We start from the raw sequence: 66,666 nt of genomic DNA on the forward strand, positions 1-66,666 counted from the left end.
AGCAGTACGCCCGTAGGCAGACACGGCTTATCTCTGATCCTGTCACGACTGATGTGTCTCGATGCAGATACGAATAAACGCTTCCTTGGCCTCAGCTCGGCTCGAGAAGGGGACACAGCTTGGTGGAGGTTGGTGGTGTATTACTTACCACTAACGTACGGTATGTGTGTAGTACTGACCGTGCGTGACCACGGTCACACCTAGCTTGTCTTCTCCATGCTATATATTCCCATGACTTTTATAGGTTTGTACCGATGCACGCTTGCATGCACAGAGCACCATAATATGCGGCCTTTGCAACACGACAACGCAAGCGACAGACGGTGTAAAACGAGTGACAGGGCGCAGACGGTTCATGCATGCCTGCCTGGCTGCCTGCAATGAGACGGATAACAACTGCAAATGTTTTCTTTACCGCTTTGAATTTTCTTTCTCACTGCTCATATGCCTCTCGGTTGACAGCTCGATCGCCAGGTTGCATGTCACAGGAGGCTGGAGTTAGTCCATATCCACCTGTGTCTTCGTAGCATTTTGTGGCTCGAGCTATCTTTCCGATCCTCCTCTTACATTTGGCTTAGCTTCTCCTCTTCTTAATGGCACTGCTCGTTTTGGTGACGTGTCAGCGCTGCTTCAGTGGAGCAAAGCAGCGTCGAACGTGAAATCTGTTGCATGTGAGGTACGCCGTACAGGTTACTGCGCAAACCGCGCACTGATCACATAAAGTTTTAGAGGAGAAACATGATGACATACAGTAGAAGACACTCATTTTTACACAAGAAAAACAACAGGCACCAGCTCGCCAAAACACCCTTCCTAACCAAGATGAACCCCCAACACGCCGGTAGTAAAAATGGGGAAGAGCCTGGTTCCGAAGAAGGTAACACACACACACACCAACATCAACCCTGAGCAAGCTAGAGCTAGCTAAGATTTCTAGAAGGGACAGACATACGACACAGGCATGCATATGCGGTGTCGCGGAGCCTCGTCCGTTCACGGGCACTTGGTCCTGTTGCCGTGCGTGGTCCAGTCCGTGTAGCACTTGCCGCAGGTCTCCTGGTTGCCGGCCGTGCCCGCCGGCACGCAGTGGCACACGCTGCAGCACTTGAGGCACGCCCGGGAGCACATGTTCTTGCGCTTGTTCTCGCTGCACCGCACGTCGCACGCCCCCCCGCAGTCTGCACACACACAAAGAAAAGAAGAAGACAAAAACACGTTATTTTGCGAAGGATCGAGCCACACGTCATCTCTGAAATCAACTTTGCACGCAGAACTAATGTAATGCATACCTTTGGAGGGGTCTACGATCTTGTGGGGAGGAGGCCCAAGGGGAGCAGGTGCAGGAGCGTATCCGGCAGCCTATCGATCATCAGGAAGTGTCGAGAACAAAAAATCAGTCATGTTACCAGCTTCAGTATGTGTACGCATGATCTTAAACTGAATACTACTTCTCCCTTGCCTTGATGGTGCTGAGCATGAGGAGAGACGACGCCACTAAGGCGACCACCGCAAGCTTGCCGACCGCCATGGGTATGCCTCCGGAGTGATCTGTAGCAACAAGTGCTTTCTTGGAGAGTGAGGACCGAGGGTACTTGGGTCTCGGTGGCAATGGTAGCTGGCCTGCGTGAGAGATGGCTAAATAGGAGAGCCAAGGGAAGAAGAGTTTACACTTTACAGGCTTGCGTAGCGTATGGCGTGGCAGGGTGGTGCCCACGGCCGGCCGGGGTCAATGCGCCAGGTTGGCTCCCGATCAGGGCGCACCTAGTAGAGTAGTGAATGGTCTGCAGCCACGGGCCGTGACACCGTGCGACTGCACTTGCCCAATCGCCTCGAGACGTGCCAGGAGTGCTTGGCTGAGTGGAGTAAATGAGATTCCAGGGTGCCAATGCTACGACTCACAGGCATATCCGTTCTTCTACCTCCATGCTCTGCTTACGAGCACATTTGGATCTAAAACTTGTTTTGGTTTTGAGATATGACCATACGAGTTTCTCTAGATTTCTACGGGAATTGGATTGTTTTTCAAACAATAAAACTCTGCACACTGCACTCCAACCAAGCCCCATGGAGGCACGGAACATGTAAATTTTTCTCCCTTTTCCTTGGAAGCTTCCGTGAAATTGGTCAAGCATTTTTGTTCTTCCCGTCTCGAAATTCTTGCAAAGAGGCCTGTCATCGTTTGGCAACAAACCAAATTCGTAAAGGGCGTGGGCATGCGCGCGCAGCCGCGCACGCAATTGGCAAGAAGACCATTGCATGCCCTTTGCGTTTGACAGCTGAGTCCAGCGAGCACTTGTACAGATCTACTGCTGTAAACTCACGAGCTGCTCACCAAATTTTGGATGCTTCTCGCGTAGTACTGCTCTCTTTCTGTAACCTGTCCCTACCTTTCCTTGCGTAGTACTGCTTTTCTGTAACCTGTCCCCACCTTTCCTTTTCCTGATCACTACTCGTTCAGTCATCAGTTCAGTAGCCTATGCCACCATCAAGAACTTCAACAACCTATACAAACAACGCATTTTTGGGCGTAGGCTAGTACGGATGCTACTGTACTACTCTATGAAAGTTTTTCTTTCAGTTGTACGCTGTAATACAGTATTGCGGGAAGGTCGCGCTGCCCAACTTTGCAAGACTGCAAGTGCAATGCGCACGGGTTGACGAACCATATGGGCGGCACGATGAGGCCACCGGCGAACGGTGAGTAGCCCTGTACCCTGGTTCCCCTTGGGACTTGGGTACAAAGGTAGGATGGCGGGCCGCGGGCGTACGACGGTACGAGTGCTGAGCTGCACTCCACCGAGAGCTCGCGGAGAGTCCTAGAGCTGGGCTGGGGCGGAGCACGTACTCACTGGTCACTGCCACGCTGTGGTGGGCTACAACGCGTGTTCACGCTGCTCTAGGATTTGTCGGATCAGCTCTCGAAAGGGGTAGCTCACGACAAAGAAGCAGAGGGGTATCATTGCGGCCTGCGAGGATGTGAAAAACCCGTGAGCCTCTGCCTGCGTGCGAAGGGAAATCTTCGGGGTTCGGTATGGGCCCGAGGTCAGGCTCGAGCTTCGGTCGTTTCTGCAGCGCCTGCTTCTGGTTACGACCGAGCAGCCGAATATTGCGAGTCACGAACGTACCGGAGTAGGAAAATTGTAACAGCCCAATTGATCGAGAGAGTGGGAGCATGTCTGATGCAGCTATAGAATGAGTGGAGGCCAGCCTCTTCGTTTTCGAAACTCTCGCCAGACGGCGTGTCATGGAGTCAGGTACCTGCCCGGTGTGCAAATCGAGCTCGGAGACGCTGTTTCATGAGTTGGTAGAATGCTCGCATGCGCAGCGAGAGAGCTTTTAAATCTGAAGCTTCCGAGACTGCACCAGCGTTCGTGGGCGCTGGATATTCTTTGTGATGCAGCTTTTGACAAAGTGGATAGAGCAAAGATCATCTCGATTATGGCGGCCATATGGTAATCAAGAAACAAATGGAGCCATGGTGATCAAGGTTATAACCCAGCTACTTCTATCGAATTTGTTTCTGAAACTTTGTTATTGCTGAATAGCTTCAAAAGTAAGAAGGTGAAGGCAGCGAGGTCCCTCTGTATGTGGCATGGCCCTGGCCCCGGAAAGATTAAACTTAATTCCCGATGGTGCAGTTCGGATTGATGAAGGCCGGGCTTCTACAGGTGGAGTAGCTCGAGATTCGTCGGGTTTCATTGGAGCAAGCGACAGTCGCTTGTATCAGGGCATCACGGATCCGCTCATCATTGGAGCCTTGACGATGCGGGATGCGGTGCTGTTTGCCCATGGAAAGGGTTTCAGCGATATCATTATTGAGTCCGATAGTTCGGAATTGGTCCGTTTGTGGCGGGAGAGAAGGAATCACCGTGCGGTGATCGCTCCGATCATTAGTGAAGTTAGCGAGCTTAGTGTGTCTTTTTCTAGCTTTTTGTGTCGTGCGGTGATCGCTCCGATCATTAGTGAAGTTAGCGAGCTTAGTGTGTCTTTTTCTAGCTTTTTGTGTCGTGCGGTGATCGCTCCGATCATTAGTGAAGTTAGCGAGCTTAGTGTGTCTTTTTCTAGCTTTTTGTGTCGTGCGGTGATCGCTCCGATCATTAGTGAAGTTAGCGAGCTTAGTGTGTCTTTTTCTAGCTTTTTGTGTCGTGCGGTGATCGCTCCGATCATTAGTGAAGTTAACGAGCTTAGTGTGTCTTTTTCTAGCTTTTGTGTTAGTTTTGTCCGTCGCTCAGCCAACTCAGTAGCTCACGAGTGTGCACGATTTGCGTGGATTAACGAGTCTTCTATTGAGTGGCTGGGTACGAGTCTGGTGTTTTTGCGTCACGTACCCCTATTTTGATGATCAATAAAGCTCGTGTGTTCCTAAAAAAAAAAGCCTCTTCGTTTCCGTCTACTGCATCCGAGAAGTACTGTTGATCAGACACCGTGGAGTATGTGTGCCTGACGAGTATGAAATTGCTGAATGGAATAAAAATTGCTGAATGGAATACGGACTCGGGAGCCTAAAATCCTGATCATGCTACGGGCCAATGGCACAGCGTGCGCAACACAACCCTCACCAGAGTTCTGTGTGAAGTTAAAAGCATGAGGTTCCTTGAGGCACCGATCAATCAGATAATGGTGCACAAAAGCCCCCGAGGCTAAGGCTTTCTAACCTGTGATTTCAAATACTTCCTCCGATTTTAAATTGTTGTCGAAATATTATATGTATCTAAACGTTTTTTAAGAATAGTTATATCCATATTTGGACAAATTTGAGTCAAAAATTTAGGATCAGAGAGAGTACATTATTATGGTATAACAGATTTAGCTAGTTTTTTTTCCATTTTTTGACATGAATTTGCATTCATATATGATTATTTTCCTAAAAGTCTATGTGGTTAGCTGACCACAGCCAAAGACATGGCCACGCCAGTGCGATTGCAATGACAATACTACGATAAATGAATAAAGCTCTTTCCTTGGAAAATAAAACAATTAAATCTCTTTTTATATGCAAAGATAAAAACAAATACTACCTCAATTCCTAAATAGTATAAGATGATTTAAGTTTGTCCTAAGTCAAATTTAACCAAGTTTCTAGAAAAACATACTAATATCTACCATATGAAATAATAAGTATATATTATGAAGATATATAACGCCGATTTAATATAACTAATTTAGAATGGCATATAGACGGGGGTTGCTAATTGGCAGAGCTTCGCAGGATTTAGGCTGCGTTTTTTTCGGCTTCTAGGACCGGCTTCTCCTAAAAGCTGTCCTCACCTGGCTTCCTGGAGAAGTCGCATCATAAATTTTGCTATACTTTCAAAATAGTTCAGTTCAAACTAGTTTAGTAGCCTAATCAAATTTTGGTCACGGCTTCTCTAGGAAGCTGAAGGAGGGCAGCTTCTCGGAGAAGTCGGTTCAAGAAGCCGAAAAGAACTGGCCCTTAATCTAGCGGACAAATTCTGACAACCCATTTTGGGAGTTTGGGACTGTTAGAAGAGCATTTTTACTTTCCCCACGTTTTGTTTTCACCTTTAACTTTCCCTAACTTTTGCTTTAATTTCTCAAATTTTGGAAGTAAGCAAAAACTAATCCCGGTGGGGGCATAGAAGCACTTTGGTTTTCAAGTAATAATTACCATGACGCTCTATAACGGGGACAGATGGTTTACCCTTGATGAAGGGGAAATAAAGGAAACCCCTCACTAACAACAGTGGAGTGCGAGGAGCTGCAATGGTCTGCATTCCAGCAATATGTGAATCTTTCTTACCCAATATAACCATCTCTGACTCCTGACGTGATATATGTAGACCCCTTTCTTCAGTATTATTCTGAAGTATAGCTATTTTTTATTGCACACTAGCATATATCTCCTGAGCCTCCGACGATGAGGCACGGGAGGACGGTCTGCCCGGCGCACGGGAATGAGCTGCGGGGGCGCATGGGAGAAGTGGCGGTCTTTGAGGGCCCACGATGATGATGTACCGAGAGGAGCAGCATTTGCGGCAGGAAAGAACGACAACCAGCGGGAAGGATTGACGTCCGAGATCTGGAGGAGGGGAGTAAGTAGGGAAGGGAAAAGGAGAGGACGAGTTAACAGATAAGGAGGGGGCGCCCAAAATCGGCAGCCCCGGACGGTTAGGCGCTAAAAAGGTTCTCCCTCTGATTCTAAATTCTTGACTCAAATTTGTTCAAATATGAATATATTTATTCTTAAAAACGTCTAGATACATGTAATATTTCGATAACAATTTAGGATCGGAGGGAGTAAGATGTTATAGATGCTTGTAATTTTTTTATAACATCAATCAAATTTTAAAATATTTGGTTCCAAAATTAGAACATCTTATATTTAACTGAGGAAATATTTGCCTTATCGCAAGTGCTACCGCCGAGGATCAAGCCAGCCTAAAATACTCTTCACTGGTGGCCATCGGAGATGACGAAGTTTCGTGCAGTGTAACCCGCTTAAGTTATTCCCAAATCCATGGTTCATCAAATCATCTGCACCAAAATTTCGCGACATTGCTGACAAATCTAGCTAAAACTAACATTGCTACGACTTGGAACAGTGTCACTGTCAGTAAAGTCGACTTTACCTTGAGATCGTCCAAACATGAAACTTTGAACGGCAGCTGTACTGTACAGAAGATACTACCAGGCTGTAGCTCACCTGCGACCCCCCGTCGTCAGTCGGAGGAGCACTCCGTGAAAGATATTTTTACCAAAATGTCCATCTTTCCTCAAAAAGGAGAAACAAAGCAAGCAAGAAAGAAGAAAACAGCAATGCCCTTGCCTACTAAACAATCCTCCTCCTAACCAACTACGCTGGGTGAGTACCCAGAAAACAACCCAACCTCATTCAGAAATTGGAAGGAAAAGATCTCTTAAAAATAATCGAAGCGTGACAAGAAGTCTGAATTCCTGTTAAAGAAAAAACATTTCATATGAGAAAAAAGAACAATGCAACATAACAGAACAGAGAGAAGTTACAATCAGAGAAATACTTCTAATATGCATTTATCCTGAATTTTTATACTAACAAATTTCTGGAGATTTTCAGTGGCCTCAGCTAGTCAGCTGTGCCGAGAAGAATCTCCTAGATTGATAACACCTAGGACAATGACTATAAAATGTACTCGAGATTGCTTCCTAGGGATTAACTTCCAACAGTTCGTTAAGAGCTCCTTTTGATTCCAGGGAGGAAGGGGTACCAGAACGAGTAAAGAAACTATGCACAGTTGTCTATGCGAGCACTGCACCCCACCTCTTCACGTTTCTTCATCTATAAGAAGGTTCTCACTTGTTAGTTCTTACAGTGATACAACCATAACCTTGTCATGGCTAAGGATAGCATTCCTCCTCCAAATCTCCATGGCATATACCGCATCCGAAAATCTAGTCAAGTATTTCCCGGTGGAAGAGCACTTTCACTGATACCAAGCACTGTGGTATTCGTCCTTGTTTTGTCAACATATTATCCTGTCCAGACTTTCTATGACTCACCAAAGCCAACTCATACACTTCTCATCAGGCGGCCATCACCAGTATGCCTCTTGTTCTCTATTAGTACTGTACATATTTATGCACTCGTTCTTTTTCAAGCAATACTGCCAGTACAGTTCAGTAAGGTGCCAGATTTCTATAGCATTTGTTGAGAGACAAGAACCTTTTTATTTTGAAAATCAATTTCCATTTTTAGTTTCACAAAGTGCATCATAAGATGGTGCTCAATGTTCACTATATGAATATATATTTTAGATTATGGAAATCTCAAATAGTTAGGTTTCGAAGCTTGTGAATGAAATTCTCCTAAGCCTGGTTAGCTCTGTAGATTCAAACATCACTTGTCGGATAATCTGAGTACTTTTTTTTATAGAAAATGTCGGATAACCTACGTGCATAGGCATATCTTGTTTGATTCTTGCAATCTGCTGAGATTAGTTTACGGAGAAAAAAAGGCCACAAAGCAAACATAAGAACAAGTACCACAACAAATAAACATAAAGGAAAACTTTTGCATATGAAAATTAAAACCCTCAAATTATGAGGGTCACAGAAGATAAGTACCAGCGGTCTGATGGGTATCAAGCAAAGCAAACTTCTCTGGCCAAGAAAATGATGGTGCTTTTGCTGTTTTTAGGTCAAGATGACAGTGGCACAGACTGCAATCTGTTCAATGGCACATGGGTCAAGGATTTTGGAGGTCCAACCTACAATAACATAACATGGCCAGGGGCGTAGCTAGGTGGAGGCTGCCTAATGCACAGGCACCAGGGTCCAAAAGGAAAATTAGTGCTAATTACACCTGATTTTTGATGGTGCACCATGGATTAGCAGCATCAGGACACCAGGCTAAGAGATTTTTGGTTGAAATTGTATATAAATTTGTGTTCTTGTTAAAGTTGTGCACCTCGGTATTTTTTCCCTAGCTCCGCCCCTGAACATGCCTGACAATGCCAGAGTCAAAAAACTGTGGAAAGTATGGAAAGCAAATGGATTATGTAAACTGGAGGTGGATGCCACAGGGTTGTGATATGGCAAGGTTTGAACCCGAACTATTGGCTTTCACTGGGGATTCGATTGGACGGAATCAGATGGAGTCACTCCTCTGTTTATTATATCAGGTGAATAGTCGGTGATTTAGTTCTGATACATGTGATATGCAATAGCAATACTTCAGCAGTGATTTAGTTCTGATGCTAGGGTCACCCTGACATTAACTTGCTTCTAGACTCTTTACTTTCTCTTTTTGAGTTTTGTCTATATACAGGGACAGGCAGTCAAGCATTATTGAGAGAGAGAGAGGTTAGTTCAGTTGGTGCGAAAGAACCAAAAAATGCTATTGGTTTTTTTAGATAAAACGCATCGCTGCCCTGTTCCATTTCATCGGAAACGAAACAAACATGTTCAGTTAAAGCTCCCGGTTACAACCAAATTGAAACTGACTTAAAAAACGTGCTCTACAGAGCCATCAAACGAAAACTAGGGGAAAACAAAATACTGCAACACTTTGACAGTCTAAGTTTCTGACGCCAGTAGGGCAGAGCACCGGATGTACAGCTGCCTGAGTTGAAGTTCAACATGCCGTCAGCTGCAGCTGTGGCTTGTGCTCCCCCACCTTCGGAGTCCCCGGTCCAAGTATAGAGGTGCGGCGTTTCTTGCTCACTGCAGCCGGGGAACCTCCGCCGCCTTGATCTCCATGAGCAGGAGACATCTGTCCCAAATCTAGATATCCCTCTTGGGGCACAATGGCTGCCAACGATTCAATAATCGCAGCAGTTTCCTCCACAATACCTGTATGTTCATCCAGATGTGACGAGAGAAGAGTAGGTCATTATGAAACTTCCAAATGGTCCACATAAGTGCAGATGAAATCATGTTAACCACTCCATGCCTTTTATTACACAGCCAATATGTGGCCACATTTTCAAAAGAATCAATCAGTGGTCTTTGTATGATAGTAGACAATTCAGTCCAGAGAAGTTTAGCTACCACACAATCAAAGAGAAGGTGAGTAACTGATTCAGGCTCATTGCAAAACAAACAAGTTTTATCATTAAGTTCTTGTCGCTTACTCAAATTATTCCTGGTTAGTATTCGGTTATTACTTACCAACCAAAGGAACATATGAATTCTGAGAGGAACATATATGTTCCATAAAGAAGGCACAAACACCGGTTGGATTCCTTTGAAGTTAACTATAGCATACAAGGATTGAGAGGAATAAATTCCAGAGTTATTCAGTTTCCAGATCATCTGGTCTGGCTCAGAAGTGAAATCAACAGCAGAAACTATTTGAACTAAATCGTCCCATTGTTCAAAAAGTCTGGGGCCAAAAGCACGTCGGAAGGATAACTTTATTTCCCCATCGTCCCAGATCTTCGCAAGAGTAGCCATTTGTTCATTACAAATCACATAAAGCTCCCAGAATTGGATGGATAGGCTAGAGCCCCCGAACCATTGGTCTTCCCAAAAACGAATAGATTTTTCATCACCAACTAGCCAATGGTATCCAAGTTTAGCAGCCTTACAGGCCCACATGACACCTTTTCAAAATTTGGAACAATTATGATTATCACAAGCAAAGATGTTGGGATTATCCACTTCATACTTAAAGTTGATGATTTTTTCCATAGTCTATTCGAGTCCAGATTAAATCTACGAATCTAGGAGGCCAGTAGACTGACATTAAGGTCTCTCAAATTAGGTATACCTAAGCCCCCAAACTCTTTCTTCATGGCCATGATGTCCCAATTAGCTAAATGATATTTATGGTGTCCTTCACAGTTATTCCAAAGGCAATCTGCCATCTGAGAATTAATAGCCTGAATGGCCCAAGCAGGAAATTTAATGAAGGAAAGTAGATAAATAGGAATGCTTGCAAGGCAAGCTCTAATCAGAATAATTCTACCTCCATAAGAGAGGAGACGCCCTCTCCACCCAGCTACTCTTTTGATGACTTTGTCAATCATAGGTTGAAGATCCTCTTTTCTCAACTTGCTATGGTGTAGTGGAACTCCCAGGTAGGTAATGGGGAGATTACTTTGTTTGCATCCAAAGATCTGTGATAAGGAGTTAATTTCCTCCTCCTCTAGATTCATAGGTATCATATCAGATTTGTGGTGGTTGATTTTCATGCCAAAAATATGCTCATACAAGGTAAGAATCCATTTTAAATTTTGTGCCATGGTGATGTCATTTTTCAAGAAAATTAAGGTGTCATCTGCATATTGCAGACTAATAACACCTCCAGGGCAGAACTCAGGGAGAAGGCCTAAGGTTTGAGAACTATTTGCTGTTTTATAAAGCATTTTAGTGAAGACATCAGCCACCAAGTTAAATAAGATTGGGGATAAAGGGTTCCCTTGTCTCGGACCTTTTCCAGTAAGGAAGTAATCACTTTCAATATCATTTAGCCTAACACCCACAGAGCCCCCTTGAACAAGGGCTTTTATTTTATTCTGGGAGAGCATCATTTCCAGGGACTCCCAATTAACTTTATCATAAGCTTTCTCATAATCCAATTTTAGTAAGATCCCCTGCTCTTTCTGTTGAAAAATTGTATGTATTAATTCATGGGCTGTCACCACACTATCTAGAATGTATCTTCCTTTTATGAAAGTAGTTTGGTTTAAGGAAATAAGTCTATTAGCACATGCTCCCATTTTGATAGTGCAGGCTTTTGCAAAAAATTTGAAGCTACAGTTTGTTAGAGCAATTGGTCTGAATTTCTTAAGAGAAGTAGCATCAGGCTCTTTAGGGATCAGAGTTAGCATGGCAAAGTTCAATCTAAAGATATCTGCTTTGCCCTCATCAAAATCCTTAACCAGGTTCAGTAGGTCTCCTTTAATTGTGTCCCAAAACTTTTGGTAAAACAAAAAGGAGAATCCATCTGGTCTTGAAGCACCCTCAGCATAGGAAGAGAAAACATCTTCCTTAATCAATTCTTCAGTAAAAGGTTGATCAAGAAAATCATTTTCCTTCTTAGTGACTATGTCTTCAGGTGCCCAAAAGTCACTATCTAGATTAATATCAAGTCTATCTTCCTTACCAAATAGAGTTTTATAAAACTCTACTGCAAGTTGTAACATCTCTCCATTATCATGAACCAGACCTTGTGGTCCATCTAAAGATAGAATTCTTTTCTTCCTCCATCTCTGATTTGCAATTGCATGAAAATATGCAGTGTTTTTATCTCCTTCTAGGATATCTCTCTCTCTTGCCCTTTGCCTAGCCTTAGTCTCTTCCATTGTCCAAATTTTCTGAAGTTCAGCTCTAATGGCCATTATTCTACTGTTTTCCTCTGGAAGTAGAGGTTGAGATTCAGACATTATATCCAGACAGTCAAATTCAGCAATAAGGCTTATCTTGTATCTTTTCTGGTCAGCTTCAAGATTCATCCCTCAACCTTTAAGAAATTTTTTGAGTCTTCTAATTTTGAATTGCCAAATATCTATGGCATATGAACAGTGGCAGGAAAGCCCCCAATTATGACTCACTAAATCCATAAAGCCATCAACAAATAGCCACCATTTTTCGAATCTAAAGATTGTATTTTTTTGGTGTGGAGAAGCCCCCACAGTCTAACCACAAAGGGGTGTGGTCACTGCCAATTCTAGCAAAGGTGGACAACAAAGCACCAGTTGTGGAAACAAAAGTTTTGTCTAGAGCAGCCATGATAGGATTTTCATGATTGTTGGACCAAGTATATTTTCTATTTGTAGGTTTAATTTCCATCAGAGCTGAAGCATTAGACCAGTTGTTGAATTTATCAGCCCAATTCTTGTGTATATTGCCTGAATTTTTTTTCTTTAGCTTGACGAATCAAGTTGAAATCACCACCTACTAAAATGGGAAGGGTACAGGCATTACATACAGATGTGATTTCATCTAGAAATTGTTGTTTGAGGTTTTCATACGCCGGTCCATAAACTGCAACAAATTTCCAACTAAAGCCATCTACCTTGTTTTTAATATCACAGGACACATAGAACAAACCAACATTCCATCTAATGGGATCAAACAAATTTAAATCAATACCAAGGAGGATGCCTCTAGTAGTACCATTTGATGGTAAGTACTGCCATGTAAAATCTCCAAAGGAAACTAGAGTTTCCAGGAAAATTGGACTAAAGTCCATTTTTTTGGTTTCAGACAGGGCAATAACGGCAGGACTATGAACTCTTAAGGAGTTCAGAGACTCTTTTAACTTTCTTGGGATCATTCAGACCCCACATTCCAAATGATGAATTGCATTATCAAATTTTCTTCCATTATGTTTAGACATATAACTCCTATCTTTCCTTAATTTGTACGACACATGCATAATATCATCCTGCTCAATATCATGATCATGGTCACTAAGGGGGAGTCATATGTGAAATCATCACATGCTAAATTTGTATTTAATTCAAGTTCATCTTCAAAAGTAACATCAATATCAACCGGTAGGAAGATTTCAGGTAGTTCATCAGCTAAAGCTGTCAGTCTATTAAATTCTTGTTGTTTCAGATGGTTAATCTGTTTATGAACAGAAGCAGGTGTAGGTTCTAGGCAGATATTAATATCTTTAGCATTTTGCTCTAATTTAGAATTATAGATATTAGCAAAGGAGTTTTTGAACTGCATACCTTTTTTTGGTGGTTTCTCCAAGTTCTTCTGAGAGATGATCTCCTGAGCTCTGCTCAATACAGTTTTACCATCTTGGTTAATTCTACTACTCTGTCTTGTGGCCACCACAGGACCCCATTTGCTTTTCTTCTTAGTTTTTCCTTTTGCTTCAGCAGGAGTTGGAAATTCTTCCTCTGCAGGGAGATCAGTTCCAAAAGGTGAATCTCTAGGATCATCATTCTCTCCAAGAGTCAGGGCAGTTGTTGCAGAGTTGAGGCTATTCAGATATTTTGAGGTTTTCTCCAGTTGCATCCCATCCAGGTTCTCTTCAATAACCACATACTTGTCAGAATTGTCATGTTCATCAGCAAGAATCAACTTCATGCTGCATTTAGCCTTCTGATCGAAGGGTGATTGGCTGGTAATTGTCACCCCTTGGGTTTCTGAGTTGTCAGGTAGCACTTCTTCCTCATCAGAATCTAGTAAATTGGCACATACTAAGGTCTGTAATCCTAGTAGTTGAGTGGTTTTTGGTGGAGCAAATTGTGACCCACCTACAAGGGGTCTTGGGGGCACTTCCTTTCCTGATTTTTCCTGGCCAGGTCCCGTATTCTTCTCCAAATCCTAGAGCTCATCATCCATAATGTTATCATCATCATATTTTTCATCACCATCATAATCTTTGTCATCTAGACCCATAATCTTGTCAATATCAATGTTATCCCACTCAATAGTAAACTGTAACAGGTAGAACGTTTTCTTCAGTACTATCAATCTTTCAGCTGGGATTTTAGAAGGATTTCTGACAGCAAGTTTAACTCTGACAGTTTCATAGAAAGACTTAAATATCTCACTCCAATCAACATCGATTAGCAACCCAAAGTGTTTTGATATCTGTGCTATCACTCTCCAGGTACACCATTTAGGTGGTATCCCTTTAATTTGTAACCAAATTTCAGTTAGTTCTCCCACATCAGGTGTATCACCATCCCATGCTAGAATCTTCACAGTCATTCTCTGGTTATCCTGTCCTTCTCTCAAGTTGATAGAGGGGAGACCTACTAAGTCTTCAACTCTTTTTGTAGGTGGAAATCTTACTAAGAAGCTTTTCTCCTCAAGTTGTCTCACTTGCCATGGCCAAGAGCTATCCCAAGTATAGCTGCCATACACTCCCGCAGTTTCTTAACAGAGATAGATCCATGAGTAACAGCAATAATACCACAATTTGACATGTTTAACCATTTTGTAGAAGCTTTATCATCCACATTGACATGAACAAAACCAAGGCCACTGTTAACACTCCCAATAAACTGAGCCATAGGGATCTCTCTACCCCAAGCTGGGCAATTGTCCATATGGTGTCCAGCATTACCACATATGAAACATAATTTTGGTTTGGCACAATTGTTGACATAGTGACCTGGACCACCACAATTAAAACAGATCAGATCTTTATATCTAGGATCCATAACTTGTACAGGTTCTACTTCACTAGTTTTTTGCTTGCTAGGTCTAGTATTCTGCTATTGGGCACCATTTCCTTGAGGGATCTGTTTTTGCTGCTGCTGTTGGTTACCAACCCTCTTATGTCCAGTGTTCAGCACTGACTCTGCTTGGTTTGTAGTAGTTTGTTTTTGCTTATCCATGGTCATCTGATTGGCTTGTGGAACCTGACCAGATAGTGTAGTTTCATCCTTATGAGGAAGAGTATCCATCAGGGGATTGCTAGATTGCACTAACTGAGTGTTCTGGTTGTGTTGTATCAGTTGAGGGTTACATAGCTGCTGCACCACCTGTTGTGTCCCATCAGATGATTTTGTTGATATTGGACCATTTGCTACCCTTGTTGTGGCTGATTCATAGAATGCTGCGTCTATTCAATCTGTAACTGTTGGGTCTGTGGAACTTGTTGATATAAAGCCTGTGGAGCTTGAGTAGTTTGTGTTGCTGCCCCTGCATCTGCGGATGATAGATGGGAATTTCCTTACCAAATTGCTGGTTGTAACCAAACATTTGTTGCTAAAGGGGCTGTCCAAATTGGAACTGCACAGGCTGCATCATCGACTGCGACGGCTGAATCTGGTAAGAAGCCTGAGTTGTTTGAGCAATCTGAGGTAGTTTGTATTGAATCAGAGCCTGTTGGACTTGCCCTATCGGCTGTTGATGTTGATCCTGTCCCATCGGTACCTGGTTCTGCTACTGATTCTACGGCAGAGTCTGCTTAGGGGCCTGAACATGTTGATTTGGAATCTGATTCTGCCTCGTCGCCGGAGCCGAGTCCAGGGAGGGCGCCGCGGTCTGAGTCTGATTGGGGTGATTATATTGATAAGGATTGTGAAATCCGCCCTTCCGCTGATTGCCACGGCCGCCACAACCGCAACCACCTTCCTATCCCGAACCCCTTCCACCTTCCATCGGCAATCGCTTGAGGATGTCGGCAAAAGTTGCCTTCCCGTGAATCCTACTCCAGAAATCCCGAGTGAAACTGAAGAGAATCGGTTCTAGAGCAAATCGATCGGTGGAGCTTACCGGGAAACAGTCATCGGCAGTGAAGTTCTTCGCCACGAACAAATCTCGACGGATCCAGACCAGGTTGATGGCGGCGGAGTTGGTAGCTAAAACCCTAGCAGGCGGGGAACACACAGTGGGGATGCTCCAGAGTTGTCCATAGTATTCCTCAATTGCCTCGTCAGCGCCATGGCCTAGGTCCCTATCGTCAGTCGGAGCCCTCCACCCTCGCGCGCCCACGTCAAGGTTGTGTACATGTGTCGAGCGTTAGGGCGCCCGATGTTTGAAACGGGCTTCGCGCCGAGGATGTGGACGTGGGGGGTCGAGGTCTGCTTTGGGTGGCCGAGAAGACCTCACCGGCCGCGATGGTCGGGAACGACGATGTGTCAGGGGCGAGAGCTCCCGAAGCAGACATCAGACGATGCGTTTTTCGGACTTGCACAAAAATGCTATTGGTTAAGATAATAAATACCTTAACTGGGCATCAAAGTTCTGATAGAGGCTTCACCATGTCAAATAAGATAACCAAACTTCAGATATCGTTAAATGGCTTCATTGATTAGCCCCAAAGGCCGAAGGTTTAGAAGCTACAATGGGCAAAAGTGCCTCAAGTTCACCTTTTTAATTTGCATGCTAGGCTGGTAACATTCAGAGTAGCAGACCTCCATTATTTTCATGGGTTTTATGCAAGAACAATAGGCATCAAGTCGTTAATCACTTAATCTACCTTAATGCTACAGAAAATTTATCATAGATACTTACAGTACTGTAGCAATTCTTCTTCATTTGCTTTACATCTGGAAACATTTCTCTTGTTATCGTGAGTAGATCTGAGACAAACTGTCCAAACCAATGCAGGTAGAAGTTCCAGCGAAAGTTCACAGCGACACAACAGACAAATTTATCACTTGGCACTTCAGATCTCATAACTTCACTCTCATGGCACTGTGGACCAAATTTCTAGTAGAAGAATCTCAAAGGGAGATCAACGGCACATTAGTTGAATCGCATGACATACACTTAGATAAACTTGATGCAAGATTAGCTGCAAACTTACATGAGCTCAATATCTTGGTTGTGTCTAGTTCACGTTGGTTCTTCAGAACAAATTATCTCTATGAAGATGGGAAACTCATTGGTTGCATATATTGCTCAGAGGATAACATCACAAGCTTCACTGTTCTTTCAGCGATTCAAAGGGTGTTTAAGACGACTCTCAGTAACTTGAACAAACACCAGGAACCCAGATTGCAGTTAACAGTGGTACGGACAGCAACGCCGGCACACTTTGAAAATGGATTATGGGATACCGGAGGATCTTGCAACAGAACTGAACCAGTGGGAGAAGATAAAGCAATGACCAGCACGATTGAATGGGCAATAAGAAATGTTCAGGTTGAGGAAGTAAACAGAGCACAAAAAGAGAAAAAACACAAGGGAGGGATGAATATAGAGATTTTAGATATAACCAAAGCTATGTCTATGAGACCTGATGCACACCCAGGGATCCATGGGAATAACCAGTGGATGAGGGGTTACAGTGACTGTTCGCATTTGGTACCTTCCAGGACCAATTGATATGTGGAATGAGCTATTACTTGCTGTGCTTAACAAATATAGGAAATACTTGGTAGACCAATGATACAGGGCATGTTGCTAATCCATGAGATCCCAGAGAGTCCCTCTTTTACTTCTTTATTATGTCTGAATCGAACCTCATTTCACTCTTCTGCAAAGGTGTCCATTATATTCAGGAATAGGATAATATGTGTGTTCCGATGGGAAAAAATTGCATGAACAATAAAATTATGTATGTTGAAAGATACAAAAGAATAGAACCAAAAAATCCACTCACTCCAATCAACATTTTCATTAATTCATTTCTTGATCAAATTTCCAAACCAGCAGAGTTGTGTGTGCTCAAATCATTTCTGCTCAGTTGGCGCATTAATTAGTCGGTGAAGATATGTTACAAATACTTAGATTGATAAAGCCAACTCATCTATATGAAAACTATTTCATTATAGACAGTTGATAAGCAGTATAGAGCAGTAAATATGCACATGGCAATTAGTGATGAAACAAAAACATAGATTTATACACAAGATTCGACTCATGTGTACCTGATGGTGCTAGATAATGTTTAGTTCATCAAAACATTGTCATCAAAATCTATGGTTGTAAAATTACTGCCAGAAGCAACTTGCGGTAATTCCTTGCGCATCAAGTGCTTGCGCTTCTGGAGGCTCAGCCAGACAAAAATACTGTCAGTCTGAACTACTTCATATCCTGCTTTTTTGTACATGTTGAACGGAATTTGGTCGATTATTCGACAATGAAGATATACACGTCTTTTCGCATCCATCTTGACAGCTAGATCCTCACATGCCTTAAGAAGTTGCTTTCCAATTCCTCTCCTGATGAGCAACATTAAGGTAACTTTTGAGGAAAAATAACATTATATAAATGAGTAAGTTACGAGAAAGTGAGAAGTGCCTGGCCAGGCAAATGAGTGGTTAATCTAGACCCTGCACTCTATAATTGGGATCCGTTTGCATGTGCTGCTTAGTTTATGAATGGAAGATATTTAATACAGTCATGCACTAGTATTTTGAAAATGGATCACCTAGGTGGGAAAAGCAATTTTCCAATTGTTAAAGATTTCTGAGAAAAAGATAGACATATAATACCCGAATCTTTTTGTGCCAGTAAATATGGAAACAATAGAAGTTTTTTTACCTTCTGTAAAGAAAACAAATTTAATGTTCAAACCTTTTACTCCCTCCGTCCCATATTAAGTGACTCAAATTTGTCTAAATATGGACGTATCTATATACTAAAATACGTCTAGATACATGTAATACTTCGGCACTATGGAGGAGTACCTTTTAAGCATAGAAATATGTTTTTCTGAGGGCACAAATTATTTTATTTTTCCAACTAAAATTTACAAGCTCTTAAAATACATGAACATTTGTCTGGGTAATCATTTTCAGACATTTTTCACACATTTAAGTATGTTTTCTTAACTTTCTTACTCATAAGAGAGAGAACCAACTCATAAACAAATGCATGCACAGCCGTATTAATGAGGCATAGAGCCTAATTATAGACTGCATGGTCCAGATTAACCGCTCATGTGCCTGGCCGGGCACGAAATCCACTCTCACTAGTTATTCCATATAGCATTAAACCAACATATTTTGCAACCGACCCATTTATATATCTATAAACAACAGGTAAGTTTAAAGTAACATTTCCTAACGAGGCATAGGAATTCTCACATTGGGAGAAAGATAAGAGATCTACATTGCTTATTTTCTTGAAGATTAGTCCTAGAGACAAGAAAATACTTGCATGCTTATTTTGGTGGGAATAGCTTATAGCAGTGTACAGTCGTTTTTAGAGAAATTGAAAAGATCTATACGTCTTATTTCGGTGGGACCAGATACTAATGGTGTGGTTAGTAGAAAATAATGTAAGAATCTCATAAAAGAACAATAAATCTAGCCAAGCAAAATTCAAGGTGCCACGTTCGATTTGCGTGAAAAAATTACTCTTATAAAGATCCGAGTTGGTGGCGCTACCTTGCATAGATTACCTCTTATGTCACCAAAATAATCACTGCAGCTATCATGCATGTTATTTAGTAGACATATTTATCATGTTCTTTTGATTAGTTGAATCAATTGATGTATATTTTGAGATAAATGTTTTATTTTACACAAAGTTAGGGACTATGATGACACATACATTTAAACACCTCATGCAATAAAGAAAAACTTCTGTAGCAACGCATGGACATTTACTTAGTCATAATAGAATTCAGAATTCTTAACTAATCGATGGAAAAATATAAAATATCTACACAATTTATTTTGGTGGGGTTAAATTATAACAGTGTAGATCAGTTTAACTGAAAAGTAATATCTACACTGCTTATTTTGGTGAGACCCGATTATAACATTGTAGAATAATTCTAGAAAAACTGAAAAGGTCTACACTGCTTATTTTGGTGGGACTTGATTAGAATGGTAGAGATTAGTACAAAATTTTGTAATAAACCCACCCCACTAGGTATTTAGATGAAACTGCTTCTTTTAACTGGTTTTCACGTAATTGTTGTACTTTGATGAATGGCTCCAAAAAAACTATTCAAAGATATGTTATAAAAAAGAAATGATTCTTCCGTACTTAAATTGTATCACGCATTGATCATGTTCAATATCAAAAGAGGACTGTAATTCCAGTCTGAAGGACTGACATGTCACAATTGGCTAAATTTGTTTTACTCAAATGCTCCACAGTCCATACTTCTAAGGAAGCGTTTTTCCCAGTTAACTCTATACCTAGCATCTTAATTCCAATCTGAATGATGCCTACATATTTATCCTAAGTTACAAAATAAATAGGTGGGCAAAATGGCCGCTACAATGAGAGCATTATCCATTACCTCCTCAACGAGGTCTTCACGGTCATGTTGCAGATGTAAGGAAACTCTAGCGGCGGCGTGGGCGTGGGCGGTGCCCCGGGCGCGCCTACCGCGTCCAGCGACACCTCGGCTGTGCACGCCATCTCCCCCTCATCCTCGCCGTCCTCGCCCTCCTCTCCTTCTTCCGCAACGGCGGGCTTGTAGAAACCCACGAGCACGGCGGCGTGGGGAGCGAGGCCGCGGCGCTCGTGGAGGTAACGGCGGATGACGAACGCGAGGAGCTGGGCATAGCGCTGCGCAGGGGCCCACCTGACATCCTCGGCGAAGGAGGAGGCGAGGAGGCCGACGAGCGCGTCGGCCTCGGCGTCGTCGGGTGCGGTGAGGGCGCGCACGGTGAGGATGCCGTGGGGGAAGGAGTGCGCGTAGCGGAAAGCGGCGAGCGCGTCGAGCTGCGAGAGCGCGCTCGGCGAGAGGAAGACGCCGCCGCCACGCGGGGAGGGGGAGGGGGAGGGGGACGGAGAGGAAGAGGAAGAGGCGGAGGGAAGCGCAAGGCGAAGGTGGCGAGGCGAGTGGGTGCTGGAGAAGAGGAGGTGGGGATGCCTGGAGACGGCGGGAGCAAGGGAGAGGGAAAGGAGGGCGGGCGAAGCCGCCATGGGAGGGAGATGCGAGCTAGTGAGAAGTGGAGCGGTTGGGGGGAATTTGAGTCATTTCACCCTTTTTCTCTTTTTTCAAGGCAATTTCCCCCTTTTTCTCTGATACGTTTTGGACGGTTTTACGTGGATGAGCGTCAGCTGTGTGTTGTTGCTTTTGCTACCTTTGGCTTTGGCTAGTCCTGGCTACGCGCCTACGTGAATAACCGACCGCTACATTACTCTCGTTTTTTTTGTTGAAGTCAGATTACAGTACGCAGGAGCACACAGTTTCGCACACCCACGAATTCGATAGCGTGGACAAAAAAAGTTATGCCAAATCGAACTAATCCGAAACAAATTAGTGTATGACACTAAAAGAAAGTAAATGAAATTAGCAAATATGCGAAGGCAACGGTCTAGAACAAAGCCTAAAAGAATATATGAACGCTCGGGGAGCTATTGGGTGGACGACCGCGAGAAACTCCTTGGGCAGACGAATTCCGACAAGACATTTTTGGTTTGTCGAAACTTTTTTATGCCATTTTTGGAAAAATTTATATTTTTTTGTTTCATGACTTTGTATTTTTGAACTTTTAATCTTTTAAACTTTTACTATTTATTTGAAACTTTTAAGGTTCTAATTTTTGAACTTCACATTTTTTTTACGAACTTTTAATTAAAAAGAAAAAAGGTAAAAAAGAAAACTTACCTCAGGTGGGGAGGCGCCCTTTGTCCCGGGCACCGACGCGGCTAGGGCGTCGGTGACGAGCAGCGACGCGAGGGGGGGGGGGGAGGGGGGCACCGGAGGTGGGGAGGAAGAGGACTCGGTCCTCTTAGACTGTTTTTTCATATTTTTTGCATTGCCTATATACTCACCTGCACGCTTACACTAAGAAATTAATGGAAACCTATGTAAAAAAGAATTAATGGGAACCAATGGCTCTGAAATACGATATGGTTGTTTCACACAATAAATACATGTGCATTTACTCGTAGTGATTGAGATGTGCCGGGTTTAACTGATGAATCAACCCAAGCGGGCGAGACAACAACTATGTTGTCGCGAGCTAAGTAGTCAAAAGTTGCTATGTTTCGACAATTGAGTTTTCTTCCTTTCTCTAGAACATGGATAGGGTACTGGTTACATATGGATTTGCCGAAAATTGGTACTCCCTCTGTCCCATATTAGTTGACTCAAATTTGCTCAAATATGGATGCATATATACCTAAAAAGCGTCTAAATACATTTAATATTTCGGCACTTAGTATGGGACAGAGGAGTATTTAACAAAAGCAAAATGAAAATTTATGTGCTTATGTTAGCATGCAAGGACATATGCGAGAAACTGAAAAACTACAAACAACTTAGCAATATAACAAGGAAAATATAAGATGTCTTATCTGGCAACCATAGTGTGGCTAAGATGGTCGACAATGTCCGAAAAGGATTGCTCAAGTCACCTTGGGAGATAGTAGTGTCAAGCGAGCGAAGATGATTTTGGTACTTATTGTGTTGTGATGATGTCTAAAAGGGTCAAGGTCAGGTGGTGGTTTGGGGTTGAATAGAGTATAAGATTCATGTTTATGTGGATCCGACCTTGAAATGTTATGTGTCAACAATGCTTCCACGGAGGAGACTGTGACAAATACGAATAAACAGAGGAGTGATCTGTGATTCCTATAGATCAAGTCAAAAGCATAAACAGAAATAAATTTACTATTTGGTGGTCAACAGTCCTAGAAAGTTGATCCATACAAGTGCGACATGGAATCACCCGTATGTTAGGACTTCCTTCGTCATCCACTAGAGCTTTGCTCCTCTGGTGATATGGAATTGCATGCTTCGTGTCTCACCGCTGCCATAAGGGGCTCATCTTAGTTGTCGACCATCCATCTCTCCGTTTGCGATAACCGCTCTCTATCGCAACTTTTGACGTCGCCCGTGTTCCCTTCTCTCTTTCCCTTTTCCTAATGAGCCATATCTCGCATGCTATGTCCCATCACTTTGGTTATTGTAGGACCAAAATAAGGTGTAGGAGGTGGAATCTAGGGTTCTATTAGGTGTTCTTATGGTCAGTGGCCGGCTTGATGTTTGAGTATTCATTGTGATTCAACAATTTGAAAGAGGGTTGAATCTAGTTGAACCCTTGATTTTCAGAAGTCGGCTTAGTTAATTTATGAAGTCGGTCCCAATTTATGAAAGCACATGCCCTTGAAATGTTGAACGCTCTAGACTTTAAGCATGTTCTGTATTTTCGCAAACTCTTCAGAAATAGCTGAAAGCTGCCTCAAATTAATGGTCAAATGGATGGATGGAGAGAGAGAGAGCGCTCTACAGGGTAAACTCTTTTATACCGGCTCCGGTATATACCCGTGCTGTTTACACCCCAGTTTCGCAAATCTCGGCACGAGATCCGACGGCCGAAACCGCACCGGTATATATCGAAGCCGTTACAAATGCCGCTCTCGAGCTACATACACTCTTATCACGAGGAGATGGGGTGTTAGAAAGTTTGCTGTCGTCACTACCAATCGCAAGCTATCTCCGCTAAATGAAAAGCTGGAAAGGGAGGAGAAGCATCACTTGACGTAGCTACTAGAGTCTAGAGGGAAGATCCCTGCCGCTGCTCCTACGTCTTGATCAAGTATACCAACTATTACATGTCCAGGATCAACTCCCTGCCGCTGCTCCTACCGCCGTCGATCAGGAAGATTACGGACTTTTAATTAACCCCAGTCGAATTCGATCAAGCATTCAACCACTGCATATATCTGGGTCCCTGGTGCCAACCGCAAACCAGACCGATGTTATTGCCCGCATTCTCAGATGAAGAATTTAAACCCCCCGTATATTGTACAGTCAGCCTCACATGCAGGCGAAGACGATATGCGTCGTTTCCTCTGAATTATCGCCAGCATTGCATAGCCACCGACGCCATAAATTCGAGCCTGACCAAGGTAGATGGATCTTGCCGGAAATCCTTCAATGGTCAGCACAAGTAGCAGACCCGGCCGTTCCATCTCTGGAGATCAGAGGCGCAGTGGGCTTTCTAGCCAGCTCTATATAAGGAGCCGCAAGCTCTCGCCATGGACACAAATCACACGAGCCACAAGCGCACCACGACAGTAGCAAGAGCTTTTGATCATATCTTGCAGCAATCGCTTGATCGATGGCGTCCAAGGTTGAGCTTGTCGTGGAGGTGAAGTCCCCGGCGGACAAGCTGTGGACGGCGCTTCGTGATTCGACGGAGCTGTTCCCCAAGATCTTCCCCGAGCAGTACAAGAGCATCGAGACCGTCGAGGGCGACGGCAAGTCCGCCGGCACCGTCCGCCTCCTCAAGTACACCGAAGGTAATTACCACACATATACACTTCGGCCGATTTTATAATTTGTCGATCCGCAGATGATTCCTGATCGACATGTACGAGCATCGTCGATTTGCACGCAGGGGTCCCGATGGTGACGTTCGCCAAGGAGAAGGTGGAGATGGCGGACGACGAGAAGAAGGTGGTGTCGTACAGCGTGGTGGACGGCGAGCTGGTGAGCTTCTACAAGAACTTCAGGGTGACGGTGCAGGTGACCCCGAGCGCCAAGGACGACGGTGCCGCAGCAGGCGCGGTGGTGAACTGGGCCATGGAGTTCGACAAGGCCAGCGACGCCGTGCCCGACCCGGACGTCATCAAGGAGACCGCCGCCAAGACCTTCCACGACCTCGACGACTACCTCCTCAAGAACTAGTTGCATATATAGCTCCGCATAGTACCGGCGGCCGGCCAAGGACGATCGAGATCCGTCCGTGGCTTGCTGTCGCCGCTGCGTTGCCTTCTCCGGTTCCACCTTGCACGTCGACGTGTTACTCTCATTGTGCTGCTGCGACCATGTGTGTCTCTGCCTGCTCTTGCGCACGTGATCGAGCGATGAATAATAAAGCTGTCCAGACTTTAATTGACATGGGACGCGGTTGTTTTAGGTTGTTTGCATGCCCCCGGACATTATATTACTCCGTAATATACTCCCTCCGGTTCGGTTTGCTCCTGTACGAGAAAATCTTTTGTTAGGCCCATTAAAGCCTGCGCCTAATTAACCTTAATTTGGCCCATTAAACGAACCGTTTTCGCGCATGCATTGGTGGAGACCGAAACAACCGTATCGATGAAATCTTCCTCTTCTCCCGTACGAGAAAATCCTTCCTGGTTTACGTCAAAACTTTTCCGGCCGCTCCCGCAATTCTCCCCGTCAATCTTTCGCTCCAAACTACCATCCAAAACCCAAAAATTTGGCTTGACAAGCTCCCGCGATTCTGCCAGTCCCAAAATCCAAAATTGTCGCTGGAAAATTCTCGCGGCAATTCTCCTCTTTTTATAGGCATGGAGATCGACGGAGGAACACACCCGCGACGTCCTACCTCCTCCCTCTCGATTCCATGGCGCCGCCGGATGGAGAAGAAGATCGCCGGCCTCGTCCTCTTGGCCTGCGAGGGCTTTCACGGGTAGCCTTCCAACCAAGATCTCCGGCCACCGGAGTACTTCCTCCCCTTGGTCTTGCTGGACGCGGCGCCCTGCCCTCCTTCTCCATTGGCACAGCTAGAAGAGAGCGGGAGGCCTACCAACCAAGATCGCCGGCCACCGGAGGTCTTCCTCCCCTTGGTCTTGCCGGCCGCGGCGCCCTGCCCTCCTTCTCCATTGGCACGGCTGGAAGCGAGTGGGTGGTCTTCCAACCCAGATCGGCGGCCACCGGAGGTCTTCCTCCCCTTGGTCTTGCCGGCCGCGGCGCCCTGCCCTCCTTCTCCATCGGCACGTCTGGAAGCGAGTGGGTTGTGCCGCCATCCGTTTTGCCGTGGCGGCGCGTCGGCCTGTCACACCCGGCGCGCCCTCCGGCACCAAATGAGGCCGGTTCGTCGAACTGGGCTACGGCCGTCCGGGGCGGGACGGGCAGTGGCGGGTCAGCTTTCGTGGGCTTCAGTCTCGGAGATGGCGGTATCTCCTTCGGCGGCGAGTCCATGGCCTTCAACAATTCCAGCGGCTCCGGTGGCATAGGGACAGGAGGTAGATCATCTAGTGAGAGGAGTACTTCTTGCGTTAGTTGATCATGCATAGGAGAGCACTGGAGTACTTCTTGCGTTAGATGATTTACTTTTTTTGTTTGGTTGCAGATCATGCACAGGAGAGCAATGGTGAGATCCATGCTGGTAATACCACAGGTGAGCGGTGGAGTCTTACTACAACTTCTGAAAATTCCAGTGTATATTTTGGTGAGATCATATTCTTGTTTGCTATTTCAATCAAAGGTATTGGTGGCAACGGTATTGGAGAGAGCATTGGCTACAGAGGCAGGGGATACAACCCCAATTTCGATCACGCGGACGAGTACCCTCCTAGCCAGGAGCATGTACAGATCCAACAACCACAAATCGTTGACGGAAGCAAACCAGAAGGCATGTGTGGATTATTGCCTAAGGCATCTTGAGCCATGTACCTTAGAGGATGATCCCACCTTCAAGGCTGATATGAATATGGTTCATATCAATGAGAAGTGGTTCTACCGCACGCGGAAGAACCAGAAGATGTATTTGAGTTATACAGAAAGGGCACCACAACATGAATGTAAGCATAAAAGTCACATTCAGAAGATCATGTTCTTGTCGGCAATGGCAAGGCCAAGGTATGACGCGGAAGGCAACTGTGTGTTCGATGGCAAGATCGGGGTTTGGGCTTATGTTGATTGGGTTCAAGCTCAGAAGACGAGTCATAATAGGTTTGTTCTTTTTCATGTCAATAATTTTAGTGAACTCTTTTCCATGTTCATTTTTATTTACTATTTGTGTTTCTGCTTGGGAGTATATGCATAGGTTAAGGGGGGCATGGGAGCTGAAGCCATCCAGATCTGTTGACAGGGCCAAAAGTCAGGAGTACTTAGTAAAATATGTACTCCCGGCTATTAAGGTAAAGTGGTCTGAGAGGGATAGGTGGAACACCATCTACGTACAACAGGACAATGCTAAAACTCACATTATGCCGAATGATCCTATTTTTTTGAAGGAAGCAGCAAGGGGTGGTTGGGACATTAGGATGGTATTTCAACCACCTAATTCACCCGACACAAACATATTAGATCTTGGATGGTTTGCGTCCATTCAAGCAATGTTCCATAGGAAGATGCCAAAGACCCTCCATGAGATTGTCCAAAAGGTATTGTAAACTTTTTCTCACTAATTTTTGTCCAGCTAGCTAATTTGTGATGTACTGATTTGATTACTTGTCTAATAGGTTCAGGAATCCCTTGCCCAGTATCCCCATCAAAAGCTCAATAGGATCTGGTTGAGTCACCAAGCGTGCATGAGGGAGATAATCAAGCACAAGGGCTCTATCCACTTCGCTTTGCCTCATATGAGAGACAAGGTCTTCTTCCGGTTCGTTTGACGATCGACAAAGAATATGTTGAGGCTGCAATTGAGTATTTGAACTCAACTTGAATTGTAATCATGTAATCTGAGGACTCGTATCGAACTTATATTCAATTATGTTATTCTGTTTTTATGTTTGAGCGTTTGATTTACTGTTATGATTATGAATATCCTCTTATACTCTCTGTCATCTTCCTGCCGCGAGGCTGCCGCGGCAGAAATCCTTCCTGCCGCCAGTCATCTTCCTGTCGCGAGGGCTGCCGCGGCAGAAATTCTTCCTGCCGCGGCAGGACTTCTTCTTCTACCTCCAACCAAACTGGATCAGCCCCTCGCGCTCCACCTCTACATGCTGATACATGGATCAAGTTCAAATCAAACAAACAACTCAAACTTATATACTCTTAGATGATCCAATAAAACTTCAAATTACATATATGATCCACTTCAACTCGAACATAGATAGATCATGCATAATATCTCAATCATACACACTCGTACTTAGGTAATATCTCAATCATACGCACTCATAATATCTCAATCTCACACTAGTTGGCCTCGGTATCGGGCACGTCGATGTCATTGTCTTCGTCCTTTGAAAGCTCGGAGGGGCGAAAGCTCGGAGGGGCTGCGACCGCATAACATACAAACTCCTTCTTTGTCCAAGGCCACCGTTGTTGCGCAGTCTTTGCACCAAGTGTTCCTAGGTTGAATAGAGTTGCCGCACAGTTCGCAACAACGCAACTCTGTTGGTACCGGCAGGCTGCATCCACAGCAAAGAAAGATTGTACGGTCACCCCGCACACCGCGATTGTCGCACACCATGGGTTGTACACATGCCTCACAAGTTGATGTGTAAATGGTGCGCTCCGAAACTGTAGTTCGGATACTCTCAACCTTGGTGAGCAACTTGTCGACACGTGCATGAGCACGATCAACATTGGCAAAAATCTCTTGAAGACGAAGCTCAAGAACCTCAGGGTCCTCCACCTTCGCATCTTCATCCACGGCCTCCACCTTCACACCTTGATCGACGGCCTCCACCTTCGCACCTTCGTCCACGGCCTCCACCTTCGCACATTCGTCCACGGCCTCCACCTTCGCACATTCGTCCACGGCCTCCACCTTCACACCTTGATCCATGGTGTCCATCTTCTCCTTCCCTCCCTCAGCCATGAACGACTCCTCAGTTTTTATACCGGTTCAAGGCTAGGAGATGAAGGGGCTGGGAGAGGAAGAGCAAAAAGATACGCATGCAGATGAAGGGTCTGGGGGTATAGATGCATGCATGCAGATTAATTGTGTTCACACGGTGCGTGCAGTTGAAGGGGCTGGGCGCATGCAGATTGCGTTCACACCTCCTCCTCCTGCTCCAAACCGGGTCCCCTCCTGCTCCATTTAACACCTTGTGCCTAGGAAGAGCGTTTTTGTGAAACTTCATGGAAACTCAAGTTACGCCGTGCAAACCGAACCGGAGGGAGTAGATCTAATTCAATCCGAGAATATAATGGTTCAATGAACGGTGAGGTATGTGCAGCAGCGGAAGGAGAGGAGTGACTACCGCCTACCGCCGGACGCAAAGCTTTAGCTGGAAATTCTCTACGGAGTAAAAAATAAGAGAAAAAACAAAGCTCGGAAATTCTTACACGTTTTGTCAGAAATAGAAATACGAGCAATATATAATCCGACTTGGAGGACCTCAAACGCTCAAACACAGTCACAAAAGACCAAACCCCAACTCTATTTTTTTCTTTGAACCCCGACTCTCGCCACAGACCTAAACTAAAACGATAAAACCCCAGCTGGCGCCGCCCTCAACCTCGATGGCGGCGGCGGTGCCGGAGCCCATCTCCACGGCCACGGTGCGGGTCTCCAACATCCCGCGCCTGGCCGTCGCCGCCGAGCTTCTCGCCTTCTTCGACTCAGCGGTCGCCGCCGTCGGCACCACATTCGCATGCGAGATCGTGGCCGCCCACCGCGGCTGGCAAAGCCGAGGCCATGGGACCGTTCAGTTCGATTCCGCTGCCACCGCCAGCCTCGCCGCGGAACTCGCCTCCTCCGGCCGCCTACCCCGCTTCCTCGGCTCTCCACTGTCCGTCTCCCCTGCACCCGCCGACCTCCTCCCCCGCGCCCCCGCGCCCTCCCTCCGCGCGTCCGGCGCGCGCCTCTTAGTAGGCAACCGCGTCGCCGAGCGCGAGCTCGAGATGGCCGAGACCTTGGACGGCGTGCGCGTGGAGGTCATCCCGGGGAAGCGGCGCGTGGACCTGTACCTGACTCACGATTCCCACAGGTACAAGCTTGAGGTGCTCTTCGAGGACATCAGGAACTGCTTCCGGTGCAGCCTGGATGGGACGAGCGCCATCTTGCTGCAGGTGAGCTGCTTACGTGTTACTCTGATACTTCTAGTTTCCCTTTTTCAAGTCAGACGTTGTACTGCAGGAGGTTCCCGGGTGCTAGATCTTCACGCTAGGAAGAAAGATACTCCCTCCGATCGGTATTACTTGTCTCAAATTTTCCCAAATGCGGATGTATCTATGTGTAAAAAGATACTCCCTCCGATACATGTAATATTTCGACAAGTAATTCCGGCCGGAGGGAGTAGCTTAAATTAGTTGAGGAATCAATTGCTATTAAGGCATTAACAAACACAAATGTGATAGCCTTTGGCAATGAATTCAACAGTAAAATACTTGATGGACTTCTATATCTTAATTCTTGCAACAAGGGAAATTAAGAGCTAAGGTGGAGGTGTATCTCCAAATACGTTGGTGGCCAGGAAGCTCTAACCCCAAGGACAAGGAGAAGCTCTGAACTTTATCTCTAGAACAAGTCTCCCTAGCACTTGGAGGCTGGATCCCCTTATATAGTTCCTCACATCCAGACACCCGAGTTGAACCGAGTCGGTCTACTGAGCTAAGGTGGAGTTGTATCTCCAAATACGTTGGTGGCCAGGAAGCTCTAACCCCAAGGACAAGGAGAAGCTCTGAACTTTATCTCTAGAACAAGTCTCCCTAGCACTTGGAGGCTGGATCCCCTTATATAGTTCCTCACATCCAGACACCCGAGTTGAACCGAGTCGGTCTACTTTCACTGTGCAGGAGTTATCTAACCAGTTCAACCGATGTGGAAGTTTAGGTTGAACTGGTCTGACCGATGCATCAGATGCTGGTCTGGTTGAACTACTACTTTGGCTTGGAGGCGGTTGTATTGTCCAGGAGACAGTGTGATCTGATACCAGTGGTACACTGGCACGACCGCTGCAGTTGCTGTTGCCGGTGACCTGTTGGACTGCCATGGAGCGAGCCGTGGAACCGTGTGCACGATTGAATCATATGGATCATGCCAGTTGTACCGCTTGGCCTTCTCTTCTATTCTTGGGTTTTGCATGACCCTCTGTTTCTTCTCAACTGGAATTATCGAATTGACCACTGTAGGTTGAGTGGTGTTAAGTATATGATATCTCCTCTTCGTATCAGATCGGTGTTTTGGGATAGATGGTTGGTTGCTATATCTTAACATGGTATCAGAGCTGAGGTCTCGAGTTCGAGTCTCAGCCCCCCCGCATTTTCCCAATTAATTATCCATGCCACGTCGGGCGTGATGGGAGCTTCCTTCTTTCCACATCCACGTCGGATGTGAAGGGGGTGTTAGGTATATGATATCTCCTCTTCCTATCAGATCAGTCTTTTGGGATAGATGGGTGGTTGCTATATCTTAACAAGCGGTACCATCAGCCGATGCAGGCATATAATTCGCACCGGTTCCTGGACTGTTCTCCTTCATCTGTTTCATCAAACCTAAAGACACAAAGTCTTGATGCATCAAGTAGCATCCCATTCATATGTAGGTCAGCAGGAGATTCAGTTAGGAGAAGATTCACATGTTACTCAAGTAGTTTGGCACGGGCTCTTGTGGTCGGACCAATTACTTGAGGGTCTTGACTCTTGAGGTGGTTCGTTAGGGATGGTATTGTGAACCTTGATTTGCAACAGGGTAGCTACCGTGCTGAAGATAGCCAGACAGCATGGCTGCAGGGAATTGACAGACAGACTAGATTATAGAATATTAAGGGAGGTATTAGATTTTATTGTTTTTGTCTTAAAGATACATGTTATCTTTAAGTAGTGGTTGCTTAGGCCCTTTATCTTTCCTAACATAATGTGAACACCTAACGGATTAGACTCTTTCTATTCCCTGATTTCCTAAAACAATACTACTGCCTATATAACACCCCTGTTCTCCCTTAGGCCTGGTTTACTTGTTGCCAGCCTTCTTTCTATTCCCTGATTTCCTAAAACAATTCTACTGCCTATAGAACACCCCTGTTCTCCCTTAGGCCCGGTTTCCTTGTTGCCAGCCCACAACATTACAATCCTCCAGGATAGGCATCTTGTTCTCAAGCTGCGGGACGGCGGCCATGGTTACAGCCCTAGGTTACCCCATTTGGAAGAGACTTGGCTGCATGGATGCTTCAAGTCGTGACATATACACTTGCTGGACACCATGCCATACACACTCCTTTCCTTGCTGGACTACATGTCAAACTCAGACAATAATTCTGAGTTTGTGTGAGTCCTGAATTCTCTTGCACGTATAAATAAGGAATTGCGCATCCCTGAAAGTTGCGACTCTCTTAACATGTCTGTACCTCTGCAAGAGAAACACATTTATAAATATCAGAATTCAATCTGAGTTCATTTGGTTTGTCATATGAAATAATCTTTCCAAGTTAACATTGCGTGAGCAAGTAAAAGGATGCGCAGTTGCTCAAACAGTGGCTTATCCGGGAGAATCCACAAATATTCTTTATTTCCTTTAATACAGGCCCTCGTTTTTATTCCACTGTTCTTTTTTTCTAATGATGAAAGACTAATGTCTTCCTTCATAACTTTTCCCTTTTTTTTGCCCAGCTGTCAAACACACATAATTAAATCCAAAGTCCTTTTCTATGTCTCCTTTCCTTTCGTGGTTTTGCTTTCCATCATTAACTTGCTCTAGTCTTTGACTATCTCCTGGATCAATCACGAACTGATGTGCACGATTGTTTCATTTAGCCTGCCGCACACGAATCTGGCTCCAATTCTTCTGTCTGTCATTGTTTTCTTACCTCCTTCCTCTGCAGCTCGTGCTCCTTTCCAGGCCCCCCTTGCTTACTGGCACTACATGTGGCGTGTACATGCCCATAGCTTTGCAATCACGTGCTGCAGCTGCCACAACTTTTTGCTTCACCTCCATCATTGAATCAAGCTCCTACGCCATGGAGAGCCTCACATCCACGTTTGGCTGCACCGACTCTGCCTCCTATTGCTCCTCCTTTGTGACTTCTTTCACGTGTTCTTCTCCTTCCTCCAGGGTTCGCACTCGTGGCACACTCATGATAGCCAGAAAATCTTGGCGAAAAGCAGCAATCCTCAATTTGTTATTTTGCTTACAAATATCAGTGCTCATGGCTTTCACCAAGCTGGCCAGGTTGCCCTGATTTTTGTCTTGCACTTTGGAAGCCATGGCGATCAGCTCATAACTACCATGCTGAAGATAGCCAGATTGCTGTGGGGAACTAGATACACATATACTAGATTGGTTCTTTCTTCTTTTCTTAAACCTTTCCAGGATACATGACATCCTTATATACTGAATGCTTAAAGTGGTGCCTAAAGTACCTCTAATCTCCCTCAGTTCAGAACCCCTTCTGCTACAGCAGATATCCTCCGTACGTTGCGGCTACAGGACCATGTAGAAAGTGTAAATGTTGATGCGCTTACATGTTACAGATGAGTTTTGTGAAACTGATATGCATGGTGTGCTTACCTTGATTTAACTCAGTAGTATGGTCATGAAAAAAATCCGTGCAATAAAACTATAGTTATGGTAGATTTATAAAACTGATATGCATAGAGTCCAAAATTAATTTACAGTTGCTTGTTTTCAAACTTCAATAAAACTATAGTTATGGTAGATTTAGAGCGTAAGCGTGTAAAACTTGTTTCATTAAATGATATCCTAAATCCAAATTATTGCTTGCTTATTTAGACATGATTAGATTTCATAAACTTTGGGTTTTCAGAATCTTGACTTATGAGGACATGAATATGAACTCTTGCTTTTGTTACAAGCTACAACAGTTTTTGAAGTCACACTCTGTTGGGTTAATGAACTGAATGTGCCTTTTTTTTTTGCAATGCATGTCCTGGACATTTATTCAGGAATTTGGTCGGAAAATAGATAATATGCCTCCAATCTTACTATCTGTAGTGTTCTAAACTTAATATTTTTATATTTCTTAGATATTAGTTGATCAAATGCAACAGCCTTTTGTTTTGTTATATGATTCTGAAGTTTTTCCAAATATATGTCGTCTAATTTTAACGTTTGTTGCAGCTCACTTATGCACCAAGAATACACACTGCATTTTCCGGGCCTGCAGTTTATTCAAGGTTTAAAGATGATCGTTTACATGCATGCAAGGAGGATGCCAAGTTTACCTGGGTCAGAGCACTTGATTTTACACCTAACCAATCTTTTGGGAAGTGTTCCACTCTTGTCATAAAACTGGATGAAGATGCACTCATGTCGTATATTCTCAATACCTTACCTTTCTCGGGAGTGCTAGGGGAATTGGCCATTTCTTCGATGGATGTTGTTGGACCCTCGTCCAAAGCGGTTCCCCTTGTTGACTGCCCGCATGGCTGTTCAGTATCTTATGAAGTTCTTTTTCGACTCAACTCTCTTGTTCACATGGGGAAGATAGTTGCAAAACATGTAAATGCTAAGCTGTTTGCATTTCTTGAGCAAGTACCACTTCATATTTCAAGGAGGATTTTCGAGAAAATGAGCAAGTTAGAGTCTACGTGCTACGAACCTCTGCAATTCATCGAGTCTGAACTAAAGCTAACCCACAACGCTTTGCTGTCCAGTAAGAGGGAAGGTGAAGGAAAATTAATGAGGTGTTACAGAATTCACATTACTCCGTCAAAAATATACTGCTTGGGACCTGAGGAAGAAGCTTCAAATTATGTGGTTAAGCATCATTCTGAGTATGCTTCTGATTTTGTTAGAGTTACTTTTGTTGACGAAGACTGGAGTAAGCTTAGTGTTAATGCAATCTCAGCTAGAATTGAACAAGGGTTCTTTTCTCAACCCTTCAAAACTGGCCTGTATTACCGCATTTTATCCATTCTTAAAGAAGGATTTATCATTGGCCCAAAGAAGTTTGAATTCTTGGCCTTCTCTGCAAGTCAACTTCGTGAAGGTTCTGTTTGGATGTTTGCTTCTAATGATTCGTTGAATGCAGAGAGTATAAGAAGGTGGATGGGCCACTTTGAAGAAATTCGTTCAGTGTCGAAGTGTGCGGCTAGAATGGGCCAGCTGTTCAGTTCTTCCAGGCAAACGGTTGAAGTCCGACCATGGGATGTGGAAGAGATTCCAGATATTGAAGTCACAACTAATAACACAAAATACATATTTTCTGATGGTATTGGGAAGATGTCTGTGAGATTTGCCAGAGAAATTGCTTACCGAATTGGACTAGATCATACTAACCCTCCTTCAGCTTTTCAAATAAGGTTTGGTGGCTACAAAGGAGTGATTGCTGTTGACCCTTCTTCCTTTCGCAATCTTTCTCTGCGACCTAGTATGAGGAAATTTGAATCAGATTGCAGGATGCTTAACATTACAAGTTGGAGCAAGTCCCAGCCATGCTACGTGAATCGAGAAATTATCTCTCTCCTTTCAACTTTGGGGATAAGAGATGAGGTATTTGAGTTAATGCAACAAGATGATATGCGTGAATTAGATGAAATGCTAACCAACAAAGAAGTTGCTTTGTCAGTCCTGGGGAAAATTGGCAGTGCCGAAACTAAGACAGCAGCGGATATGTTGCTACAAGGTTATGAACCAATTTCCGAGCCATACCTGTTGATGATTCTCAAAGCCCATCAGGATAATAGGTTGACTGACATAAGATCTAAATTTAAGATTCATGTCCCAAAAGGCCGTGTTCTTCTTGGTTGTTTGGATGAGACAGGTAAATTAAAATATGGTCAAGTTTACATCAGAATTACAAAGAACAACAAAGAGCAGAAAGAGAATGAACAACCTTATTTTTCTGAAGATGATGGGAAAACAGTCACTCTTGTTGGAAAAGTTGCAGTCTCGAAAAATCCCTGTCTCCATCCTGGTGATGTCAGAGTTCTTGAAGCTGTCTATGACCCTGGATTGCATGCTAAGAAGCTAGTTGATTGTGTTGTCTTCCCTCAAAGAGGAGAAAGGTATGCCATATATGATACTTAAACTGAAAGATGATCTTCAAAGTCTGAATTAATCCATTTGATCGAAGTTGTCAATGCTTGCATTTTTCTTACTTTAATATTTTGTGTTAATTAGGCCTCATCCAAATGAATGCTCTGGGGGCGATTTGGATGGTGACCTCTATTTTGTCACTTGGGATGACAAACTGATTCCAGAGAAGGCTGACGCACCTATGGACTACACTGGAGCAAGGCCACGTATAATGGATCATGTTGTTACACTCGAGGTATGTTCCTGACTGCTTATTCATTTTTATTTCCTTTTGGTTGTTGTTGCTAATTTACTGAGGTATTATTCCAGTTGACCAGTATCAGTTTTCTATAGTTGCAAATATCATCTTAGGATTAGTATTTTTATGAATTGTAGCATTTCAATCATATAGATGTTGTTGACGTAATGACGTCACATCTTTGTAAAACACGTCTGTGCATACCAAAAACTGAGAAAAATGCACTAGGGCAATAAGTGCACACACTTGATGAAACATGTGGTCCTAATAGCGCGACACCAAAGAGAACTGGTTGCTATCTTCCGAGTTCCGACTGAACTAGGATGGCATGGCAGCCAACGAGAAATTTTCAATGCTTTGAACCAAGTATATGCTCGCCATATACGGTCAACAATGTTCTGTAGAAATACGAGTACTCCTTTCAGAAAAAGAACAAATTTTGCTGTCTGCCAACAAAAAATTGTGCCTGATTGTGTTTTAGGCCTTTCGCCAAATCTTGGCTTTAAAGTGGTCTTCATGGAATGTTAATCCCTAACCTTGCTAGGTTCACAATTATTTACTACCACCAATCGGCCGTTCAAAGTTGTGTCTTGGACTAGTAACTGCATTTTCCTCTATGATAGTTGTACCTGGATTCTTACAAAGGCATCTGATTAACTGCAGGAAATTCAGCAGCACGTCGTCAATTACATGCTAAGTGACTCACTCGGTGCTATCTCAAATGCTCACCTGATCCATGCGGACCGTGATCCGATGAAAGCTCGGAGTCCCGAGTGCCTCCAGCTCGCTGCTCTGCATTCGATGGCAGTCGACTTCGCCAAGACAGGAGCTCCAGCTGAATTGCCTCGATCACTGAGACCGAGGGAGTTCCCTGACTTCATGGAACGATGGGACAAACCGATGTATATCTCAAATGGTGTTCTCGGCAAGCTCTACCGAGCAGCTGTGAGCCGTATGGAGAGCTCACATGCTCTCGCATCCCAAGTTCAATCGAGCCCAACGTACGATCGTGAGCTTGCGGTCCCTGGCTTTGAGGAATTCCTGGAAGACGCAGAGAAGCACTACGACTTGTACGTGGAGAAGCTGACCACCCTGATGAACTACTACGGCGCGGAGCATGAAGACGAGATCCTGACCGGCAACATCCGGAACAGGCTGCTGTACCTGAGGAAGGACAGGAAGAGGTACTCTGACATGAAGGACCGGATCTTCGACTCGGTCAACGCCCTGCATGAGGAGGTGCGGGGCTGGTTCAAGAACTGCCTGAAGGCGGAGGAGGAGGCGTCGAGGGTGGCGTCGGCCTGGTACCGTGTGGCATACCACCCGGACCACCGCCGGCCGGAGAAGAAGCAGTTCTGGAGCTTTCCGTGGATCATCTGCGACAAGCTGCTAGCGATCAAGGCGACTAAGTCCAACCGCTGCAGGAAACTAGTGGGCGTCGCAACGGGGGTGGACCCGATGGACTGCGTCCCAGCGAAGCGTATGCGCAGGATATAGTAAGTGGACTATTCAGCTGCCTAAACTCCAAACGCTATCGTGTTGTCGTTGGCTAGTCTTTGCCACCTTATCCTCCATCCTATGAGAGGAGATCCGTTGTTGGTTGAATTTTGTATATAGTACAATCTCTGCGTAAGTTATCTGACAACGGAGAACTGAACAGAGCAGCCGAACTCGCCTGAAATGAACGGGGAGAATGTTAGGTATGCTCGCGGTTAATCATGCTCCATCACTATATTTAACGTGGCTTTGTGTCGAATTCTGGTCGATGGCATGAGTACCTAACGATCGGAAATCCGTAAAGCAGTCCGAGCGCAGTTAAGCTCGGTATCGGAAATTCTGTATGTTGTTGGAGCATGCACAGCTGCAGATGACCGATGACTATTTTATACTCGTCCCAAAATGACTTTTATGTATATGTACTAGACGATTTTTAGGCGTAGGCATAGATACATTCATGTTTGGATAAATTTGAGTCACTGCTCCGTCAGTCAGTAGGATGAACTCAACAATGCAACCGTCAGTGTCTTGGAGCAGCCGGCAGACGGGCATGTGAAACTATTCCGTATTTTTTTTTGAGGGAAAAAACTGCTCCGTATTAGCTAAGCCGTTACGCAAGGGACACCACCTCGCCGGCCGGCCCCGTAACCGTGGCCTCTTCCAGCTTTTGCAAAAAGAAAGCCAAAGTCGGCAGCTCGTGTTCTTTCAAAAAAAACACTCGGCACCTCGTCTCCTTTTTGGCTGCGCCTCTCCGTTCATATCCGGGGCACGTTTGGGGAATGGCTCGGCCTCGCCGATGTGTGGACATCAGCTCTCTTGGGCCACGGGCATGGCACTGTTGAATGCGCATTCACGCTCACGTCTTGGGAGATTTCGAATAAAAAGGATGAGTGGTCTTCCGTAACATCTCAACTCTGCCATCCATGATCGTGGGTCGTCGCAGATATAAGTGCGAGGCCGGGGCTGATAGTGGAAATGACCTGACCGGGGCAAAGCCATTTGAGTTCAGTGCTGCCATGAGACTAGTCTTTCCCTTTTCTTGTTGATTCAAAAGGACTATCGGGAATTTGAACGTGCGCGAGCAGCCTCCAAACACATGCTCGCGTTCTCTTCTTGTCGACGTGCTCCGGAACTTCCAGGGCTCCTGCATGCAATGCAACGGCGATACAGGCAATCTTTAAGAGTCCGTACTGCACAAAGACACACAGTGCCCACGACATATCTCACGCCGTCGCTACAGACGCGTGCCATTTGCCACGGAAGGTTGTTTGCCTTCACGAATGTTGGCGTTGTACGTTGAACAATTGAACAGCGAGTCCGTCACGTTGAGACTTGAGAGTTGAGACTTACGGCTGGAACGGAGCTCGGAACCGCCCGACCGTTGGCCCTTCGCCGTTACCTCGGCGGTAAACCGCAGCAAAAAAAGTGAAGCACAACGCAAACCCCGCATGTCCAAGTCCAGTCCAAGCCGTCGTTCCTCCCTCCCACCAAACCCCCATAGCGTCCTCTGCTCGCAACCTTCAATTCCGCGTCTCCGGCGGCTATCCTGGCCGGGCCGAGGTCAGCCAGCGGCGGCCAACGACCGGGATGCCGGGGCCGGGGGCGCACCTGCTGTACGCCCTGTCGGGCGGGGCGGCGCTCTCGCGGCTCGCGGCGGGGGGCGGCGGCGGCAGACGACGCTTCGGGCCGCACCACTGCGCCGTCTACGCCGCCAACGCCTTCCTCGGCCCGGACCTCGGTTCCTTCGCCGAGTGGCTCGCGTCCTTCCTCCCCTCCGCCTCCGCGGCCGCCGCGGGGGACCTCGCCATGGCCGTCGTCCACCACCCCTTCTACTACCCGCTCCTCCTCGGCCTCCCGCTCGCCTACCTGTACGCGTGGCTCTCACGGTGGATCCTCCGCGCTGGCCTCCTCGACGCGCCCGGCGGGGTGGGTAGTGGAACCGAATCAGATGTTCCCTCCGTCTTCTCCTCTCCTAATCTCCGTGCCCCATTTCTTAAACTAATCAACTTTTATGCTGCGGCTAGATACATGGTCTTACTGCGAATCTAAGTCACATGCGAGAAGAAACTTTGGGATTGTTATTCTATTAATTCCTACTTAATTAAGTAGGGCGTCTGTTACCTGTTACTCTGTTAGTACTACTACTTCATCATACAGTAGTGCCAACACGTTAATTCGTTGCCTCCTTTCATTTTAGTACAAATGTGAGTAGCAACTAGCAAGTTCTAAGTAGAATCTCAGCGTACAACTGCAAATGCTGTCTCCAGAGTGAGAGTTCAGACGCCGTTAATCATCTAGCATTTGTTTGATATGTTTCTTTAATATCGGTGTTGGTGCAGGTAGCATTAAGCAAGAGACAGTGCTTCTTGCTTATCACGGCAGGCTCTCTCTCACACTTCTTCTTGGATCACTTGTTTGAGGTGAGCAATCGTTTACACCTTTCTAAATTAAAGGAATGTACTCTGTGCTAAGATAGGTCTTTATAAATGGGAGGAGTCATTAGTTGACAATTGTGTCCAGTTTAATAATGTTAGAGACCGTAGTATTTCAAATGAAAGGATTGTTTTCTGAGGAAAAATCTCTCTAAAAAACCTTTGCAAACCATTTTTTATTATGAAATGTACTTGCACATTTTTTTAGAAGTTAAATTTATTAGGTTTGTTTCGATACATTATGTGTTGCATGCTTATTCAAATTAAAATTTGCCTCACATATTTTACAGGAGAATGGCCATTCTACAATGTATACTTGGATACTAAGCACTGGTTGGTGGAAAGGCCGTGCTCCTATCAATCCAGATGCAGTGTTTGCTGTTGGCCTTCTTTGCATTTGCCTAATCGGGGGATTTCTGTACATAAACAGGTGACAATTTAGCTTTAGGTCAATTATTATGTATAAAAAATGTGAATCTCCGGTTATAAAAAAGCTTGGCGATTCTTCAAAATCCTGAGTCTCTCTATGAACTACTCCATCCGTTCCTAAATATAAGAAGTCCTAGGTTTGTCCTAAGTCAAACTTCTTCAGGTTTGACCAAGTTTATAGAAAAATCTACTAATACCTACAATATAATTTAAGTACACTATGAAAATATATATAATTACAGATTTGATAGAAGTGATTTGGAGTTGTAGATTTTGGTAGTTTTTCTATAAATGTGGTCAAACTTGAAGAAGTTTGACTTAGGACAAAATTAGGACTTCTTATATTTAGGAACGGAGGTAGCACTAAGTAATGGTGCACAATGCATAACCCTGATTAGTCTGTTGATTTATGCTTGTTGACCCGAGTTTAGTTTCAGAATGTTGCTTTATGTTACGAGTCCCTTCCGTGGTTCTCTAAACCTTTATATTCTATACTTTGGCAGAGTGAAGCATGGAAGGTCAATGACCGAAAAATCAAATCAATCTTTCTTTCTCATCCTGGTGATAGCCACCCTATACTGTATGTGGTGTGCCAGTCAAATATATCTGCGAAATCCACCTCAACCAGCCATAGGTGAAGAGGCTGATCTTGGAGTGATAATCTTTCTTGCAATTTACCTTTTTCTCCCTCATGGTTTGTTTGTCTTATCGATGAACCAAAAAGATTGTAGTGAAGCATTGGATGAATTGCCACCTTGATACTATATGTGATATGGTGGCGTGCTTTGTTCGTCATTTTTCAGATGATTTGTTTGGTAGCAGCCTTCCCTCTGCTTCATGTTGTAATTAAATTTAAAAACTAATTGGCTGATTGCCAGACATCTCTGTAATTCAAGGCTAGAAATATGTTTTCTTGAGGAAATAATGAGGTAGGAAAGTTCAGGACGATGTTAGCATTTGTATAATGATAATAAGTATTATCTAATTTTTAAGCTGCTGTTGATGATACAGTTTGGTCCTCAGAGAACCCCAGCTATCACTAATTTGTCAATTTGTTACTATTGGATATACATTACAAACTGCTGACATTTGTGAAATTATGTATCCTACTCCCTCCGTTGCATAAAGGTTGGCACGGCTCCGTTGCATAAAGGTTTGATACTTCAGACCCGTGCCAACCTTTATGGAACGGAGGGAGTAACTATCAGCTTGCCTTTTTTGTGAGTTCCTTTTGTAGTAAGTTCAAACAAAGCGTATTCACATAGACCAGCATATTGTCATTATCCATTTATCATTGATTCATTGCCTTTCCTAACAGGTTTCTTTTGCAGTAAGTTTTGTATAGTGTATAGAAAGAAAGGTGGTGAAATTTCCAAATTCGTATTATGCTAGTTCTCTAGGTCTGGTCTCTATTCCACTCCTGTTATTACTCAGTCTCATATGAGTAAAGTAATTTTATGAACTTAACTTAATTTCTTGTGTGAATGTTAGAGAGATAGACGTATTACAGAGTTCTGTATTGTACCAGGACTCCTATCTATTTCGTTCTGTATTTCAGGTTCCTATCTTGCCTCTTGTCTCCTAACACAGTATTGAGCCGGATTAGGGTTTTTCGTTTTTCGACCAATCCTCCCAAAACGTTCTCTTTTGAGGGCTGGCAAGTTGTGATCTCCTCTCCATTGTTTCTCTTCCTTAACTGTTGCCTGTTGGACAAGCCTTTGCTGCGCTCTTCTCCTTTTTGACCCGAACTACGGCGGGTAAAGCCAGCGTGCACAACTTTTACTAATAAAGAGGCAAAAGAGTTAACTGAGCAAGCCTTTCCTGCGCTCTTCTCCTTGAGCTGCTGCGGCCTGAAGGACACCGCCGTTCTTGTGAATAGATTTAGTTGCTTCCCTCCTAACAAATGAGTGACTAACCACTGCATCAGATTGTTGTTACCTCACCGCACAAAATTGTTTAAACATGGTCATGGAAAAATCAAGACTTGCCGCTTAAAGGGTTACACTTAGTAGCTATGGAAGGGACTCTGTCCTTCTGTCTTGATAATATGCTATGCAAAGGACTCAACAATACTAATGGTGCTGTGTTTATCGTCATCTCTCATGGAGACCTCTAGGGCCTTCTCAAGCCTCGACACAACTTGCTCCATGGATGGTCGCTGCTGCTTGTGGCCGGTGCACGAGAGAGCAAGCTTCAGACTAAGATCAAATGCCTCTAACGAGTATTCTCCATTCAGCCTAGGATCAGCAAATTCCAACACATTTCCTTCTCTGATGAGCATAGAAGCCTGAGAGCAAATGGTATGTATATCAACTTGAGCATCTGGTATCCCAAAATTAATATATTTTAGCTGTTTATGATCTTACCATTTTGTCCAGTGACATTGGCTTGGCAGTGTTCATGATGTTGATTGCTCGCTTTCCTGACAGGAGCTGTAGAAGCACCATACCAAAGCTGTACACATCCCCTGCAGCATTCACCCTATGGTTGTGGCGGTACTCTGGGTCGACGTAGCCAAAAGTTCCTCTAACTTCAGAGCTTACGTGTGACACACCTATGTCCATGACTCTCGACAGTCCAAAATCAGCTAGTTTGGGCTCCATGTCAGCCCCAAGAAGTATATTGGTTGGCTGTCATAACATGTACGGATTTTGATTACTTGAATTTGCAGATTTACTTGAGTCTTTCATATAATGCAACCAACCTTGATGTCTCGATGAACAATGCAGCCTTCAGGGTATCTGTGAAGGAACCAAAGACCACAAGCACTGCCAAGTGCAATCTGAAGTCTCCGATTCCATGTCAGGTTCTTGTCCTTCCCTGCAATCAAAATGTTACTTTTAGTCATAACATTACATGTTTAGCACATCCTGCCATTTCCTCAAATAGGTACTTACCAAATAGCCATTCAGATAGGTTACCATTGATGCATAACTCATACACAAGAAAGCACTCATCCTGCCCGTCACAGTAACCTCTTAACGACACAAGATTTGGATGCCTGACATGAGAGAGGCTTGTGACTTCCCTTAGGAAGGTTTCTGCATGCTCATTCTTAATTATGTGTTTCACTGCAACAGGCCAGCCATTTGCAAGCATTCCTCTGTACACTTTCCCTGGAAATCACATTAGGAAGAGGGTGCATCCAACTCTTAGAGAAGCAATAACCTACTGAATGCGATTATTACCTTCTACTTCTCAGTTCTTACATCAGAGTTATGCTCTCTGTGATTTTATTTCATTCATGAATAGATATTCTGATTCTGAACTGTCTGGTATTGTCATATACCTGCAATTCCCTGCCCGATGATGTTTGAAAGGTGCAAGTTTCCAGTTGCAGAGTATATCTCTTTGATTGACATCTCTTTGCAGGTAACCTCCTCATACTCAACAGAGGCTGCTGTGACCTCTGCAGCATAAGGATGCACAACTGTAGTGTTATTAGCAAGTAAAACTATCTGCCCGTGCAAATTGATTGCTGATTAGTGAAATTACCAATATCCCTTTTTGATGCTTTGATCTTGTATGTTTTTCTTCTGAGGTGGCAGAAAATGACAACAACCCCGATGATCACCGCTGCAACGAGGCACCCGAGCAGTGCTTCATATCCTAGAGATAATTCTCAGAAGGGAAAAAAAAATTCAAAGTACAGATAGAAAGGAAAGGGAAAGGGAGGTAAGATAGACATACCTCTATGCATTTAGCTTACGGGGCGTTTGGGAAGAACACAGGATTGCTTTTCTTTCACCTTGCGATTGTTCCAACCGAAGCAAATTAATACCAGGTCCACTCTCTAAGCAGTCGTTATTAGCAATGATGACTAGCAATTGCCGGCCAAGGGGTAGGAACAAAAGAAGCCAAAACAAGGAGAATATTGTATTTTATAATTATCGGGCCGGGTCTGGATCAGAATACAACATCAACCAAGGCTCATGTCAGGTAAATTGATGTGATTGCTTTTCATAATTTTTAATCCATTTTGTCATATTCTTGTGACATTTCTTGCTCTTTCAAACCGAGTTAGTTAATGTATGTTGCTTAAAAACTGTATCTTGAACGTTTGGATTGCTTTTTCCTAATGGGTTGTGACGCCGGAGGTCCAATAGTGGTTTGGATATAATCCGTCTGTTGGCCTGTGCATTTGGAGTCGCCATCGTTGGTCCCAACTCACGAAGTAGTAGACAAATGTGTCAACTCTATGCAAAGTGAAATTAGATATTATATAAGCTATAACAATATTCTACTTTGACAGCTTCATATGAGCCAAGCTAAAAAACTATGACATCCATCGAAAGAGCAACAACTGGAGCAAGACATCTGGCATTGGAGTCTAATGTTTGGTGCACTACTGTATTCTCCCTGTTCTTTCCAAGTAATTTCTGTCGTCTTTTATGATCAGTTTGCTTTACTATTGTTTGGTATGTTCTTGCTGTTGATTAATTTGTCGGGCATGTAGATACTGAGATGGTCAAGTCAGGTTTGCCAGCTCTAGTAATAAAGGAACACTCCAAAAATCTCCAACCAGCAAGAAAGAGTGTGTATGTCTTACATGTTGGATACTACTCCGTCCGTCCCAAATAAGTGTCACAATTTTTTTCCAAAATAAGCGAATCTACACAATAAAACATGTCTAGATACATATGTATCTAGACAAAATTACGACACTTATTTTTGGGACGGAGGGAGTAGTTTACATGGAAATTCTGCTTAAGTCCACAAACAAAGAGCTCACTATTAATTGGGTTACATTAATTGTGGTTTGAGTGGCAGACCTAGGATTTTCGAAGGGTGTGCACAGACACACACAATTTCTTTTCTTTCTCCAGCACAACAAATTCTGGCAAACATTTACTAATGCATTTTGGCTGCCTCAGAATAGATCTCTGACACGGCTGGTTACTCGTTAGTTAGTGTTGGGACAGTATTCGAGCAAAGGAGGCAAATCTGAGCTTGGATTTTTGCTTTTATTTATTTCCTATTGGGTTAAACTTCTTAAGGTTTTGCAAAATTGTTGGGTGGTCATGAGACTATCCAGAACATCCTCTGGGTCTGCCAAATTTCCATGGCTGTCATGTGGAGTCATCAAACTTTTATAACTGAGCTAAGTGAGACAGCATTTATCCCCTTCAGATTTGATATCATGCTAAACTTCAACAGTGCCTAGACCTGTACATATTTGGTACCATGTTATTCGACAGTATATACCTTTGGATGTGTCTTATGAGAGATTCTTTAGCCAACAGTTCCTCTTGTTATGCGTCTGAAAGTAGATGCTCATGCAAACTGCTTGTTGTATATATTTATTATTTTATTTTAAAATACTTGCTTAAAATTGGGCCCCATGATCGTGAAGGGGTCCAATTAGTTAACAAGCCCAAGACATCACTTTCATGGGGCAGGCATAGGCGCATAGCACAAATAAATAAAATGAACTTGTACCTAGCTCAATCACTTAATATAAATGATTAATTCATTTCTTTCAGAGAATATGTTAACGAACAGTCCTCCCTCTTCCCTGTAAGAGAATATGTTTTCTTGTCCCTTTTGCTTATGGTGAGTACAGTATCCATGAGGACCACAGAAAAATAAATCTGTTTAGCTATCTATCTCATGGGTAGGGGTCCTGCTCATGGGTTACCTGGAGGCCTACATAGTCGTCTATTTCTTTTAGTTGATGCACACCTGTAGTTTCCATGTAAAGAAATTATGTTATCTTCTCAAGCAATGGAAGCAGCACTGCTGCATTTCGACAAAAAAAATTCTACATGAAAAAAGAAGAACGAAGTCCGTGTTTATTGATCTTCTGAAATCGAAGTTCCTATTTTACAAAATCCAGCTGAAAACCTACAGTTGTGCAGCATATAAATGGTTCTGATCTTTGTGATAATAGATGGTTTCTTGGATTTTGTACATATTCTTCAGTAACTGTATACTCCCTCCGTCCCATATTAAGTGTCGAAATATTACATGTATCTAGACGCTTTCTAGGCATAGATACATCCATATTTGGACAAATTTGAGACACTTAATATGGGACGGAGGGAGTATATGATTTACAGCATGCACTTTTCTAGTCCGGAAATAAAGCTCCTCTTGATATTGGGTCCTCTCCTCTGTAAATGATGCCACCAGTGAATAGAATAGCTGGATATTTTTGGGCCAGCAGATTGATGCAAGTGCAAAATCTGTTTTGTCTTCCCTAGAACCGAAAAATTATTCCATTTTTCACAATGATTATCCTCCTACTAGCAGGTATTGACTGTTCAGTCCTGATCTCATGCTATGTTTTTTTAGGCGAAGAGGGATAAGACTAGTTCCACCGCTGCATCCCAGAAGAGATTCTCTGATCTCATGTTATTTCACATATCATGTTATGCTGACAATTTCTGCTGGGCAAAAAACGACCAATTGATCATCTAGAGATCCAAGAATCAAGAGCCTGGAAACCTCCATGAAACAACCAGTACTTTCCCTGATCAACTAGCAAGGTGCAAAAACAGATTGCATTACAAGCCTCAGATGATATGAACGGCAAGATGTCCGATGGATAAAGACAATACACCCCAAAGTTGCTACGCCCTTTGCCTTTTGTGATGCAACAGCACATCTGCCAATCATGTGCACGCAAGCGCTTTCAACAGGAGATGGCAGCATGTTTAGAGATTAAGGATACGGGCACTACTGCTACAAAGTGAAGGTGAGCATATATATATATATGGTATAAGCTGGTCATTGACCACATCAATCTCTTGTCGATCTGCTAAATGACTTGTTTTTTTTAAGAATACAATTGATTCTTGCATGATTAAGGAGTACTAGGAATTCTTTGCCCAGGTTCACACAGTTGCTTCGTTCATAACGCCCAAGAAAACAAGTTGCCTTTCTTTCTCTTTCCTTTTTCGAACTCTTGCGCAGAGGTCACTGCTTGCCAGCTTCTTTGGAGGTAGAAACCAGACGTTTACTATAAAGTGCCTAAGAAAGTGCTACATTTACTATAAAGTCCCGGAGCCATCCATAGTTTCTATCAACAGCTTGTTGCTAGTTACAGTTTTGGTGTGGCTATATCTCCATCAACTGATTTTTATGCAAAAGGGTTAAATCTCGGTTGACGTATCATAGTTGTTGGATTAATATATGGATACATCGTACCATTTCACTTTCCACATTTCATCGTTCATCCCAAATATTAAAGCACAAACTATATCCAATGACTGAGAAATCAACTTATCTTTAACTAAAAATCAGTCGACTTGGATATAACAAAATCGTTGCTAATTTTGTCAGCTTATATTGCCCCCCTTCTTTTCAGCTTTTGGACAACTTCTAGGTCCCAAGAAGCCGCAAGCTAAAAAGAAGGAAAAATTTCTAGGAGGTTTTTTTCGTGAGCTGCAGCTTCTTGTAGTGCAAAGTGAGAAACTTGTCTAGACTAGTTTCTGGGGCTTCTCCACCCACCTTTTCTGGAATTGCCACCACGACACATCATATTTACGGTCTAAATGCCACCGCCAAGTTACCAACATTCCACGAACCGTTTCGCCCCGACTCCTGCCCAACTGCAGCTCCTCACCGACCGCCAAAGTGTAGCCTGGCCACCACAGTAGCTGCTTGCCGAAGTGTAGTGGCCGCGAGGTAAGACTGACCCCTGACAACCATCACCCCCTGCCTCTTGCTGAGATTCCAGAGCTTGAACTCTCGAGAGATGGGATTGTGTTGTTCATCATACAGCATGTGATTTGTTTGCCATTTTAAAAGGTTGAAACCTTGATAATGTTGCTGGAGTTTTGATGTAACTTGTGTAATTCTATTCTATATTTTGAGAAAACGACTGAAGACAGACATTCTTGTAAGTTGTATCCACATTATAATAAATATTTTTGAGATGGACAGTTTATGACCAATTTCCCAGAATGTTTCAGGATGTGTTTGTGTGATACAATTTGTACTGAAATCAACAGAACATGAGACAACCAATCCAAGGCATTAGACTTTTTCTAATAAAATCAGGCAATAAGCTGCAATCTTAGAAACTGAAAAGAAGACATTAGAACAGCTTCTCAGGCTTCTCATCGCAGCAGCTTTCCTTAGAAATTCAAGTGAAGCTGGTTTCTGGAGAAGATGCAGCGGAAAAGAAGGTTTAACCAGATTTTCTCCATTGCTCAAAGCTGAGTGTATGTACGTGGATTGGACGTATGAATCTAAATAATGTACGGTGCATCCTGAATGAAAAAGATTGGAACACAGTATGGAAGCCAGTTTATCACAATTGGAATTTCCCTTTTCCTACCTTTTAGAGCAATGTAATAACAGCCATACAATGTTTATGCAATTATGCACTGGCTAATGGAACGTACCTCCACCTTGATTACTCAATTGTGTAGTGTCATACTTTGCTAAACATCTGCTCAAAAAAATAACTTTGCTAAACATGCATGTCTCTCAGAAAGGAATAGATTATTGCGATTCCTATGGATGGGTTGTTGCATAGGAATTTTGGATGGAGACATACGTGAGGGTCTTCATTGTTTTTTCTGTGCCTAGAGTTTCTACATAAGTTTTTCTTGTGGATTTATAGAAGGTACTTTTGAAGCTTTCATGTGCGTTTGTTATCGTGAAAATTCAAGGTACATGACACCATTCACAATTTTCATAGTTTCATGTTCACGTTCTTTTAAATTAATTTATGTGTTCCAAACAGGTTACGGTTGACAACCCTACATAATAACCATCGAGCAAACCATATGCGCGGCAAGAAAAATTCACAACACTGGAAAAAATGTCGGCAACGGCTATTTAGTGACACTTGGTATATACTCCCTCCGTCAAATATTAAGTGACGAAATATTACATGTATCTAAATGTTTTTTTATAGACACATCCACATTTTGACAAATTTGAGTCACTTAATATGAGACTGAGGGAGTAGTTATTTGGCCTAACGGGACAATTGCTTGTATATATAAAGTACTGTAGCTCCATTAACAAAACAAAACAAAACATAGATGGACGCCGAAGATAGATACAGTCCCGAAAAAGAAGAAAAAAAAAATAGGTTTAGAACTTATACGTATACGTAGCCAGAGAGACGCGTACATTTTCTTGCTCCGACTCCGATGGATCAAATCTAAATCCACTTTTCGTTGCGAAGATGAACAATTTCATTGTTTCACCAACCACCATCGTGTCGTGCTATCACGTTTTAGCATCTTATCAACATCACGAAATCTAGAGCGTCCGATTTGGCTCGCGAAAATCCGGGCCGTTCGGTCTCGATCTCCCCGATTCGGGGTACGTACGTGCCTTTAGTCATTGAAAGACCGGAAGAACCCTAGCTGGTAGCTCGCAGCTCGTAACTACCAGGCTAGCTAGGGCTAGGGCTAAGCTATGCTCCTCCGGCCATCTCCATGCATACAAGCAAAAGCTAAGCTATATAGCAAGGCCACCCTGCCATACACGGCATCATCTCCTATAAATAGAGGTGTTGCCTCTTCTCACCTTCCTTAAGCCCAAGCCAGACAGCAACTCACCAACCACTGGTTAGTTAGCTAGCAGCCTAATCAAATACTTCCCGGCCCTCTTTCTAAACTCTAACAATTTACATAACTTAATTAACAAGAGAGTAGCGCTAGTATATGGGAAGAAAGTCGTCCTTCTGCTGCGCCATATTCAGTTTCTCGCGGAAGTCGAGGCGGTACCACGGCGACGACGAGGACAGCGACTGGGAGCAGCCGGCGCCAGCGGGTCTGCGCAAGGTGAGGTCCAGCGACGAGGACTACGGCTGGTGGGTCGGCGAGCGCGACGTCGACCAGAAAGCCGCCGACTTCATCGCCAGCTTCCACCAGAGGAGCGCGAGACTCGTCGTCTGAACCCCCGTCCGGCCCGGGCCGGCTGCATGCACAAGCTGCCGGCGTCGTTCTACGTCCACGTCCAGGCTAAGTATGTATGTTGTGCAGTAGCAGTACCTATATATGTGGTCTGTCGAATAATGCAGGGCGTGAGATGAGAAGACTGAAGAGGGTTAATGAACTCATGTATGTTTCATGTTTCTATATAGCACAAGAGCTGGTCGTGTATCAATGTATATATGTACGTATACTACAATATTAATATGGACGTACGACATAAAATACACTTAATTGGTTGGTTTCTCGTGCGTGTGTGTAGATAGATCCACATGCATGTCATCGACTTGGCATATGTGCTGAATCACCCATGCATTCATGCAAGAGAGCAAGTAAGAAGACTTATTTGCACATGCTCCTCCGCGTGATGAAAATTCTTTGAGTACAAAAAATAATTGCAAATCTGCCACTGGAATTTGCAAAGGTATATACTTCATCCGTCCAACAAAAGATTTCTCAAGTTTGTCGAAATTTGGATGTATCTAGACATGATTTAATGTATCTATGCATTCAAATTTAGTCAAAACTGAAACACCTTTTGTTGAACGGAAGACGTAGTATATTTGTCATTGGAAAGGAGAAAGGTGTGGCACTCTACCATTGTAAAAAAAAAGGAGGTGATGAATAGGGTTTTCAATCCACAATGAGACAAGGGCCAACGCAAAAAAAGAAAAAACAAACAAACTATATGACCGGTAAGCCGGGTGACCCAATGAACTCATCGCAACATTGACCCCTCGCAACATGAAAAGAAAGCCTGCATTCTGCTTCCTTCGCAGCAATGGTCCCAGCGAGGAAGGGCGGCGGTGATCGAGGTTGCGTCTATGTAGGCGCCAGCGCTCCCGCAAGGGTAGGAGGTGGGGCGGTGAGATATATATACACACACACACACATGTATATGTATATATATATACACATGTATATTTATAGATATAGATACATGTATATACATATAGATATATATGTATACATGTATACATATATATATATCTATCTATCTATATGTATATATATACATATATACATATATATCTATATGTGTGTACATATAGATATACATGTATCTATACATGTATATATGTATATATATATATATACATGTATATATATAGTAATGTATACATAATGTATACATGTATATATATACATATATATCTATATGTATATACATGTGTGTGTGTGTCTCTCTCTCTATATATCTCTAAGTAGGAGAAACCCATTACATGATTTCTCTTAACATGCAAGCATGTCACATCATCAATCATTAATTTGTTCACACCTATTTAGTGGAAAACTCATATTTTTTGCACATGCATGCATGGTAGTTTCCATCAAGCTATCCCCACTAAGGGAAAAATCTACAATTTCATTATATGTTTTTAATTTTGAATATTCTGACATTCTACTCAATTTTCACTTACATATGTTACTAAAAATTTCCGCAACAACGTGCGGGGCATCATCTAGTTGCCTAAAAAAAAAACCACAAATTCAATAGGAGGTGGGATGAACCGATGAAGTGTGAATTGAGATTTTTGTTTGGGCCAAATATATTAATTAATTAATTTGGGCACCGTTGTACAAAAACACCGTGTGTGTACAGTTTTTACATAAGTTGATGGCCTATCTTTCGCTCCATATTTACGGCCAACATTCACCCTCTTCGCTATGTATCTAGGAAGTTTCCATGTCATTCTTAAAATTCTTGAGTGTTTTGGCCTCGTATATGCATTTTCCACCTTGGGGTAATATTTGGGATTATTATTTTTCAAAATTTCGCTAGCAAATGGTGGCAGCAGCAACTACAACAACAATATTGTATTATACATTCTTCTCTTTTTTTTTAAGATACATTCTTCTCTTTCGGTTGTATCACAACAAAAAATTGTAGTATTCAACAGTAAATTACATTTGCAATCCTACGCTGCAATTAATTGCCACTGGACCCTTATATGGCAAAAACAATAGAAGGTTACATTTCACTTACCTGTAAACAATATATCAGCGTGTGCCTGTATAACATTATGTGAACAAATCCCTCGCAAGCTATTTCAATTCTCCTCGATCGGAAACATATCACCACACACTACAGAACATGTGTCGATACACTACTACAGAAAACCCCATCCGTGATCCAGTGACGGTTAAAACAGACCAAAACACACACCGCCACTAGAGTCCTCTCGAGGCATCCACGAGCGCCACCAGTGGTGGTGAATATTGTTCCGAAACAAGTCACCGCCACCGGTGGTCCATCACCCCGTGGCGGTGTTTGTCACCGCCACTGGAAATGGCCATGGAAATCCTAACAACCACCAGTGGCGGCCGTAAAAAAGACCTGCCACTGGTAGGCCACCCGATACATGATGGTACTACTCAGTCTCAGTGACCTTCCCTGAACTCCTTAAGCACCGCTCGATCATTCGTTTAGTACTCAACTGGAACGGGGAACGCACTGAGCAATGAGTAGTAACCACCGGTAAGTGGGGCGGCGGAATCCTTTTTATGCTGGTCGGAACTCATGTAAACTAGCGAGGTGGGACTAAACAGGGGAAACTGGTGGGAGAGCACCAGTGGCGGGCCTCAGGTTACCCGCCACTGTTGAGGCCTCCAGTGGCGGTTTATTTTTCCGCCCGCCGCTGGAGGTCACCAGTGGCGGTTTATCTGTACACCCACCACTGGTGACCTTCCTATATATAACTACTGTGCAAGCCTGAAGCTGTTCGAGCTCGCGCGTCTGTCTTGGACCAGTTGCGGCTCTGCTCCTCACCGGCGGTGAAGCCCTGCCAAAATTGATGGCGGCGGCTCGAAGGTAGCTCTTCCCCCCATCTCCTTCTTTCTCTCCTTCTCCCTCCGCTTCTTCTTTTTCAATTTGGCCAAAAAACCATTAATGGCGCGGTGGCCGGTGGTGGCAAATCCGGCCCCGATCTCTCTCCGGCGGCTCTCCCAGGCTGCCCCAGCTGTCTTTGGAGCTCCCCCTCACCCTAGTGAGGGCCCTCCCTCCCAGATCCCTCTCTCTCTCTCTCTCTCTCTTTAATTTTGCTCCGATGAGCTCCCTCTCTCTCTAGCTCTCTCTCTGGAGTCCATGGCCGCTGCTGCTTATGGGGGGGCTTAGCCCCTGGGGGTTAGCCCCTGGGGGTTAGCCCTAGGGTTAAGCTTAACCTCGAGACCGGTGTACGTGCATGTTAAGCATATTAAATGTGTGTTGACACCGGCCTTCATGCTGTGTATTTCTTATGTGATGTGATACTGGCTGTCGTGCCGATGTGGGTGGGGTAATTTGTTTTTGATGCAGTCATCGAATTTCCTAGTGCAAAATGCTATTTTTTTAGCAAAGGTCATGCCGAAATTTTCCATTTTTTTCGATCAAGCTGATTTGTTTATTTTAAAAAAAAATTGTGTTGTAGCTCGATGGGCCGTGCTTGGATGTACGAGGACAGGTTACGTGTTGAGTGGACAGAGCGGCTGAAGACTTTTGTTGATGCCGGCGTGGAAGATATGCATAGGAAAGGGGGTGATAAGATGTGTTGTCCCTGTGTGAGATGTTGGAACAACAAGCTGTACGAGTCAGAGGATGTCGAGATGCACTTGCTCATGCGAGGATTTGTGTCTGGTTATTCAACGTGGACTTTGTTGGAGATATGACCTAGAGGCAATCATGTGATGATGTTATTTCCTATGTATTTATGAGTTATTGTTATTGTCCTTGAACATCATCACTGATATGTATCAATAAATACGTGATTTGTTTGTGAGACTATGTATTCTATGATGTTGTTCTAATGGTCCCTGGTCATTGAGGTTATGCGGACACATAACCTAAACTAGCAATGTGAATCAGTATGATGACTATGTTTCACAAGTCATAGGGGAAGGTGTTGCCGACTGATAGCATGAACTCGACAATGAGATTGTTGAGTCGGACAGACCCGCACTGAGACACAACGAGATGATTGTCATTTGTTAGTCTCAAGTACGATGTATATGCCAGTCCTATACCTGAGGTCATCGCATGAGCTTGGGATGTGAATCGGCCTACTTAGGGGGTTGCCAAACGCTACTCCGTAACTGGGTGGTTATAAAGGTAGCTTTCGGGTTTGCTGAGAAGCATGCTGCGAGTCATGGTTGATCAAGATGGGATTTGCCCCTCCTGTTCGGAGAGATATCTCTGGGCCCTCTCGAGTGATCAGATTCGGAAAGCATGACCATGCGACTTGGGTTAAGTGTTAACCCGTTCGGGAATCTGTATCACAGGAACGAGAAGAGAGTCGAGCTATCCACAAGGATGACAAGCGCTCGCCTTGAGCTCGACACACATATCGTGAGGCAAAAAGAATGTTGCATATGACACATTATGGTTCGTCAATATACCTTGTGGTTACTCGGGAGTTGGCACGTGCTACTAGGCGCCGCTACCAACTATCGACTTGAGTCGGTGGCAGTGGATGAGTAAGGTGTCACTCGGGCCCGCAGTCCGAGCTCGTAGTCGTCTCCGACTGACCGCGAACCTGAAGGGTCACACGCTTAAGGGGTGGGAACCGAGTTGGATCGGATCCAACTCGTATCGGGCTTAGACTCCTAACGGGCCTCAAGTGTTGAGCCCAGTAGGGACGTCTATATAAGTGGAGGAGACCAACCCGTCTAGGGTTACACCGGTACAGACGCGAGTTAGACTCGGCCGTCACACCTGCACGCCCAAAGCCTTGCGATCAGATCTAGCAGTCCGCCGCACGGAGTTCCTCCCTGTACGTGTGGATACCTCGGAGGCGCTGCACCTGCGGCGCTTGGACGAACTGTTCGTGGGATCGGCGAGGAGGAGCAGGCTGTTCGACTACTCGGCATCGACGCGCTACATCGACTCTACTTCCGCTATGGGTCTGCGCGTCTAGTGGTAATCTCGTGATCCATTATCTACAGCATTGATCCGGGTGGAAGCGGTAGAAATTTTTATTTTGGGCTAGCGTAGCATACCGCGTTCCCCAACAGACTTCTCACGGGGAGGATGGCATTGAAGTTGATGACGGCATTGAGATGAAAAATATGGAGTCTGACGACCAGCCTGGTGAAGAAGCATACCGTGGCGAGAATCCAGTACAGGACGTTCCAACCGGTAGGATGGTTGAAATGCTGGACGATCAGCATCTGCAGAATCAGTTGGATGACCCCGAGGATGAGAGGGTGTCCCGTAAGTTCGAGAAGCTGAGGGAGGATGCCGAGACACCGTTATATGAAAATGCTGGCGTGGATAACAGTGTGCTAGAAGTAACGCTCGAGCTTTTGCGTATAAAGGCAAAATACAACATGCGTACGGTACTTCCTCCGGGCAACAAGTTTCCTGAGAGCACGTACAAGGCGAAGAAAGTTACATGCCCCCTCGAGTTAGAGGTCATTAGATACCATGCTTGTCCGCTGGACTGCATCATATATAAGGGCGACTACAAAGACATGCACAGCTGTCCAGTATCCAAAACAACCCGATACAGGAAGAAAGACCCCAATCCTGACAGCGGCGAGGAGGAAGAATTGAAGCATGGTGCGGCGGCAAAGACGGTCTGGTATCTCCCATGTGGCACCAGGCTAGAGCGTTGGTTCCAGAACGAGAAGGAGGCCAGGTGATTCATCTACCACGACGCGACTCAGGCGAATATCGATCCTGAGGGCGTGTACCACAACGATGATGGAGTCCTCAGACACCCCGCAGATGCGGCTCAATGGAGGACTCTGGATGACGAATTCCCCGAGTTCGGCGCAGAGCCCAGGAACATTAGGTTCGGGATGAGTACGGACAGGATCAATCCGTTCGGAAACTTGAGCAGCAAACACAGCACATGGCCGGTGATCCTGTTTATATACAACCTCCCCCCGTGGCTTGTCATGAAAAGGAAGTACATCCACCTATCAATGCTCATACAGGGCCCTAAGCAGCCTGGAGCTGATCTGAATGTGTATCTGGAGCTGCTGAAGGATGAGCTCAAGGAGCTTTGGGAGAAGGGTCGAAAGGTTTGGGACGCTCATAAGAAGGAGGAGTTAACCCTTTGAGCAGCTCTCCTGACATGTGTGCATGACTACCCGGCGAACGGGAACTCATCGTGCCAGTCAACAGATAGGTACAAAGCGTGCACAAAGTGCGGGGACGAGACAGAAGGGTTGTTCCTGCCAAAATCAAAAAAGATTGTGTACATGGGACACCGTAAGTGGCTGGAGATGAAGGACCCGTGGAGGGATGATAAGAAAAACTTCAACGGGAGGGCAGAGAGGCGGCACAAACCGAGGGAACTGACTGGACACGAAGTATACGAAATTGTCAGGGACCTCGAAGTCGTGGCCGGGAAAGCACAGCCGGCTGCTGGTCCAGATGGCGGCCTTACGTACAAGAGGAGGTCCGTGTTCTGGGACCTGCCTTATTGGAGGTTCTTACAGAGCCGTCACACCATAGATGTCATGCATGTCGAGAAGAACGTGTGCGACAGCCTGTTGGGCTTGATGATGCACTACGCGGACAAGTCAAAAGATGGACCAAAGGCACGGAATGACCTGCAGTGGATGGGGACAAGGGAGAAGCTGTGGCCGATAGAGGAAGAGGCGCTACAGGAAAACAAGGATGGTGAACGCACCATATATACGCGATGCAAACCTGCGTGTTACAGTCTGAGCAAAGCCGAGCTGCATAGAATGTGCGAGTGTCTCCATGGCATCAAAGTTTCATCGAACTACTCATCCAGCATCAAGAAACTCGTTGACATGGAGAGCCACAAGTTGGTTGGCATGAAGTCTCATGACTGCCACGTGATTCTCACGCAGTTACTTCCGGTTGCAATAAGAGGCTGCATGGAGCCATGGGTGAGAGAGACGGTCATGAAGCTCTGTGACTTCTTCGACACGATCGGCCAGAAGTCCATCACGGTGGACTGTTGCCTGCAACTGAGGGACGCAATGATATAGATATTGTGCGAATGTGAGATGTTCTTTCCCCCAACGTTCTTCGACATTATGGTCCATCTGATGGTCCATGTCGCCGATGAGATCTTGTTGTTAGGGACATCGTTCCTGCACAACATGTTTGGGCCCGAACGATACAACGGGGTGCTGAAGCGATATGTTCGTAACAGAGGGCGTCCCGAAGGAAGCATCATGGAAGGCTATCATGCAGAAGAGTGCGTTGAGTTCTGCACTGATTGGTTGGCGGACCGCAAACCCATAGGGGTCCCCGAATCACGACATAAGGGCAAGCTAGAAGGTGAAGGTGGGCTTGGCCGGAAGGATCTTGATGTGCATGCCCGCCAAAGAATGGACGACTTTATAAGAGCACACACAATGGTGCTGCAACTCACGCCAGAGGTCGAGCCGTTCATCGACATGCACATCGAAGAACTTCGAAACCTCAACCCTAACAGGAATGATGATTGGATGCAGCGAAAACACAATTCTACATTCGCCATGTGGCTCAAGGATCTTTGGTATCTGAGGGTTGTGGCGAATGAAGATGAGAAGATTGTCCAGAAGTTGTCACGGCTTCCCGCAACGTCGTGACATACCAGTCGTACGCAATGAATGGGTATACGTACTACACCAAGGCTCAAGACTGTAAGAGTACGTACCAAAACAGCGGTATAGTGCTCGTAGCTGAGACGGGGACCGACAGCCGAAGGCCAGACTGAAGCGTACTACGGTGTGGTCGAAGAGATCTGGGAGCTTGACTAGACCTTCACCACCATCGCCATGTTTCGCATCAGTTGGGCACGCGATGTCAGGCATGAAAATCATAGGTTCACAACAATGATTCTGCCAAAGGAGGTTCCCCGTCATCAGGTGAACGTCAAAAGAATCTCGGCACTGCTTGAACCATGGCAGTTTGCTTTCAAATGCAAACAAGTCTTCTTCATAGAAGACCCGATAGCGAAAAACCGCGTAGTCGTGAGGAGAGGTAAAAGGAGCATTGTTGGGGTCGACGGAGTAACTTCACAACAAGACTATGAAGGTTTCCCCGATCCCACGACCAGGCAAGAAGGAGAGGTGGCAAGACGGATGATCCAGACAAGAAAGAAGTCAAAATTACCCACACAAGACGGGGCCTACGCCAGAAGCAACCACGATGAGGTCCAAACGTATAAGAGGAAACAGAAAACAACAAAGAAAAAAGACAAGATTGTCCAATAGTTCACTATTTGTGTAATTTTGATCAATTATGCTCGTTGATGAATTTCAATGTAATTTGAATTCTAACGAGGTTCGAATTTTAACTTGTTCAAATTTGAAAACAAATGCCGTAAATTTGTTCGCAATATTTTTCTACTGTGAATGCATATTTTATTTGCTTGTTTCGATTTCGAAAACAATTAAGAGATATGGATTTTTTTTTAAATCTCATTACATGTTATTTTCATTATAAATGAGAAAAAAAAGTTTTTAAGCCCGCCCTGGTCAACTGAGCGTTTTGCGTTCGGACCCAGCCAGGCGAACCCGGGAGCAACCTACTACCTACTAGGCCAGAGCAGACCCGAGCCCACGGGGCTGTAATCCGAACCCACAAAGAACAATACAGGTACCGGGCCTACGGGCCAGGCGAGGAGCACAGGAGACAGGCGAGAGAAATATTCGGAAGCTGATGGGAGAAGGGAGGAATGCCTTATATGCTGGTCGAATCGCTTGTAAACTAGCGAGGTGGGACTAAACTCCCACCTCGCCTCGCGCGGCAGCCCACAGAAGGGCACCAGTGGCGGTGATTTCCTGAAACCCGCCACTGGAAGGGGTACCAGTGGCGGTGATTACAAGGAAACCCGCCACCAGAAGCGGGCACCAGTGGCGGTGATTTTCCTGAAACCCGCCACTGGTGCATGCTACCAGAAGAGGGAAAAAAAAATTAGCCCGCCCGGTCAACTAGGCTGTTTCGCGTTCGGGCCCAGCCAGGCGAGAACCCGGGAGCTGCCTACTACCTACTAGGCCAGAAGAGCACAGGCCCACAAGGCTATAATCCGAGCCCACCAGTGCACACATAGGGTACCGAGCCCACAGGCCAGGCGAACGGGAGTGCACGAGAGAGCGGCATTTGATTTTATTCGGAATCTGTAATGGAAGGGGGAGGAAGCTATATATGCTAGTCGAAACGCTTGTAAACTAGCGAGGTGGGACTAAACTCCCACCTCGCCTCGCGCGGCAGCCCGCAGAAGGCCACCAGTGAAACCCGCCACTGGTGCCTTAAAGCACCATTGGAACCAGCACCAGTGGCGGTGATTACAGGGAAACCCGCCACCGGAAGTTGTTACCAATGGTGGTGATTTTCCTGAAACCCGCCACTGGTGAGTGCTACAGGACTTAGGGATTTTCCACATCTTGTCCAACTCACCAGTGGCGGTGAGTTGTATGAAACCCGCCACTGGTAATGATTTCAGAGTGCATTATTATAATCCTATTATATTCTCTGCGTTTCCATAAAATATAGCAGTCATACTCTTGAGTGTATAATAATATTTTTTGTTCCCAATACAAGTTTTAGACATTAATTCATAGTATTTCATACAAATTTATGTGATTATGTGTGGCTTTGGTGCTAATTTAATTCCATAAAAATGAATTTTCATCAAAATGAGCTGAAACTTGGCATGGGAACACCTCTCAGTCTAACCAAGCCACATGGAAAAAATAAAGCCCAAAGTTGTTATAATGTTGGATGTTTGCTTAGAAGGTATCAAAGATATCTACCTAGATAATCCCAATATGGTATTCTTATGGGATTCATTTGAAATTCTGACACCAAACTTCATATACAGGCATATTGTTGTGTGAGAAGCCTCCATGCCAAATATCAGACCATTCTGAGCAATTTTGTAATTTATAACAATTTTTAACGACAGTAAACACTACAAAAGCATAAATATTTCATTTTCAGCAATGTATTTAGCATTGAAATCTTTAGTGAGACAAGAAATAATTATTATACACTTGAAAGTACATGGGCTATAATTTTCAGAGAGACACCAAATATAATAACAATATAATATAAAGCCAAAATATTAACCAGTGGTGGGTATATACAATATCACAGCCACTGGTGCTTAGAACAGGCATGTGGTGAACCCTCACTGCTGTTCCAATTACCAGTGGCGGGGTTTTCATATACCCGCCACTGGTGGGTCACCAATGGCGGGTATCCGGAAATCCCCGCCACCGGTGGTCTCTTGTACCAGTAACCCTAGGAGGGGTCTCCAGTGGCGGGTATGGTGATGTTCCCTATATATATATATATTACAGAGCGAGACTTGGCGAAAATTTTGTATCCGAAGCGCGTGTCTATTCTGGACCAGCAGCGCTTCCTCTTCCTCCCCGACGGCGAAGCCCTGCCAAAATTTCGCGCCGCCGCCGCTGCCCTTCTCCCTCGCTTCCCCTCCCTCGCGCCTCCCTCACCGCCGCCCTTCTCCTCGCCTCCTCGCCGAAACCCTAACCCTAGTCGTCGCCGCCGCCATGTCTTCGCAGGACCCGAGCGGGGGTCGCAACGAACGAGGAGGAGCGGGAAGCCCCTCGCCCCGCAGGCCCCGCCACCGCCCGCCGGATCCGGCGGCCCCGCCTTGCCGTCGCCGGGCCCCGGCTGTCTCCGCCCCAACCCCGTCCACGACCCCGACCCCGACCCCCGTCGTCGTCGTCGCTGCCCCGACCCCCGCTGTCGCCGCCCCGACTCCGGCGATGGTATGGCCTCTCTCTCCCTTGTCGTGAATTAAATTAGGTTGAATTAGACCTAAATCAGGTTGAATTAGGGGCAAATTAGGTTGCTGCCTAGTGTTAGGGGCAAATTTTTGAACTAAACATTTAAAATCTTGTTGTTTATGTTTAGTTCTAGTTACTTAGGATTTTTAATGTTTAGTTCTAGCTATTTAGGGTTTAAATCTTGGTGTTTATGTTTTTTTCTAGTTACTTAGGCTTTTTAATGTTTAGTTCTAGCTATGTGGTTGCTGTTTATGTTCGTTATTGCTGCTCTTGATGCAAAGATTGATACATGCATGTGATTCCGACCATTGTGTCGGTTGATATGAGGAATGTGGGCCCGGCCATCTTGTCGGGTCGTTGAGAAGGGTCCGGCCATTGTGCCGAGGGGGTATATGTGGGTGGAAATTTTTTTTATGCAGGTATAAAATTCGGGTAGACTCATTTGTTGTTTTACAACAATGGTCATGCAGAAATTTTCTTGTTTTACAGCATAGGTCATGCCGAATTTTTCCGTCTTTTTAAATCACTTTTATAAGTGTTGGATAGGAACCTCAGGCTCACGTTGAAGAGGTGCCTGAGCAACAACCGGTTGTGGAGGGAGAAGTCGAAGAAGAAGCGGGGGCATCTTCCTCGGGCTCGGAAATTGCCATGAGCGATGGCTTCGAGCATGGCGAAAAAAGAGCCGAGGAGCAGTTGTTCCTTGAAAGAGCCGAGGAGCAGCTGCTCCTTGAAGGAGCAGCTAACAAGGAAGAAGCCCAGGGTGCGACATCTCAGGCTACGGAGTCGACTACTCAGTCGAAGTCCAAGCGGGGGGCGAACAAGGTGCCGACGGAGTCATGGGTCGTCACCAAGTTAAATAAAGAAAGCTACCCGGAGGAATCGGTGGAGGCTGCAGAAAGATTCTCGAACACATGCAACGCCATCGTACGGGTACGCGCTCGGATCTATCAAAGATGGAGCGACGTCCCGGAAGCTGTGAAGCAGGACTGTTACGAGGCGGCATGGAAGCGGTTCGTGCCTGCCAATGATGAGATCAGGAGACGGTTGGAGTGGCGGATGCACCAAGTCATGAGGAAGGGCCAGAGCACGTGGCAATATAACTGCAGGAAGCTCATCGGCAAAGACTGGAAGACAGTGGTTAACAAGCACTAGAAGGGGATCTTGGAGGAGGACTGGGAGAGGTTCAAGGTGTGGGTCTGGTCAGATGAATTCAAGGCTAGCCAAAAATGGTACAAGGAGCTTCGTGAGAAAAGGCCCTTCGACCACCGCCTCGGCAATCGTGGACGCCCCGGAAAGGAGAAGGTGTGCGCGAAGGAGGACGCCGCATTGAACCAAGCCGGTATACAGTCGAGGGTCCCAACTTTGCTTCGCGGTGAGCGCTGCAACAAATGGCTACGGTCGTCCATGACCGCAAATCAGTGGGCGGGCCTGGAGCCTATGTCAGAGAAGCAAGAGGCTTCACTCGTAAGGCCTCGTCCTGACATCTTCTTTTATCGGTTGGGCTTCTTATACTCACATATAAGATTAACACCGAGCATGTTGTTTTTTGTATACAGGGTGCAATGGCAGAGTGGGAGTCGGATGGTTCCCACTCGTCTATCAACCAACAGTGGGATGATGCCATCAGCTACGCTCTGCAACGAAATGAGCGCGGGGGCATATGCGATGTGTTCCGGGCCCTTTCATATGCAGATGGCGAAAGAGCAAGGTTCCCGCAAACGCAGAAGCGCGTCCAGCAAAGAACAGAGCTCAGAGGAATTAGATGAGAAGATCCGGGTGTTGGTGAGGGAGGAGCTCAGGAAGATCATGGGGTATGCAAGGGACCAGCGTGACGTCGACAGCTTCATTGATCGCGGTGTTTTCCCGCCGGCGCCCATCCAACCAACCCCACCCACACCAGATCTGTCCCCGCTACCCAATAAGAGCACCTCATGCTCCGGCACCGAGTGCCAGCTTGACCCGCTTGGGCCACCCGACGAGAACCTCACGGTAAGCGTCTTCCCGCGCTACGAAAAATAGTGAAATACCACTATCATGCTCCAATCTATTAATGATGTTGCCATGTTTGTCATGCGCAGAAGGGCGTCAAATACCGACTACACATTCCGACGGTGGGGAATCCTCTGGGCGTGCGCGGGTTGCTGATGCCGCGTACGGCTGTGGTGCACCACGTGACCCTGCGAGACGACATGGTCAGGGTGAAGGTGGACTCCGTGCTCAAGGGCTTCGAGGACGAACCAGTCCCTTATCCTCCGCACGAAGGGCGACGACCCTAAGGGATCGCGTCAACTCCTACCTCATCTGGCCTAGGAGGTTAGTGGTCCTCTCTACGGAGCCTTTTCCGTCTCCATCTCCGTCGCCCCGCCTCGGTCCGTCTCCACCCGCCCGGCGCCTGACGTCTTCGTCGCCGCTTGGCGCCTCACCCGGTCCTTTGGACTACGAGCCCGCGGAACGAGACTTCTCACATGCAGCGGAGTGCAGCAACGACAATGCAGGCCAAAATCCTCCGTCGCCACCCAAACCCGAAGCTCTGAAGCCATCCGTCCCAAGACCCGTCCCTCGGAGAGCCGCAGCACAATCGGCCCCGTTGGAGCCCCGTCCAAGTACCCCATCTGGGATGCAGGTCCCCCATAAACCGAACAGTTCTGATTTCCTGAGACGCAGGAAAAACAAGAGGGGGACAGGTGGCAAGGCAAGCAAGGGCTCCTCCAAGGAGAGGAAAAAGTCGTCTTCTACGGGAAGAAAACCAAAGACCGCACCGCAGATAGAAGGGATTGGGAAGAGGGACCATACATTCTGAAGATGCCCACCCACCCCTGTGTTGGAGATAGATTGCCTGATGGATCTTATTTCGTGGACAGGCGATTCTCCCAATTTTTGTTATTCCGCCCCGGACAACCGATGGTGTCCTAGGATGACCTGTATCGCCTGCCACGGGAGATGCAAGAACTCCATGAAAAGTACATGAATGTGGCATCATCAGGCGCAGACCTAACAAATTTGGAAATTTGGGTTCGAGTGCCAAAGCATTACGGCTTCTTCGACTCCAATATGGGGGAAATCCAGAGGGAAAACGACGTTACCTTCGGCATTGACTTCCTCGACTTGTTTCACCTCTTCAACCTCAAGTGCCTCGACAACGCCATATTAAGACTGTGGTGTGTACACTGCACAAGGGAGGCCTATAGGGTGAAGCAATATGGGATGGCCGTCGCCGACCCCCTTCTCTTCAACGCCACTTTGCTTGGTCCAGACCCATTGTTGGCCGAAAGTAGAAGGTTGGCCATTGAATACCTCACTCAATTCATGTTGAAGCACAGAGACCGCCGTTTTGTATTGATATTGTACCATTTACAGTAAGTTGTTTTCAATTCGCGTGAATAAATAAATCTTTTTCCGTCGGAAGACTTGCTTGTTATATTATTTGGCTAACACAATGTGCGTCCTTTTGTGAAACAGCGGCCATTGGGTGACAATCGCCATCTGCCTCGATGTTGGGGGGGTCACATATTTTGATCCACTGCGACGCAAGGAGAATGAACCACAACGCGACTTTGAGCCGATCAAATATGTCATCGACGCAGCCTATCGCGACGCGGTGAAATGGTACGGGATGCCTAACTTCAGCCGCAATCGTGACGCTCCCCTCAGGCACACTTTCAACTTCCCCTACGAGCAACAGCCTGAAGGATCCATCTACTGTGGCTACTACTATGCGCACACTATTCAGCAAATGATCAACGACTTCAAGCTGAAGGGGAAGAAGACCTTCGAAGAAGTGAGGAATTGGTTTCTGGCCAACGCCGAGTTAGGGCACAACTCAGAAATTCTCGTGTACGAGATCCAGAAGGACATCGGCGAAATCCTCAACAAGGAGGTCCTCAAATCGAGCAGGGATTACTACGGCGGCGGGATTGTCGCCAAAAGTGGCTAAAGTGTGTGGAACACTTCTATTTGTGGCTCATTCTTTCAAACACTTTGTATACATGCATGTGACTTGAATGTTTAACTCGTGTGGAACTTTGTAATATATTTGCTGCTATTCTGTTTCTTTGGTGTTGTATACTATGCTGTTGTATTCCTGCTATGTGCTGTATTCCTGCTATTTCTGTGCTACAGGAATATTTATTTTTATAAATAATTCATTTATCTTTTTTGGGAAAAAACAGTACCAGTGGCGGTTATACACCACCGCCACTGGAAAAGGTTCCAGTGGCGGTGGCAAAAGACCGCCACTGTCCAGTGGCGGGTAATTTGCCCGCCACTGATGTACTCCACGCATTTTTTGGGTGGTGCCGGAGGGATTTACAGTGGCGGTTTGTAGGTCTTCGGTGGCGGGTATTTTACCTGCCATTGGTGATCTCGGTGCAGCAATGGCGGGTATTTTACCCGCCACCGGTGCTAAAACCTCCAGTGACGCAAAGTTGGTGGCGGGCGTGATCACCGCCACCAACCCCATTTTTTGGCCGCCACAATTGGAGGGGATTTCTGGAGTAGTGATAACATCTCGTTAGTGGTGTGTTAGTCTCTACTGACAAGTTGCTGACCCATCAATGGAGAAGCAATAGCACTGACGGGTCAGACAACCATGGCGGCATGGCCAACCTGTCATGTCAGTAGAGAAAGTTCTAGGCATGTTGTTGTAGTTTTTTTTATAAACACCGATTACACTGTAGGTGCACTCGCAACCACTCACACCATACGCACGCATACACAATGCCTAATGGACTGGAGTCGCGAAGCATCTTGAGATTATTGACGAAATCGCTACGCCTTGCTGTCGACGGATGTCTTCTACCACTGAAATAGTAATCCATTTTAAATGAGGCACATAGCGCATCAAACCTAGGGTTTGATCCCTGGTGATTTAGGGTATAACCACCATCCAACCAATGGTTGTTCTCTAGGCCTGATATAGTAGTCACTACTGACGGACCATGACAAAGTGCACGTCGGCAGAGAAGGTCACCACTGATGAGTCATAGTAGGCGGACCATCACACTGAACCCTTTGTAGCCACCATTCGCCGCTAGAACACCATGCACCGTCCTTGTCTGCCCGTGGGGGCTTTGCCCACCAACATTCTTCGGAGGGCAGCATGGGAAGGATAACGTGTTTTGGGTTTTGTCCACCTTCGTGGAGCGACGCTCAGTCTGGTGTTTCTTGTGTATTTTCTCTTTTGTGATTTTCATTTTCATTTTTGTCAGCATGAAGCACATGCTGTGACATAAAGCAATGAAGGGAGAGTGTGCAGGGTAGTGTTTTGGATCGAGCACGCTCTGGACCTTTTTATCAAATATGGTAGGGATGTAAGCAAGATCGAGCATATGTCGCACTTCTAGGCCAATCGTCAAATCTTGTGTAAACAATTTAAACTATCAAGTTCCTAACAACCTGGAACTAGAAGCGGGACAAAAGTGGGTTCTTGTTTGCATCCTATAAACTTGGGGTTGCGGGTCTGCACGTTTACATGCAATGTAATACATTAACGAAAAATCCACTCTATCTAAAAATGTGATTTTCTTTTTCTTTTTTCTTATGTTTTTGCAACAATATATTAAGATAAAATTTTCGGTCAAAACTAATGCCTATACGACTTAAGTTTCGAAATGGGAAGAGTAGAGAGGCTGCGCCGATCGGTTGTTGCACCGATGATGAGAGGACAAGCACTTGAACTGGCTAGCGTCTACAGTGGGGACGACCGGACGAGATCCTTTTTGCTGGGAAAGCAACTCAACTAGAGCCTGCAACTATTCGATCGGCTCAGAGCTCTAGGTCTTTAGCAACTGAAAGTTGTCAGTGCGAGGAATCCTTTCTTGTTGCTTTTCTCTTCCTGTCTCTTGAAAAATATTCTTCGTCATTTCACTGTCTTCTTTCTTTTCCTTATTCTCGTCGATCTCATCTCGAGGAAGAAATTACGCTCCGGGTACATGAACTTGGCAGCGATGTTCAGTTTCATCCATTAACTTGAAAACTCTTCAAATGACTCACTAAACTTGACAGTTTTGCTCATTTTAGTCTAAATGGTTAGATCCGGGCGAAATTCGGTCATGACGCATGTGACATGGATATGGCCGTTCGAGTAGCCGCCGACGAAC

The 66,666-nt window shown here is 45.1% G+C and overlaps 9 protein-coding genes and 1 long non-coding RNA gene across 15 annotated transcripts; 7 read left to right on the forward strand and 3 right to left on the reverse strand.

Annotated features, from left to right (window-relative positions):
- Positions 1-688: 688 nt before the first annotated feature.
- Positions 689-1,624, reverse strand: LOC100829758 (snakin-2). The gene is made up of 3 exons (XM_003579880.4): positions 1,460-1,624; positions 1,290-1,359; positions 689-1,178 (listed from the first exon to the last, which is right to left on the reverse strand). Exons 1-3 carry the CDS (start codon positions 1,526-1,528, stop codon positions 994-996), a joined length of 324 nt encoding a protein of 107 aa, XP_003579928.1. The 5' UTR covers positions 1,529-1,624; the 3' UTR covers positions 689-993.
- Positions 1,625-8,820: 7,196 nt separating this feature from the next.
- On the reverse strand, positions 8,821-20,759 carry LOC100826512. 4 transcript variants are annotated; one of them, XR_002961180.1, is made up of 5 exons: positions 20,066-20,759; positions 17,736-18,029; positions 16,670-16,942; positions 16,375-16,572; positions 8,821-9,288 (listed from the first exon to the last, which is right to left on the reverse strand). XR_002961180.1 is itself a non-coding variant. In XM_014896199.2 (3 exons), the coding sequence occupies exons 1-2, from the start codon at positions 20,695-20,697 to the stop codon at positions 17,756-17,758; spliced, it is 906 nt and encodes a 301-aa protein (XP_014751685.1). In that variant the 5' UTR covers positions 20,698-20,759; the 3' UTR covers positions 8,827-9,288; positions 17,736-17,755. The 4 variants fall into 4 exon arrangements, 3 of the variants coding, with proteins under 3 accessions (XP_014751685.1, XP_024311777.1, XP_003581326.1); XM_014896199.2 differs by lacking the exons at positions 16,375-16,572; positions 16,670-16,942 and having other exon boundaries at positions 8,827-9,288; XM_024456009.1 differs by lacking the exons at positions 8,821-9,288; positions 16,375-16,572; positions 16,670-16,942 and adding an exon at positions 17,057-17,341.
- On the forward strand, positions 16,434-17,254 carry LOC104585356 (protein ALTERED XYLOGLUCAN 4-like). The gene is given in 2 exon segments (XM_010241701.3): positions 16,434-17,166; positions 17,168-17,254. Coding segments are annotated over 2 exon segments (789 nt in total). The 5' UTR covers positions 16,434-16,464.
- Positions 20,760-23,758: 2,999 nt separating the features above from the next.
- On the forward strand, positions 23,759-24,628 carry LOC100830068 (MLP-like protein 423). Its single transcript, XM_003579881.4, has 2 exons — positions 23,759-24,027; positions 24,126-24,628. Exons 1-2 carry the CDS (start codon positions 23,847-23,849, stop codon positions 24,413-24,415), a joined length of 471 nt encoding a protein of 156 aa, XP_003579929.1. The 5' UTR covers positions 23,759-23,846; the 3' UTR covers positions 24,416-24,628.
- A 983-nt stretch (positions 24,629-25,611) lies between these two features.
- LOC112269518 lies at positions 25,612-26,260 on the forward strand. Of its 2 annotated transcripts, XM_024456376.1 has the most exons (3): positions 25,612-25,722; positions 25,830-25,877; positions 25,965-26,260. In XM_024456376.1, exons 1-3 carry the CDS (start codon positions 25,677-25,679, stop codon positions 26,141-26,143), a joined length of 273 nt encoding a protein of 90 aa, XP_024312144.1. In that variant the 5' UTR covers positions 25,612-25,676; the 3' UTR covers positions 26,144-26,260. The 2 variants fall into 2 exon arrangements, with proteins under 2 accessions (XP_024312144.1, XP_024312143.1); XM_024456375.1 differs by having other exon boundaries at positions 25,830-26,260.
- Positions 26,261-26,490: 230 nt separating this feature from the next.
- LOC112269380 lies at positions 26,491-27,096 on the forward strand. Its single transcript, XM_024456056.1, has 3 exons — positions 26,491-26,619; positions 26,716-26,865; positions 26,944-27,096. Exons 1-3 carry the CDS (start codon positions 26,518-26,520, stop codon positions 27,094-27,096), a joined length of 405 nt encoding a protein of 134 aa, XP_024311824.1. The 5' UTR covers positions 26,491-26,517.
- Positions 27,097-28,797: 1,701 nt separating this feature from the next.
- Positions 28,798-37,369, forward strand: LOC100830376 (probable RNA-dependent RNA polymerase 2). The gene is made up of 4 exons (XM_003579882.4): positions 28,798-29,449; positions 33,456-35,344; positions 35,460-35,610; positions 36,277-37,369. Exons 1-4 carry the CDS (start codon positions 28,901-28,903, stop codon positions 37,108-37,110), a joined length of 3,423 nt encoding a protein of 1,140 aa, XP_003579930.1. The 5' UTR covers positions 28,798-28,900; the 3' UTR covers positions 37,111-37,369.
- A 1,167-nt stretch (positions 37,370-38,536) lies between these two features.
- On the forward strand, positions 38,537-42,218 carry LOC100830685. 2 transcript variants are annotated; one of them, XM_024455877.1, is made up of 5 exons: positions 38,537-39,036; positions 39,450-39,530; positions 39,833-39,972; positions 40,475-40,605; positions 42,080-42,218. In XM_024455877.1, the coding sequence occupies exons 1-5, from the start codon at positions 38,698-38,700 to the stop codon at positions 42,085-42,087; spliced, it is 699 nt and encodes a 232-aa protein (XP_024311645.1). In that variant the 5' UTR covers positions 38,537-38,697; the 3' UTR covers positions 42,088-42,218. The 2 variants fall into 2 exon arrangements, with proteins under 2 accessions (XP_024311645.1, XP_014751554.1); XM_014896068.2 differs by lacking the exon at positions 42,080-42,218 and having other exon boundaries at positions 40,475-40,982.
- Positions 41,884-43,793, reverse strand: LOC100827129 (putative serine/threonine-protein kinase). Its single transcript, XM_024455876.1, has 7 exons — positions 43,662-43,793; positions 43,467-43,580; positions 43,261-43,380; positions 42,869-43,087; positions 42,676-42,791; positions 42,338-42,601; positions 41,884-42,258 (listed from the first exon to the last, which is right to left on the reverse strand). The coding sequence occupies exons 1-7, from the start codon at positions 43,669-43,671 to the stop codon at positions 42,022-42,024; spliced, it is 1,080 nt and encodes a 359-aa protein (XP_024311644.1). The 5' UTR covers positions 43,672-43,793; the 3' UTR covers positions 41,884-42,021.
- LOC112269323 lies at positions 43,520-47,869 on the forward strand. Its single transcript, XR_002961018.1, has 5 exons — positions 43,520-43,646; positions 43,756-43,910; positions 44,224-44,343; positions 46,266-46,668; positions 47,281-47,869. It is a non-coding gene; the product is annotated as an uncharacterized LOC112269323 (long non-coding RNA).
- The last annotated feature ends 18,797 nt before the right edge of the window (positions 47,870-66,666 follow it).

The sequence above is a fragment of the Brachypodium distachyon genome, chromosome 5 (genome assembly GCF_000005505.3).
Source record: "Brachypodium distachyon strain Bd21 chromosome 5, Brachypodium_distachyon_v3.0, whole genome shotgun sequence".
Classification (NCBI taxonomy): Eukaryota; Viridiplantae; Streptophyta; class Magnoliopsida; order Poales; family Poaceae; genus Brachypodium; species Brachypodium distachyon.

What these genes read in the sequence shown, in the direction of transcription:
- LOC100830068 (XM_003579881.4), top strand. Translation starts at nt 23,847, where the DNA reads ATGGCGTCCAAGGTTGAGCTTGTCGTGGAGGTGAAGTCCCCGGCGGAC. An exon ending in CCTCCTCAAGTACACCGAAG is followed by an intron (nt 24,028 to 24,125) that starts GTAATTACCACA and finishes ATTTGCACGCAG; the next exon opens with GGGTCCCGATGGTGACGTTC.
- LOC100830685 (XM_014896068.2), top strand. Translation starts at nt 38,698, where the DNA reads ATGCCGGGGCCGGGGGCGCACCTGCTGTACGCCCTGTCGGGCGGGGCG. An exon ending in TCCTCGACGCGCCCGGCGGG is followed by an intron (nt 39,037 to 39,449) that starts GTGGGTAGTGGA and finishes GTGTTGGTGCAG; the next exon opens with GTAGCATTAAGCAAGAGACA. An exon ending in GGATTTCTGTACATAAACAG is followed by an intron (nt 39,973 to 40,474) that starts GTGACAATTTAG and finishes ATACTTTGGCAG; the next exon opens with AGTGAAGCATGGAAGGTCAA.
- LOC100829758 (XM_003579880.4), bottom strand. Translation starts at nt 1,528, where the DNA reads ATGGCGGTCGGCAAGCTTGCGGTGGTCGCCTTAGTGGCGTCGTCTCTC. An exon ending in TCATGCTCAGCACCATCAAG is followed by an intron (nt 1,360 to 1,459) that starts GCAAGGGAGAAG and finishes GATGATCGATAG; the next exon opens with GCTGCCGGATACGCTCCTGC. An exon ending in GATCGTAGACCCCTCCAAAG is followed by an intron (nt 1,179 to 1,289) that starts GTATGCATTACA and finishes GTGTGTGTGCAG; the next exon opens with ACTGCGGGGGGGCGTGCGAC.
- LOC100826512 (XM_014896199.2), bottom strand. Translation starts at nt 20,697, where the DNA reads ATGGCGGCTTCGCCCGCCCTCCTTTCCCTCTCCCTTGCTCCCGCCGTC. An exon ending in GTGAAGACCTCGTTGAGGAG is followed by an intron (nt 18,030 to 20,065) that starts GTAATGGATAAT and finishes GTTGCTCATCAG; the next exon opens with GAGAGGAATTGGAAAGCAAC.
- LOC112269518 (XM_024456375.1), top strand. Translation starts at nt 25,677, where the DNA reads ATGGCCTTCAACAATTCCAGCGGCTCCGGTGGCATAGGGACAGGAG. An exon ending in CGGTGGCATAGGGACAGGAG is followed by an intron (nt 25,723 to 25,829) that starts GTAGATCATCTA and finishes GTTTGGTTGCAG; the next exon opens with ATCATGCACAGGAGAGCAAT.
- LOC100827129 (XM_024455876.1), bottom strand. An exon ending in AGCATCAAAAAGGGATATTG is followed by an intron (nt 43,381 to 43,466) that starts GTAATTTCACTA and finishes CTTATGCTGCAG; the next exon opens with AGGTCACAGCAGCCTCTGTT. An exon ending in CATCGGGCAGGGAATTGCAG is followed by an intron (nt 43,088 to 43,260) that starts GTATATGACAAT and finishes TGTGATTTCCAG; the next exon opens with GGAAAGTGTACAGAGGAATG.
- LOC100830376 (XM_003579882.4), top strand. Translation starts at nt 28,901, where the DNA reads ATGGCGGCGGCGGTGCCGGAGCCCATCTCCACGGCCACGGTGCGGGTC. An exon ending in CGAGCGCCATCTTGCTGCAG is followed by an intron (nt 29,450 to 33,455) that starts GTGAGCTGCTTA and finishes CGTTTGTTGCAG; the next exon opens with CTCACTTATGCACCAAGAAT. An exon ending in ATCATGTTGTTACACTCGAG is followed by an intron (nt 35,611 to 36,276) that starts GTATGTTCCTGA and finishes GATTAACTGCAG; the next exon opens with GAAATTCAGCAGCACGTCGT.
- LOC112269380 (XM_024456056.1), top strand. Translation starts at nt 26,518, where the DNA reads ATGCATAGGTTAAGGGGGGCATGGGAGCTGAAGCCATCCAGATCTGTT. An exon ending in ATGTACTCCCGGCTATTAAG is followed by an intron (nt 26,620 to 26,715) that starts GTAAAGTGGTCT and finishes ATTTTTTTGAAG; the next exon opens with GAAGCAGCAAGGGGTGGTTG. An exon ending in TCCATGAGATTGTCCAAAAG is followed by an intron (nt 26,866 to 26,943) that starts GTATTGTAAACT and finishes CTTGTCTAATAG; the next exon opens with GTTCAGGAATCCCTTGCCCA.